The sequence below is a fragment of the Staurois parvus genome, unplaced genomic scaffold (genome assembly GCF_062004578.1).
Source record: "Staurois parvus isolate SC_StPar_1 unplaced genomic scaffold, SC_StPar_1.0 ptg000512l, whole genome shotgun sequence".
Classification (NCBI taxonomy): Eukaryota; Metazoa; Chordata; class Amphibia; order Anura; family Ranidae; genus Staurois; species Staurois parvus.
This window is the reverse complement of record NW_028318308.1, coordinates 1,018,672-1,079,619: the sequence shown is the minus strand read 5'-3', so window position 1 is coordinate 1,079,619 and position 60,948 is coordinate 1,018,672. Positions and strand designations below refer to the sequence as shown.

Genomic DNA, 60,948 nt, shown 5'->3' with positions numbered 1-60,948 from the left:
GCCTCTGAAACTGTGAGAGGTGGTGAGGAAAGGATATGAGGAAATATGCCCGTTGCGGGTGCAATGCTGCCCAGGCTCCTGCAACCAAAAATAATACATTCACTTTTTTTTCTGCAAAACTATCAGAACTTAATATTTTTTCTGCAAAGGTGAACTTATCCTTTAAATGTCAATTGTCTTTGTTTCTAATAGGTGTTTCAGTCATATTTCAGGTTGTCAGTAAAAAATGTGCCCTGACTGGAAATGTTTCCATGTTTTCTCTTTTGAAAAAGTTGCAACGGGTTGACAACTCTACGTGTATAATTGTAGAAGGGCGGAGTCACGATGCAGCCGAAAAAAGCATAACTTTTAGAGAATAAAGTTTCCTTTTTCTGGTTTTCATGAACATTCTTCCGTGGTCCATCCACGAGAAGGATCCTTTACCCTGAGCACTGCGGGGATTACAGCAACTGCTGCAGCACCAGTGATCTGCAACACAGACCGGCCGACTCCATTAACCCCGACGTGGCCTTCTAGGTAAGTCTGCTGACAGCTGATTGTTATCCCGCTCTATATCCAATGTGCTTCGAAATGACTATAACCATTTGAAGACCCGCCATTTTCTGGGACGTTTTGTTTACAAGTTTAAATCCATATTTTTTTGCTAGAAATTTACTTATAATCTCCAAACATTATTATATTATATATGTATATATATCAACATACAGTATCTCATGGAAGTGAGTCCACCCCTCCCCCAGACTGTATACAATATATATATATATATATATATATATATATATCCAGTATCTCATGGAAGTGAGTCCACCCCTCCCCCAGACTGTATACAATATATATATATATCCAGTATCTCTCAGAAGTGAGTCCCCCCTCACATTTTTGTAAATATTTGATTCTCTCTTTCCATGTGACAACACTGAAGAAATGACACTTTGCTACAATGTGACGTAGTCAATGTACAGCTGGTATAACATGACATGTAAATTTTTTGTCCCCTCAAAATAACTCAACACACCGCCATTAATGTCTAAACCAGCACATTTACATATACAAGCTGTATAGAGTCGATTCATCAGAAAATGTTTAGTGAGAACAGCTTTGGATACAAGTTTCATAGCTTCAGTATAAACTGGTCACTGCAACGACCAATATTCAGTTTTGAAAGTCTTAGGTTGTCAGTTCTGACATCTTAGTCTTCACACACGTTTTCCTTTCATGGCAGGTTCCCATATAACTGGGAATGTCTTATAACTAGAAAAGTGCTGGAGTTAAAGGGGAACTATCAAGATAGAAACAGGGGCAGACTGACCATTGGGGAACTCGGGCAGTGCCCGAGGGCCCGGGGTCAGTAGGGGGACCCATGAGATATCCCTGGTACCTTTCATATGCTTTTTTGGGTGTGGTTTGAGTGTGGGCGAGGACATGGGGGCCCCATGATCCCCTATTGCCCGGGGGCCCCATGAGTTGTCAGTCTGCCCCATGGATAGAAAGAAGGTAGACTCCTGGGGTCATCATCCTGATACTGGTTTCCCTACGTACTGAGCCACTGACCTTCTACAGGTATGAAGGACGGAATTCTGATATCTTGGTCCTTGCTGAGAATTGATAAAGGCTCCTTCCCCATTCTCTATTATAGACCACCAAGCCTAACTTTGGCCCAGTAGTTTTTATTTTTAAGAGCAATTCTGTGCAATAAGGAAATGCAATGAGTGAGCTAGTTGTGGTATTAAATAAACACTGCAACTGTAGCTTGCTATGGAGGCACCTGCTGCTCCGTGTGTCCATTCCGTGACTCAGCCCTGCCCCCCTCTCTTCTCATTGGCTCACTGGCTGTGGTTGATGGTGGTGGGAGACAATGGCTCCCACTTCTGTCTCAGCCGGCGAGAAGGGGGAGTCCTGGGATAGCCGAGACTCCAGTGAACATTGTTGGATAGAGGAGGCTTAGGTGAGTATTAGGGTGGATGCTGCACACAGAAGGTTTTTACCTTCATGCATAGAACGTATAGAACGTATGAAGGTATAAAACCTGGAGCCTTTAGAACCACTTTAATATGCATCTGTATAAAAGCCTGTAAGAATATTTCAGGGAGCACCTCACAGGGTTAGTTGTAGGGCAGCAGGATTGTAGATCCTTGGTCTGTGCTGTGTAATTTCCTCTATCACCAATCAGTGTGATGTGTGAATCTGATTGGTGGTTGAGACCATCAGGCTTTCTGTATGTGGGATTCAACATGGAGTCTGCAGAGGGAGTTCATGCGTTACAAGAAGGCGCATTCAAGGATCACCAGATTACTAAACAAAAAGGACTGTGGAAGATGAAGTCAAGAACAAAAAACAAACAAGCAATTCCCAGCATGCACCTTATCCATCAGCAAAGAATGCCGGACTAATCTACTTCTCTTTCATCACAGGGTCCTTCATTGTACAAATTTTCAAATGTATGTTTAGACTACAAAGGCATTCCAGTTACATGTGATTCTACTTCATGTAGGTCTCAGCAGTGGGACATACACTCACCGGCCACTTTATTAGATACAATGGCTTGGTAACACAAATTGCTAATCAGCCAATCACATGGCAGCAACTCAATGCATTTAGGCATCTAGATGTAGTGAAGACGACTTGCTGAAGTTCAAACCGAGCATCAGAATGGGGAAGAAATGGGATTTACGTGACTTTGAATGTGACATGGTTGTTAATTCCAGACAGGCCGGTCTGAGTATTTCAAAAACTGCTGATCTACTGGGATTTTCACACACAACCATCTCTAGGGTTTACAGAGAATGGTCCAAAAAAGAGAAAATATCCAGTGAGCAGCAGTTGTGTGGAGGAGAATGCCTTGTTGAGGTCAGAGGAGAATGCGCAGACTGGTTGCTGTGACATTCGGATGGTAGGGTCAGAATTTGGCATAAACAACATGGAAGCATGGATCCATCCTGCCTTGTATGATGGGTTCAGGCTGGTGGTGTCATGGTGTGGCAGGAATTTCCTTGGCACTAGCAAGGTGGACATAATAAAATGGCTGGTGAGTGTATACTGTATACATGAATTGATTTAAGGACAAACTTACCTGAGAGTCAATCACTTATCTTCCCATATGAAAGCAGTTTTACTGATTGGTCCTCCACTGTCATGGGGGCAGGGATGGGGAGAGACCTCAGCCCTCTGTAAGCTCTGACTAGATTGACTCAAAGCTTACACAAGGTTTCCTTTTCTTAGTTCTCAGCAACCATATACAGAGTGATAGAGGAGCAAAAGGTAAGGTACATATGTGATATTTGGGAGAGTGGACGTGAGGTTTACTTGTTGATCTGCCCCAAATGACACAGGACAGGTTCACTTTAAACTGATAAAGCAGCTGCCTAGTACAGCGATGACTGAGTCAGCACAGGATGGGGGACACAACTGTGATTGACTGACACCTGACTGTGGAAGAATGTCATGTTTATGTAACGTATGTCCTGTAAGAACAGCCAATCATGGATTCATCTTTTTCTGATTTCAGCAATGTCCAAAGGTCCATGAAAGAGAAAGTCTTTAATATTCTCGCAGATTATCTCTCCCTCTTCTGTGGTCAGCGATGGCGTCTGCTGCTCTGAGAACTGAGCTGGAATGTTTCCTCTGTAAGAACATTTTTGCAGATCCTGTAATGCTGAGATGTGGACACAACTTCTGCCGGGACTGTATTGACCGTGTGCTGGATACACAGGAGGGGATTGGAGGATATTCCTGTCCTGAATGCAAAACAAAGTTCAGGGGTCGTCCTGCACTGCAGAGGAACAAGAAACTGCGAAACATAGCGGAGAGTTTCCAGTATTCTCTGCCAGATCAGAAGAAGTCCAGAGTCTTCTACAAGGTGGAAAAACTGAACGTGGCTTCTGGGAAGAAGAAGAAGAAGAAGAATAAACTGAGGGATGTCCTGCATAAACTTCTGACACAGAGAGAGGAGATGGAGGAAAGAGTCCAGAGTCTGCAGGAACACCGGAGAAAAGTAGAAGAAGAAGAAGCTGGTGACACCAAGAGAGTCATTGCCCTGTTTAGAAATCTCCAGAGGTGGCTGGAAGACCTGGAGAAGAGAGTCCTGAGGGAAATCTCCGGGAGGGCAGAGCGGGTCTCCATCTCCATCCGGGATCTGGAGATAAAGAAGGAGGAGCTGTCCAGGAAGATGCGTGACATTGAGGAGATGTGTAACATGACGGATCCACTGACTGTCCTACAGGAATTAGACACAGGTGACTTGTGTGATACTGAGGATGGAGATAATGAGGACAGAGAGAGACATGAGGAACTCCTCCATGATGGAGGGGGGCTGGATATGGCTGAAATCTTAAAAGAGGTAAATATAGCCTTCTATATACTGAAACCTGCAGACATATTACTGGATGTGAACACAGCTGGTAATAAGCTACATATATCAGTTGACGGGAAAACTGCGTCCTGGTCAGATAGAAACCAGAATCGCCCAGAAACACCAGAGAGACTTACAGATCATCTTCAGGTATTGAGCAGGCAACGTTTCTCATCAGGTCAACACTACTGGGAAGTGAATGTGGAGGGATCAGATTGGTGGAGAGTTGGAATGTGTTACCCCAGTATGGACAGGAAAGTTTTGCAGGCAGGATTAGGAAGGAATGACAAGTCCTGGGGTTTGCTGAGGTCTAGAAATCAGTATTCTGTGAGACATGACGGTAAAGAGATCGCCTTATCTACAAACATCCCCAGTACCAGAGTCAGGATATATCTGGATTATGAGGCCGGGCGGATCTCCTTCTATGATCTGTGTGACCCGATCCGACACCTCCACACCTTCACCACCACCTTCACTGAGCCCCTCCATGCCGGGATAGGTGTAGTGAGAGGTTGTATAAAGATCTGTGGGGGAAAGTCCTGAGATGTGAGAACTCCGCCCAGAAACTGGTGACATCACAGGAACGGAGGATAGAATTGTTAATTGTAGAGCCAATACTTGAAGATAGTGGTAACTTTCACCACTTCCTGTCCAGCCCATGTACATAAACGGACGGAAGGGAGCAGTGCGAAGCGGTTGCCATTTATAAATGTCCCCACATTAACTGCCTGTGCGCGCTCCCTAGGAGGACACAGCGGAACACCAATCGCTGTACGGGACCTCTGTGTGAGGTCCCAATTCATGTGTTCACTGATTGGCCAATCAGTGATCACATCAATAGTAGCAAACACAATGTCACTTCTGACATCATTGCTTACTACGTGTGAAATCTGTGAATGATCACAGAGGTCACATGGTACAGGACTATTCACAACAGCCTTGTACCATGTGACAAGCTGTGACCAATCACAGCTCTCACAGTATTTCTCAATGGCTGCAGGAATGAAGCCAGAGAGAAGGAGAAATCATTGCAATCAGTGTAAAAAAAGAAAAAAAAAAATCTTCATCACCCCCCAGAAGTAGTACAGTGTCACTATGGTGCCACTACTGCTAGGGTGACGATATGTTAACAATAAATAAATAATATATTTTTTTTAAAAATTGAAAAATTATAATTTTTGGTTATAAACTAATTTGGGTTATTTTTTTTTAATTAAAAATATAACTGAATACATTGTGGCTAAGATTTATGAAGAAAAATTATTCATTTGCAAAATGTTATAAGAAAAACACTTTTTTAAAACATTTTTGGACATTTTCATTTATATAGCAAAAAAAATACAAATCCAAGCGGTGAACAAGTACCACCAAAATAAAGCTTTATCTGTCTCAAAAAAAGCTAAAACATTCATATGGGTACAGTGTTGCATGACCGCGCAATTGTCATTCAAAGTGTGATAGGGCTGAAAGCTGAAAATTGGCCTGGACAGGAAGGGGGGGGGGATTGTCCGGACTGGAAGGGGTTAAATATCACAATTCATTAAATAGACACGATCATAACTACAGAGTATGCCGGACTTTCCAAGAACAGTCACCAGATTTAGAGATTTGTCTCTGGAAATGACTATAATCAGATTCACAATTACGTTTATTTTTATTAATATATTTGCAAAATTATCAATTTTTATTATCTATTAGTACAATTTTAGTGCAATAATAAAAGGTGATGGATCTTTTGTTCTTCATTGTTCTGTATTTTTCGGTGTATGTATGTAATCGATGCTCGAACATTACAAGCGTACAGTGTAAGAGGACTTTCTGCACATCACCTTCCATCGGACGCCAGCAAGATCTCATGTGCCAGATGCCATTTTCATACAGCCATATTCATGAGCCACAAGATGGGATCGCTGATCAGTTTGGACAGATTTAGTCTGTTAAGGTGGGAATACACGACTATAAAATCGACCGATCGGTCATCCGACCACCGAGAGGCGTTCGTTGTTTGGTCAAAATCGTGGCCCACATTAACCAATCTAAAAAAATTGTTCATCGGGGAATACGTAGTGTTGATGCCTTCTGTACAAGTGGAAGTGATGTGGTGTGCATGTGACCTTGTAGCCACGCCCTTCCGGCCAGAGCGAGCGATATACACAACAATTACCAGCAATGAGTATAATATCATTTATCACATGATCTATATACATAATGAGTGATACATAATATATAATCTGCAGAATTCTGGCTTCATGATCTCATTAGGCCGATCTACTTTTAACATTTGGATTTTTTGTTTGTGTTTAAAAAGATTCCTCGGACATAAACATCCGGGTCATCTTCTGCTTTCGATCATGCATGATATTGCTCCCGCATTCACTAAATCCGCTCCCCCCGGGCCCCGCATTCACTGTATCTGCTCTCCCCGGACCCGGCATTCACTATATCCGCTCCCCCCGGACCCCGCATTCGCTATATCCTCTCTCCCCGGACCCCGCATTCACTAAATCCGCTCCCCCCGGACCCCGCATTCACTGTATCCGCTCTCCCCGGACCCCGCATTCACTATATCCGCTCTCCCCGGACCCCGCATTCACTAAATCCGCTCCCCCCGGACCCCGCATTCACTGTATCCGCTCTCCCCGGACCCCGCATTCACTGTATCCGCTCTCCCCGGACCCCGCATTCACTGTATCCGCTCTCCCCGGACCCCGCATTCACTGTATCCGCTCCCCCCGGACCCCGCATTCACTGTATCCGCTCTCCCCGGACCCCGCATTCACTAAATCCGCTCCCCCCGGACCCCGCATTCACTGTATCCGCTCTCCCCGGACCCCGCATTCACTGTATCCGCTCTCCCCGGACCCCGCATTCACTATATCCGCTCTCCCCGGACCCCGCAGTCGCTATATCCGCTCTCCCCGGACCCCGCACTCGCTATATCCGCTCTCCCAGGACCCCGCACTCGCTATATCCGCTCTCCCCGGACCCCGCATTCACTATATCCGCTCTCCCCGGACCCCGCATTCACTATATCCGCTCTCCCCGGACCCCGCATTCACTATATCCGCTCTCCCCGGACCCCGCATTCACTATATCCGCTCTCTCCGGACCCCTCATTCACTGTATCCGCTCTCCCCGGACCCCGCATTCACTGTATCCGCTCTCCCCGGACCCCGCATTCACTGTATCCGCTCTCCCCGGACCCCGCATTCACTACATCCGCTCTCCCCGGACCCCGCACTCACTGTATCCGCTCTCCCCGGACCCCGCACTCACTATATCCGCTCTCCCCGGACCCCGCATTCACTATATCCGCTCTCCCCGGACCCCGCATTCACTATATCCGCTCTCCCCGGACCCCGCATTCACTATATCCGCTCTCCCGGACACGGCATTCACTATATCCGCTCTCTCCGGACCCCTCATTCACTATATCCGCTCTCCCCGGACCCCGCATTCACTGTATCCGCTCTCCCCGGACCCCGCATTCACTGTATCCGCTCTCCCCGGACCCCGCATTCACTATATCCGCTCTCTCCGGACCCCTCATTCACTATATCCGCTCTCCCCGGACCCCGCATTCACTATATCCGCTCTCCCCGGACCCCTCATTCACTATATCCGCTCTCCCCGGACCCCGCAGTCGCTATATCCGCTCTCCCCGGACCCCGCAGTCGCTATATCCGCCCTCCCCGGACCCCGCACTCGCTATATCCGCTCTCCCCGGACCCCGCACTCGCTATATCCGCCCTCCCCGGACCCCGCACTCGCTATATCCGCCCTCCCCGGACCCCGCACTCGCTATATCCGCTCTCCCCGGACCCCGCATTCACTATATCCGCTCTCCCCGGACCCCGCATTCACTATATCCACTCTCCCCAGATCCCGCATTCACTATATCCGCTCTCCCCGGACCCCGCATTCACTATATCCGCTCTCCCCGGACCCCGCATTCACTATATCCGCTCTCCCCGGACCCCGCATTCACTATATCCGCTCTCCCCGGACCCCGCATTCACTATATCCGCTCTCCCCGGACCCCGCATTCACTATATCCGCTCTCCCCGGACCCCGCATTCACTATATCCGCTCTCCCCGGACCCCGCGTTCACTATATCCGCTCTCCCCGGACCCCGCATTTACTATATCCACTCTCCCCGGACCCCGCATTCATTATATCCGCTCTCCCCGGACCCCGCATTCACTATATCCGCTCTCCCACAGAACATGGAATTTTTTAAATAAATATAAACTGCTAAATACATTTCCTCATCAGCAGTATATAGCAGTCTTGTGACTTCTATCAGTATCCAGCTGAGTACTGGTTAAAGCTTGTAGGAGGAGTTTTCATTCTCCTCTCACTGCCCTATGAGATTGCAGGACCCCTGACCCTCTGTCTAGAGAGTGCTGATTGGTCCTGTGCTGATAACATGCACCCTCCCAGGAAAAAGAAAAAAACTCTCTATCAATACACCAAACTGAGCATGTGCAGAGTGCCCCCCAAGGCTGTGTTATATCAGGAGATGAAATGGGGACTGCAGAAGTAATGGAGGATCAGAGAAGACAGGATCAAACATCCTTATACCACAATGCAGAGGATTAACCCCTTAGGCTCCACAGTGAGTATAACCAGCATGCTGTACTGCATCTACAGACCGATTGTACGGTTGGGGGTTTAGGAACACTTTAAGTCCCGTCTATGATGGTATTGGGTCTGAGGAGTGATGTAAGCCTCCCATGACTTCTAATTAAGCCCCATTGCCATCTCATAAGCCTTCTAGCAGAGCCTCTGACAGGCTGTAAGGTATGCTCACTATAATTGGGGGTCATGAACCTCCAGAGCCAGAGACTTAAGGAAGCCCTGTTGTAAAATACCATGGAAACATCCCTTGGTCTGGTGTAGCTGATCATAAATCTTCCCTGTAGGTAAAAGGAGTATCTCCTAAACGTGCATATGTATGAGGAACAATGAGGAACGACCTGTAGTGTGCATGCAAGCAGCTCACCTTAAGCTGGCCTCGTGTCCCCCAAGGTGGTTGAGAGCGGGCCTCGTGTCCCCCAAGGCGGTGGAGAGCGGGCCTCGTGTCCCCCAAGGTGGTGGAGAGCGGGCCTCGTGTCCCCCAAGGCGGTGGAGAGCAGACCTCGTGTCCCCCAAGGCGGTGGAGAGCGGACCTCGTGTCCCCCAAGTCGGTGGAGAGCGGACCTCGTGTCCCCCAAGGTGGTGGAGAGCGGGCCTCGTGTCCCCCAAGGCAGTGGAGAGCGGGCCTCGTGTCCCCCAATGTGGTGGAGAGTGGGCCTTGTGTCACCCAAGGCGGTGGAGAGCAGACCTCGTGTCCCCCAAGGCGGTGGAGAGCGGACCTCGTGTCCCCCAAGTCGGTGGAGAGCGGACCTCGTGTCCCCCAAGGTGGTGGAGAGTGGGCCTCGTGTCCCCCAAGGCAGTGGAGAGCGGGCCTCGTGTCCCCCAATGTGGTGGAGAGTGGGCCTTGTGTCCCCCAAGGCGGTGGAGAGCGGGCCTCGTGTCCCCCAAGGCGGTGGAGAGCGGGCCACTGCTTGTGTCCCCCAAGGCGGTGGAGAGCGGGCCACTGCTTGTGTCCCCCAAGGCGGTCGAGTGCAGGCCACTCCTTGTGTCACCCAAGGCGGTGAAGAAGAAACCATAAGCTGGAAACCGGAAGTCAGAAACCAGAAGTCGGCTTCACAACAAGGCTTGCAGCACAAGTGTAACGGAAATCGATCCCCGGGGCCTAGAGATCGCATTGCAAGCCACCTCCTCCATCTGTGCTCGCCACAAAGGGATTTCCCCTCGCATTTGGCGAGCAGAAATTTCAAGCCCTGTATTAGTGATTATGTCATAAGGAATATATTTTCCTCTTGAAATTTCTTGTAACTGTGAAAAGCAACATAGAGGATATTTGTGGTTTCTGCTCAGACTGTCACCTGCTAAATTACAACAGACCCTTGTGACAGGAAATGTGGGGGGGGAGTCAGAGCTTAGCTCAACTCTGCAAACTAAAACCTTACATATTTAAGGGGAACTCTGCACTATCTGGGTGCTACCACATTGGTTCATATTAAAGGGGAACTCTGCCATTACTGTCTCAATATCAGTGCCCATCAGAGCTGCCTTTCAGTGCCAACCATCATTGCCAGTCAGTTCCACCTATCAGTGCCAGTCAGTGATGCCTGTCTGTGCCAGTCAGTACTGCCTAACAGTGCCCATCAGTGCTACCTATCAGTGCCCATCACTGCCACCTAATAGTTCCAAGTAATAGCACCAATCGGTGCCACCTATCAGTGCCACCTATCAGTGCCATATATGAGTGCTGTCTTTCAGTGCCATCAGTGATGCCTGTGAATGCCCATCAGTGCCACTTACCAGTACCTCATATCAGTGCCGCCTATCAGTGCCCATCAGTGCAGCCTATCAGTGCCCATCACTACAGCCTCATTAGCGTCCATCAGTGCAGCCTATCATTGCCCATCACTGCAGCCTCATTAGTGCACATCAGTGAAGGAGAAAAATTACTCATTTACAAAATTTATAACAGAAACTAAGAAAAAACTTTTTTTTAAAAAACATTTTCATTCTTTTTTAGTTTGTTTAGCAAAAAAAAAAAAAACAACAACCCCGGAGGTGATTAAATACCACCAAAAGAAAGCTCTATATGTCTAAAAAAAATGATGAAAATGTCATATGGGTACAGTGTTGCATGACCGCACCAGGGGCGGACTGACCATTTAGACACTCGGACATTGCCCGAGGGCCCGGGGTCAGTAGGGGGCCCCATGAGATGCCCCTGGTACCTTTCATAGGCCTTTTTGGGTGTGGTTTGAGTGTAGGCGAGGACATGGGAGCCCCATGATTTCCTATTGCCTGGGGGCCCCATGAGTTGTCAGTTCGCCCCTGGAACTCGCAATTGTCATTCAAACTGCGACAGTGCTGAAAGCTGTAAATTGTCCTGGGCAGGAGGGCGGTAAAAGTGCCCGGTAGAGAAGGGGTTAAGACACTTGGAGACGATCTCCACCTCTGGGCGGATTATTCATGATCCTGATTTGGCAGAATTCATTCGATTAAAATGACATTTTTACTCAGGCTTCTTTATTATATTAGGACAATTGTTGTCCCTGAGAATGGAACTACAACGCTCACCAACTGATGACCTCCGCTTTGTTTGGGGAAATGGCAGACCCCGTATGCACAAAACTAACATTTTATACCTCGAAACCACGAGGTGGGCTTGGCCTTCCTAATTTATGCGCCTATTTTCAAGCTGCGCAGATTGCTCAAGTCACCTTCATTACCGCTAAGGGGCCCGCACCCCTTTGGGTCTCCATTGAAGCCCTCTCCTGCAATCCTTTCCCTATTGGGTCACTATTATGGCTTCCTACCTGCTTACACCCTCCTATACTATGCCCATCTCCAGGGCCGGGGATAAGGGGGTACCACCAGTCCTCCTGTATGGGGCCCAGGCCAGCAGAAGAGCCCAGGCAGATGGGGAATCGGATGGGGGCAGGGAGAGTGATTGACACAGCAGGGGGGGAATTACTGGAACCAATCCCCTGTATAGCTCTCTCTGCAGAGCTGAAAGTTGGCTTCTTCTCCTCCCCCTCTGGCTGGCTTTCAGCTGCTGCAGAGAATCAGACAGGGAAATGGTTACAGTAATTGCCCCCACCCCGGTACACCCATCACCCTCCCTGTACACCATACATTTCACCCTACTGCCCCCTCCCCTGTAATGTTGCCGGCTTCCTTCCTCTCATTCCCACTGGCAGCTGCAAGCATACAATAGGATCCTTCAGGATGGAGAGTGGGGGAAGGGTCTGGTAAATAAGTCCCATTTACCAGCCCCTTCCTTTCCTGAAGGAACACAAAGAGTGATCGGTACCAATTAATAACTGTTCATTCATAATTGAAGCATATTAAACAGTGTTTTATTGTGGTAATAGAGGGGAGGGCTTGTCAGGTTGGCTGTATGAGGCACCGTGGCTTGGGGGCCCTTTTCTATTTGGCTGTATTGGGCCCTGTGGCTTGAGGGGCCCTGTCAGGTGGGCTGTATGGGGCCCCGTGGCTTGGGGGGCCCTGTCAGGTTGGCTGTATGGGGCCCCATGGCTTGGGGGGCCCTGTCAGGTTGGCTATATGGGGCCCAAAATGGTCATCAGATTTACTCCCCGCAATTCTTAAGGATAAACTACGGATGTCCTCGAATGAACTCTTTAGATATAACCATGCAGGGCTTGTTTACACCAGCAGTGTTGGACAGCATTGCCAAACCACCTACCATTGGAAGAAGATGGCAATTTGCCTTCTGCCTTATGGATCTACTTCACAATTAGTTCATCTAGTTTGACCAAGAAGGAACTGCTAGTTTCCCTGCAGGAACAAATTGGATCGTGCTTTGCTGGTTTCTTTGCCTTCCTCTGGATCAACTGTGGGTGTAGGATTGTACGGTGTTTTTTATGGTTGCACTGGATGGTATTTTGTCTTTTTTTCAGCCAGACTAACTATATAGCTGTATAAAACATTGTGTCTTTCATACGGTCCAAACTTAATTTGCTAACTAGTCCCCTCACTCTCACACCTTTTGAACTTTCTTGCCAATCCCGGAACTTTGCGAGGGGGCGGGTGTCTGCACTATATGCTTCCCTCACTGATCCGACTTCAAAGCTTCCTTACACGTCTCCATGGGAAAGGGACCTGAACCTTGCTTTCGAATTGTCAGAGGAGAAGCAATATCTTGCCACTCAATCTGAAGCACGGGTGTCAAACTCGAGGCCCTCCAGCTGTTGCCAAACTACAAGTCCCATGAGGCATTGCAAGATGGACAGTTACAAACGTGACTCCCAAAAGGGCAGAGGCATGATGGGACTTGTAGTTTCACAACAGCTGAAGGGCCGCCAGTTTGACATCCCTGATCTAAAGTGTTGATTAATACGGCTTTGATAGAGGCCAATTATAAAATGTTATTAAGGTGGCACTTGATCCCTTCCCAGGTTGCAAAATTGCACCCGTCCGCATCCCCCACCTATTTCCAGCATTGCGGCCAGGTAGGAACTATGTGCCATATATGGTGGCAGCACCCTATTGTATAAAGATGGTCCTCCTGCTACCTCCCTACCTGCAATGACCCCCAAAAAACAAAAGTGGCCGCAAACACCTAACCATATTCCAAAAATAGTGAAAACCAAAAAAGGGGTGAAAGGGTGCTGAGCTACTTAGTGAATGAACAGTAGAAACATAAATACATTATACTGAATACAGATATGGCCCTCATCCAAGTGTACACATAACATATCCAAAATACATGCGAATGGGTGCAAAAGAATGAGAAATGACAATAACCGCAGCACAAAAACTATAAAGTGCTGGTGACAAAAGTGAATAGAGCAATAATGATAATGTGTATGGTGTAATAAAAGTGACTCAGTCCCCCCAAAAAAAAATCAATAAGTGACTCAGTATCCCAAAAAAATCAATAAAATCAATAAGTGACACAGTCCCCCAAAAAATCAATAAGTGACTCAGTCCCCCCAAAAAAATCAATAAAATCAATAAGTACAGTCCCCAAAAAAAATATATTATGATTATTATTAAATTATATATATATATATACAGTTGTGGCCAAAATTATTCAACCCCCACTGAAATTGAGTGTTTTGGCCAGTTTGACATTGCTTTTGATCATTCAGTCATCTTGCTTACATTTACATTAAAGAGGCACTTGTAGGTCAGACAAATATAACATAACAGTTATAATGAAATAACCACAAATGTCTTTTCTGTGCTCACAGCATTATCAGTTTTATTCAACCCCCAAGTGACATTCAATCTTAGTACTTAGTACAGCATCCTTTTACAGTTATAACAGCTTTTAAACGTGAAGCATAGCTTGACACAAGTGTCTTGCAGCGATCTACGGGTATCTTCGCCCATTCTTCATGGGCAAAGGCCTCCAGTTCAGTCACATTCTTAGGCTTGCGCACTGCAACTGCTTTCTTTAAGTCCCACCAGAGGTTCTCAATCGGATTTAAGTCTGGTGACTGCGATGGCCACTCCAAAATGTTCCAGCCTTTCCTCTGCAACCATGCTCTAGTGGACTTGGAGGTATGCTTGGGATCATTGTCCTGTTGAAAGGTCCAACGTCTCCCAAGCCTCAGGTGTGTGACGGACTGCATCACGTTTCCATCCAATATCTCCTGGTACTGAAGAGAATTCATGGTACCTTGCACACGCTGAAGCTTCCCTGTACCTGCAGAAGCAAAACAGCCCCAAAGCATGATTGACCCTCCACCATGCTTCACAGTAGGCAAGGTGTTCTTTTCATCATAGGCCTTGTTCTTCCTCCTCCAAACATAGCGTTGATCCATGGGCCCAAACAGTTCTAATTTTGTTTCATCAGTCCACAGAACACTATCCCACAACTTTTGTGGTTTGTCCACATGGCTTTTGGCATACTGCAGTCGACTCTTCTTATTCTTTGGAGACAGCAAGGGGGTACGCCTGGGAGTTCTGGCACGGAGGCCTTCATTACGCAGTGTGCGTCTTATTGTCTGGGCTGAAACTTCTGTACCCACATCTGACAAATCTTTTCTCAGTTCCTCAGCAGTCACACGGGGACTTCTCTCCACTCTACGCTTCAGGTAGCGCACAGCAGTCGAAGTCAGCATCTTCTTTCTGCCACGACCAGGTAGCGTTTCAACAGTGCCCTTTGCCTTGAATTTGCGAATGATGCTTCCTAAGGTGTCTCTTGGTATGTTTAACATCTTTGCAATCTTCTTATAGCCATTGCCCTTCCTGTGAAGAGAAATCACCTCTTCTCTTGTCTTCCTGGACCATTCTCTTGCCTTCACCATGTTTGTAACCACACCAGTAAATGTCTAGAAGGAGCTGAGTATCACAGTCATTTTAAAGCTGCCTAATTGGTGCTTATTATGCTTGATTGCTGCTCGGTGACATCCACAGGTGTTTTCAATACCTGATGGAAAGCACCTGTATGAACCTCTGTTCTTCAGAGTGGTAGTCTTTAAGGGGTTGAATAATTGTGGCAATGAAGAAACCACATAAGAACCATTTACTACTGTATTACATAAACAATTGATGTCATTTTAGTTGCATTTGGGTAGTTACAACGTCCTTGTAGGATTTGATTCTGAATACAATTCCAAATGTACACTATAGTCCCTAAACCCCTTTACAGCATTGGGGGTTGAATAATTTTGGCCACAACTGTATATATATATATATATATAGCAGTCCCAAAAACTCAGGAAAAACCACAGTAAATCTTCGGTGCACGCCGTGAAATATCCAGTGCGGCAAACGTATACGAAAAAATCCTCCACCGGCCAGTGTGCACGCTCACCTTTAAAATTCAACCCACAAGGAGTCACAGAGCATAGAGAACCTGAAATGATGATTCCAAGAACTTGGTCCTCGATAGCAATCAGAGAGTGAAAGGTCCCCTCCAATGGGGCTGACAAACACTCACAGGCATGCTCCAGAAATGGCCGCAGGCCTCGGTCCTCTCCAGTGCCTGATAGTGGCAGGAGACTTTCATTGCTGTATGGACCCCTTGATGGAAGCCTCATCATGTGTGTGGAGAGAGGGAGGGAATATCGTTCTGTCCGGAGATATCTCTCCAACGTTCTGTTATCCCCACAAGACTTGTGTTCAGGACTGGTGAACCTCCTGCTGTTACTTCAGATACCACCGTAATAAAATGTTATTATGGTGGTATTGGGTCCCTTCCCTGGTTGCAAAAATGCACCCGTCCACATTATTATTATTATACAGGATTTATATAGCGCCAACGGATTGCTCAGCGCTTAACATTATAGTGAGAGACAATACAGTAACAATATAACTCAATACAAGAGGGATTCGAGGGCCCTGCTCCTTGGAGCTTACAATCTAGGAGGGAGGGGTTAATGGTACAAAAGGAAGTAACTGTGGGGGATAGACTGGTAGGAGGAGTAGAAGATTCCAGTATTAGCAGAGGGCAGGATAGACTTCCCCGAAGAGATCGGTTTTCAGAGATCGCCTAAAAGTAGGTAGAGTAGGTGATAGTCTGATAGATTGGGGTAAGGAGGTCCAGAGGATGGGTGACGCCCTGGAGAAGTCTTGGAGATGAGCATGGGAGGAGGAGATAAGGGAGCTAGAGAGAAGGAGGACTTGCGAGGAGTGGAGAGTATGGTTTGGGTGATATTTAGAGACAAGATCGGTGATGTAATTTGGGGCAGAGTTGTGGATGGCTTTATACGTCATTGTTATTGTTTTGAATTTTATCTGTTGGGCAACTGGGAGCCAGTGGAGGGATTGGCAGAGAGGGGTGGAGGACACTGAGTGGAGGTCAGTGGAGGGATTGGCAGAGAGGGGTGGACGACACTAAGTGGAGGTCAGTGGAGGGATTGGCAGAGAGGGGTGGAGTACACTGAGTGGAGGCCAGTAGAGGGGTTGGCAGAGAGGGGTGGAGGACACTGAGCGGAGGCCAGTGGAGGGGTTGGCAGAGATGGCTGGAGGACACTGAGTGGAGGCCAGTGGAGGGGTTGGCAGAGACGGCTGGAGGACACTGAGTGGAAGCCAGTGGAGGGATTGGCAGAGAGGGGTGGAGGACACTGAGTGGAGGCCAGTGGAGGGATTGGCAGAGAGGGGTGGAGGACACTGAGTGGAGGCCAGTGGAGGGATTGGCAGAGAGGGGTGGAGGACACTGAGCGGAGGCCAGTGGAGGGGTTGGCAGAGAGGGGTGGAGGACACTGAATGGAGGCCAGTGGAGAGATTGGCAGAGAGGGATGGCAGATACAGAAAGGTTAGTAAGGTGGATGAGTCTGGCAGCAGCATTCATAATAGACTGAAGAGGGGATAGCCTGCGAAGAGGTAGGCAAAAGAGGAGGGAGTTACAATAGTCAAGGCGAGATATAATAAGGGAGTGAATAAGTTGCTTATTGGTTTCCGGGGTTAGGAACGGTCATATCTTGGAGATGTTGCGGAGGTTGGAGGTGTTGCGGAGGTTGGAGATGTTGCAGAGGTGAAGTCTACAAGATTTTGTCAGCGATTGGATTTGGGGCTGGAAGGACAGATGGGAGTCTAGGATTACACCTAGTACCCTGGCATGAGGAGAGGGACTGATGGTAGTGTTGTTGATCTTGATGGAGAAGTCGGAGGAGGGGCACGGGCTGGGGGGAATACTAGGAGCTCCGTTTTGGAAAGATTGAGTTTGAGGAAGTGGAGTGACATCCATGCCGATATGTCACTTAGTAGGTTAGTAATGCAAGAGGAGACTGAAGGGGTGAGGTGAGGAGGAGACTAAAGGGGTGAGGTGAGGAGGAGACTGAAGGGGTGAGGTGAGGAGGAGACTGAAGGGGTGAGGTGAGGAGGAGATTGAAGGGGTGAGGTGAGGAGAAGACTGAAGGGGTGAGGTGAGGAGGAGACTGAAGGAGTGAGGTGTGGAGGAGACTGAAGGGGTGAGGTGTGGAGGAGACTGAAGGGGTGAGGTGAGGAGGAGACTGAAGGGGTGAGGTGAGGAGGAGATTGAAGGGGTGAGGTGAGGAGAAGACTGAAGGGGTGAGGTGTGGAGGAGACTGAAGGGGTGAGGTGTGGAGGAGACTGAAGGGGTGAGGCGTGGAGGAGACTGAAGGGGTGAGGCGAGGGGTAGAAAGAGAGATTTGTGTGTCATCAGCATAGAGATGGTACTTAAAGCCATGGGAGTTTATAAAGTGACCAAGGAGGGAGGTGTAGATGGAGAAGAGAAGGGGTCCAAGGACAGAACCTTGGGGGACCCCAACAGAGAGAGGGAGTGAAGAGGAGGCAGCGTTATAGGTAACACTGAAGGAGCGCTGCGATAGGTAGGAGGAGAACCAGGATAGATGGTGAGGTGTGGAGGAGACTGAAGGGGTGAGGTGAGGAGGAGACTGAAGGAGTGAGGTGAGGAGGAGACTGAAGGGGTGAGGTGAGGAGGAGATTGAAGGGGTGAGGTGAGGAGGAGACTGAAGGGGTGAGGTGTGGAGGAGACTGAAGGGGTGAGGTGTGGAGGAGACTGAAGGGGTGAGGCATGGAGGAGACTGAAGGGGTGAGGCGAGGGGTAGAAAGAGAGATTTGTGTGTCATCAGCATAGAGATGGTACTTAAAGCCATGGGAGTTTATAAAGTGACAAAGGAAGGAGGTGTAGATGGAGAAGAGAAGGGGTCCAAGGACAGAACCTTGGGGGACCCCAACAGAGAGAGGGAGTAAAGAGGAGGCAGCGTTATAGGTAACACTGAAGGAGCGCTGCGATAGGAAGGAGGAGAACCAGGATAGAGCGGAGTCTCTGAGGCCAAGAAAGTGGAGTTTTTTTAGGTGGATGGGATGGTCAACCGTATCAAAAGCCGCAGAGAGGTCAAGTAGTAAAAGTATAGAATAGTGGCCATTTTCCGTGTTTCCGGATCGCGGCCACGTGGGAACTATGTGCCATATATGGTGGCAGTGCCCTATTGTGGCCAGGTTCTGGATTCGAATATTTACCTTGATCTACTCAGCAGGGCCGGGGATAAGGGGGCCCCACAAGTGCTCCTGTATGGGGCCCAGGTAGCTGGTTGAATCAGATGTGGACAGAGAGGGTGGCTTCTTCTCCTCTCCCTCCCGTTGACTGTCAGCTACTGCAGAGAGAGCCATACAGGGGATCAACTCCAGTAATTGCCCCCCCCGATGCACCCACCACCCACTCTGTGCACCATATGTTTCCCTCTGCTGCCCAGGCCCCCCCGTGTGCCCCCACAGTGCTGCCGGATTCCCTCCTCTCCTTTTCATCAGCAGCTGCATGCACACAATAGGATCCTTCAGGATGGAGAGTGGGGGAAGGGTCCAGCAAATATGTCACATTTACCAGTCCCTTCCTTCTCGGATGAACAAAATGAGTGATTGGTAACAATCACTCACGGTGTTCATTCATAACTGTGTTTTTTTTGGTGCAGGGGTCCTGTCAGGTTTGCTGTATGGGCCCCCATGGTTTCTATCAGCAGCCCTGCTACTCAGTGACGGGAGTGAATATTCGCAGACGCCCCAAAACCACTTTATTCCATACATTCCCTGACAATGTTCCCAGAGGGTCTGTGCGCCGACTTACATATCTGCTCCTAGCGGCACGAATGACTACAGCCACATATTGGGAGCAGCCGATGGTTCCTCTTCAGTATGTTCAAACCAAACTTAACTGGATTGTGGTTAACGATGGACTCGCCTGCATTCTTCACCATACTACCCAGAAATTCCACAAAATCATGGCATCTGGTATATTTCAGTTCCCCAATAGATCCCAGTGTGACCCCTCTTCTGGTTCCTCACATTTTGTTCTTCCTTCTTTCCTTTTTCTCTTCTTTTTCTCCCCTCGTTAACTTAATTTGGTGATTTTAAAAGATTTGTAGGGCCCGTTGAAGCCCTGAAGCTGCCTCTATTCTCAGACCTGTGGTAAATAGGGGTTCAATGTGACCCCCCACATGGAAGGAAAATATATTTGAAATAATACAATATTGGCCATGTTAAATATATATATATATATATAAAAAAAAAATATATATATATATATACACACACACACACACACGTACATACACACACACATGTTGTGGCAGTGCGGTTTCCTGCCACGGTCGAAATCAAGCCTTTAATCCTGGATTCTCAACCAGGCAGGTTGAGGAGCTCCAGAGGGTTTATGTAACGCAGAGGAAACTGGCTTTTCAGTTTCCTCATTTATTCATAAAGTCTGTTTTGGGATCTGGAGCCGGGAGATTTCAAAGAGATCTGGGAGGGATGAAATCTCTAATCCGGGGTCCGTGTTTTGAGAGCAGCCAGCGTGCTGATTGCACAGGTGTGTGCAGGCCTTTTCATAGACGCCTAACCATAATTCTGGGCTCCACCCCACCAGACAGGAGGGCTCCACCCCGGCAGACAGGAGTCAGGAGGGCTTCACCAAGGAGAGGTGGAAGCCAGACTAGCTGTGTGCGAGAGGTCAGCTGTGTGCGAGAGGTCAGCTGTGTGCAGAGAGGTCAGCTGTGTGCAGAGAGGTCAGCTGTGTGCGAGAGGTCAGCTGTGTGCAGAGAGGTCAGCTGTGTGCAGAGAGGACAGCTGTGTGCGAGAGGTCAGCTGTGTGCAGAGAGGACAGCTGTGTGCAGAGAGGTCAGCTGTGTGCAGAGAGGTCAGCTGTGTGCAGAGAGGACAGCTGTGTGCGAGAGGTCAGCTGTGTGCGAGAGGTCAGCTGTGTGCGAGAGGTCAGCTGCGTGCGAGAGGTCAGCTGCGTGCGAGAGGTCAGCTGCGTGCGAGAGGTCAGCTGCGTGCTAGAGGTCAGCTGCGTGCTAGAGGTCAGCTGCGTGCTAGAGGTCAGCTGTGTGCTAGAGCCATATTTTGGAAAGAGTCTGTAGGAGACCGACATAAAACTGTGTACAAGCCAGGAGGCTGAATTTTCATTTGCATGTGTTTGATGGTGGATACCCCTGCGTGGGAAGCTTTATGGAACAAATTACTTTACATAAAAGTGGGCTAAAAAGGCCTTAAAAAAGAAAGCGAGTTGCTGTGTGCGTTTAACAAAGCTTTACCATTTGAAGCGAGTTCCCTCTCTCTCTCTGTACACATACATACATACATACATACATACACACACATATTCAAATATACTGTATGTCTTTAAAAATACATTTAATCTACATTTTTGGAATGCATTTACAAAAATATTTAAAAAAAAAAATTGTTAAAATGACTTTTTTTATATGTTAAAAAAAAATCTAAAGAATATATTTAAAAAATATATATTTTAAAAAATATTTGTCATGTATTTTGTAATATATAAAAAAAATGTGCTCTATATATATATGTGTATAGTTTATAAGTTTACGAAAACAAAGACTTTAGAAGAACGAGAAGTTATTTCTGCCATCCCACAAGAGTTCCTGCAAAGATCAGTTGATGCGATTCCCGATCGGCTTCAGAAGCTGCAGGCGAATGCTGGTGCACATATCAAATTTTAAATAAAGCTCCATGTTATGTGTTCTCATATTCTTTTTTTGTAAAAATGATTAAAAATAAATTATAAGATCTTTAATATAAGGAGTTACTTTTCAATCACTATACATATATATATTGTGGGAACTCGCTTCAAAATGGTAGAGCTTTTCTTGTTAAAGCACACAGCAACTCACTTCTTTAACCCCTTCCAGACCGGACACTTTCCCCCCCTTCCTGTCCAGGGCAATTTTCAGCTTTCAGCGCTATCACACTTTGAATGACAATTGCGCAGTCATGCAACACTGTACCCAAATTAATTTTTTACCATTTTTTTGAGACAGATAAAGCTTTATTTTGGTGGTATTTATTCACCGCTGGGATTTTTATTTTTTTTGCTATGTAAATGAAAAAGTCCAAAAATTTTGAACAAAAGTGTTTTTTTTATAAAATTTTGCAAATAAATAATATTTCATCATAAATCTTTGCCAAAATGTATTCCGTTATCTTTTTAGTAAAAAAAAAAAAAAATAGTTTATAACCAAAAATTATAATTTTTAAACTTTTTTTTTACATTTTTATTTTTTTTTTTATATTATTATTATTATTATTTTTACATACTGTCACCCTAGCAGTAGTGTCACCATGGTGACACTGTACTACTTGTGGGGGGTGATGAAGATTTTTTTTTTTTTTTTACACTGATTGCTTTTACACCCATATAGGATGTAAGAGGAATCATTTCTCTTTCTCTCTGTGTGCATTCCTGCAGTCATTGAGAAGTACTGAGTGAGCTGTGATTGGTTAGAGCTTGTCACATGGTACAAGGCTGTTGTGAATAGCCTTGTACCATGTGACCTCTGTGATCATTCACAGATTTCACACGTAGTAAGCAATGATGTCACAAGTGACATCTTGCTTACTACTTTGCATGTGATCACTGATTGGCCAATCAGTGATCACATGATCGGGACCTTGTACAGAGGTCCCGTCCGACGATCGGTGTTTCACTGTGTCCGGAGGACACAGCGGGCACCGGATCGCGGTGCTGCGCGCTCCCAGGGAGCGCGCACAAGTAGGGTGCGGGGAGGCCGTTCATAAATGGCCACCCGACCCTGTACTGCCACCGTCCGGCCGTTTATATGCAACGACCGGTCGGGAAGTGGTTAAGGGCCTTTTTGCCCAATTTTATTTAAAAGAAAAAAAGTTCTATAAACAAAAATGCTTCCCACACAGAGGTATCCACCATCAAGCAAATTAAACAGTATTCAGCCTCCTGGCTTGTATGCAGTTTTAATTCTGTCTCCTGCAGACTCTTCCCAAAATATGGCTCTCGCACACAGCTTCCACCTGACTCCAAGGCAGAGACCTCCTGTCTGCCAGGGTGGAGCCCTCCTGACTCCTGTCTGCCGGGGTGGAGCCCTCCCTGACTCCTGTCTGCCGGGGTGGAGCCCTCCCTGACTCCTGTCTGCCGGGGTGGAGCCCTCCCTGACTCCTGTCTGCCGGGGTGGAGCCCTCCCTGACTCCTGTCTGCCGGGGTGGAGCCCTCCCTGACTCCTGTCTGCCGAGGTGGAGCCCAGAACCATGGTTAGGCGTCTACAAAAAGCCCTGCACCCACCTGTACAATCAGTGTGCTGGGGATTCTCGGACCCCGGATTGGAGATTTCATCCCTCCCAGATCTCTTTGAAATCTCCAGGCTCCAGATCCCAAAACAGACTTAATGAATAAATAAGGAAACCAAAAAGCCAGTTTCCTCTGCGATACATCAACTCTCTGGAGCCCCTCAACCTGCCTGGTTGAGAATCCAGGGTTTTCAGCTTGATTTTGACCATGGCAGGACACCGCACTGCCACAATATATATATATATATTTTTTTTATATATATATATTTTGAAATATATTGAATAAGGCCAAAATTGTATTATTTCAAATATATGTCAATATATTTGGGAAGAAATTTTAAAAAATATATTTCAAATATATTTTTCTTCCATTTGGGCCACCCCACTCTCCACCCCTCCCCCCACACATTTGTTTTTTTTTTCTTCATGTGTGCGACATATGATCTAATCCTATTCATGGTAACGTTTGGTTACTTAGGTGGTTTTCACTACTTGGGGATTACAATCTGTTCGATCTCCTGGGTTTTGAACCTGTTTTATCAGTTTATTAAGATAAAAGAATTATATAGAATACAGAAAATTATGAATATTGTCTTAGAATACTCCGCATATGTTTGAGCTGCTCATTGGGAAATACTCTTCACCATCTGGTTGTTTTTGTATCGTGACCCCATATCTCGTTTGCTTTCCCTGAGATTAAATGTTTATTGGAGACGTGATCTATGTTTTGTTATATCATTATTTATTTTATTATTAAAAAAAAAAAATTAAAATATATTATGTCCATAGAGAAAAAAAATGCATACATAAAGTGCAAATTTAATAGTCTTCATCAAAGATTTAGGAACATCCCTGGGGGACAAGGGAACCTACTACCTCTGCCTATCATAGCCAGGTAGAGATTCCAAAAAAAGGCCCCACCCATAACTGATCATTTAGTCTTCAGTGGACTCCCCCAGTAGCTTCTGATCAGCTCCTATTGTGATGTCATGAGGTGGGCGGAGAGCACGGCTGAGCAGACCATACAGGTGAAGTTCCTGAGAGATAAAAGAAGCCAGCGAGTGAATCAACTCACCACCATTCACTTGTAATGTCAATTTTGTGTGGAGCACCCCTTAAATTCCTTGTGGGGAAACATGAGGTGCAGCTGCATCATGACAGTCCGGGGTCTCCGGCCCGCTCAGTATTCTTAGAAATCATCTGTCGTAGTTCTTCAGGGAGGAACCAGATCATGCGCCACCCTTCCTCGTCAGACACGTTGCGTCCCCCATGGGACTGGTAGAAGGAGATGGCTGACTGGTTCCAGTCCAGGACGGAGAGTTGGAGACGGGCACAACCCAGAGACAGGCACAGCTGTGGAGAGAGGAGAGACAGTGAGGACGGTCACAGCCACCATTATGTTATAACATCAGCGGCCAGAAAATATAAACCCCCTTCAAGGGATCGTCCTATTACTACAACACCACACTAAGTAGGGGGTCTCATATCCATCCAGTGTGCTGCTCATATCGTATTCTCAGCTATCGTGTTGGTGGAAAAGCCCCCCCATGCCCTAGGAGCCTGAAGAGTTACAGATTCCACTTCTTATAATGTGGGTGGACCTAACCCATAGAAAAAGCGGGTGTGTCCACGACTCCATCCTTTTCAGGTCAGTGTGGCCACTGTCTGGGGTGCAGTACACTTATGTGGCTCATTACGCACTACTTGTTCAGAAAAGATGCTGATTTCAGTGGCCAACACACCAGGTGTTGCACCCTCTGGTAGCTGCAAATCTCAACATGGCTCTGAAAAATGTATTGTGAGAATGAGAAAATCAGAAGAATTTTAGGAGATATTAATGTAGGATTGATATACAATTTCTGTACACGGAAACAACATCAACAACAACCACAACCACCACCACCACCAGAAGTGGCTGACTGGCAGAACACAATGCTACCGGTCTTGGTGTCCCATCACACGTGCTGTAAACACCAATCCCTCCTCCTCCTAGAATTAGGAGCGGAGACCTGCGTGTGCAGCTAGTTCTACAATACAATGTACACTCACCAGACACTTTATTAGGTTCACCTTGCTAGTGCCAAGAAAATCTCCCCCACACCATGATACCACCACCAGCCTGAACCATGGGTACAAGGCAGGAGGGATCCACCACACCATGAAACCACCACCACCAGCCTGAACCGTGGATACAAGGCAGGATGGATCCACCACACCATGAAACCACCACCACCAGCCTGAACCATTGATACAAGGCAGGATGGATCCACCACACCATGAAACCACCACCACCAGCCTGAACCATTGATACAAGGCAGGATGGATCCACCACACCATGACACCACCACCACCAGCCTGAACCATTGATACAAGGCAGGATGGATCCACCACACCATGACACCACCACCACCAGCCTGAACCATTGATACAAGGCAGGATGGATCCACCACACCATGAAACCACCACCACCAACCGGAACCATGGATACAAGGCACGATGGATCCATCACACCATGACACCACCAGCCTGAACCGTGGGTACAAGGCAGGATGAATACACCACACCTGAACTATGGATACAAGGCAGGATGGATCCACCACACCATGATACCACCACCAGCCTGAACCGTGGATACAAGGCAGGATGGATCCACCACACCATGAAACCACCACCACCAACCGGAACCATGGATACAAGGCAGGATGGATCCATCACACCATGACACCACCAGCCTGAACCGTGGGTACAAGGCAGGATGAATCCACCACACCTGAACTATGGATACAAGGCAGGATGGATCCCCCACACCATGACACCACCAGCCTGAACCATGGGTACAAGGCAGGATGGATCCACCACACCATGACACCACCACCACCACCAGCCTGAACCCTGGATACAAGGCAGGATGGATCCCCCACACCATGACACCACCAGCCTGAACCATGGGTACAAGGCAGGATGGATCCACCACAGCATGACACCACCACCACCAGCCTGAACCATGGGTACAAAGCAAGATGGATCCACCACACCATGACACTACCACCACCACCAGCCTGAACCCTGGATACAAGGCAGGATGGATCCACCATATCATGACAGCACCACCAGCAGCCTGAACCGTGGATACAAGACAGGATGGATCCATCACACCATGACACCACCACCAGCCTGAACCGTGGATACAAGGCAGGCTGGATCAATGCTTTCATGTTGGTTACACCAAATTCTGACCCTACCATCTAAATGTCGCAGCTGAAATTGAGACTCATCAGACCAAGCAGCGTTTTTCCAATCTTCTATAGTCCGTTTTGGAGATCCTGTGTGAATTGTAGCCTCTGTTTCCTGTTCTCAGCTGACAGGAGTGGCACCCGGTGTGGTCTTCTGCTGCTGTAGCACATCTGCTTCAAAGATGGACGTGTTGTGTGTTCAGAGATGGTATTCTGCATACCTTGGGTGTAACGAGGGGTTATTTGAGTAACTGTTGCCTTTCTATCATCTCCAACCAGTCTGCCCATTCTCCTCTGACCTCTGACACCAACAAGGCATTTTCTTCCACACAACTGACTCTCACTGGATATTTTCTCTTTTTCGGACCATTCTCTGTAAACCCTGGAGATGATTGTGTGTGAAAATCCCAGTAGATCAGCAGTTTTTGAAATCCTCAGACCAGCCCGTCTGACACCTACAACCATGCCACATTCAAAGTCACTTAAATCCCCTTTCTTCCCCATTCTTTTTTTTTTTTTTTTAATTTAAATATTTATTAATTTTTAAAATATTAGGAAAGTTAAGATCCACAGTATAAATTCTTTACATTCGTATAACAGCAAAAACAAAATTATACACTCATTTCCTATATTTTCCTTATTTCTCCCATCCCCCCCCTTAACAAAATCTAAAATTGCCCCCCCCCTCGCTCTTCTCTTCACCTTCCGCTCTTAGGCAAGAGAAAAAGAGACTTGAAAGGTATTTTTATTACAGAGGGGCTGGAACAAGAGAGACCTTTTTTCATCTATTCCCCTTCGATCTAAACTCTTCCCATTTTCTCCATTTCATGTATTATGTCACCAACCTATCTCCTGAATATAAAATAATTTCTCCAATCTAACAATACGGTCCACTCAATCTATCCAGTCCTCCTCTTTTGGAGCTTCTACTTGGCGCCAGAACTTGGGGATCAAACCCTTGGCGGCTGCATTTAAAAAGTACCATACACCTGATTCTTTACATTTATTTACTGATTATTATTATTATTACATCGAGTTTATATAGCGCCAAAGGGTTTGCTCAGCGCTGTACAATGGGGGGGGGGGGACAATACATGGCACAGTACAACAATAACAAACAGCGTACGAGGGGTAAAAGGGCCCTACTCTTTCGAGCTTACAATCTAGGAGGGAGGGGGTAATGGTACAGTAGGAAGTGGCTGAGGGGAGTGAGGTGGTGGGAGGAATGAGGGAGGATGGCCGTTAGGTGAGGGTGGGGTAGGCTTCCCTGAAGAGATGGGTTTTGAGGGAGCGCCTGAATGTGAGGAGGGAAGGCGACAGTCTGATGGATTGGGGCAGTGAGTTCCAGAGGATGGGGGAGGACCTGGAGAAGTCTTGCAGAGGAGGAGACCAGGGAGCAGGATAGAAGGAGGTCCTGTGAGGAGCGAAGGGTACGGGTAGGGCGGTACTTGGGGATCAGGTTGGTGAGGTAGTCAGGAGCAGTGTTGTGAACGGCTTTGTAGGTCAGGGTTAGAAGTTTAAATTTGATGCGTTGGGCAATCGGGAGCCAGTGGAGGGAGAGGCAGAGGGGGGTGGCAGAGGTGGAGCGGGTGGTGAGGTGGATGAGTCTAGCCGCTGAGTTCAGGATGGTCTGGAGCGGGGAGAGCCTGCACTGGGGTAGGCCAGTGAGAAGAGAGTTGCAGTAGTCAAGGCGTGAGATGATGAGGGAGTGTACTAGAAGTTTGGTGGTGTCTGGGGTGAGGAAGGAGCGTATCTTGGCAATGTTGCGGAGGTGGAGCCTGCATGTGTTTGTAAGTGATTTGACATGCGGTTGGAAGGAGAGGTTCGAGTCAAGAATGAAGCCAAGGACTTTGGCTTGCGGGGCGGGAATGATAGTGGAGTTACTGATAATTCTGTATTACGTAAAAGGCAGATTCCAGGGTCCAAACTAATATCAACTTCCGTAATCTTTCTAATTTGATGTACCACTCTTCTCCAGAATACTTGTATCTTTGGACATTTCCACCATATGTGATAAATCGTGCCAATCTCTCCACACCCCCGCCAACAAAGGTGACTTCTCCCCACTCTTCTTCTGCTCTATACTCGGTGTAATATATCCTCTTGTCAAACATTTGGAATTCATTTCCACCTCATGTGTACTTATATTCTCGTGAACCAATCTAAACATTTTTTTCTGTTTAACCTCATCTATCTCCACCCCCAAGTCTCTTTCCCATTTTTCTATATACAGTACATTCATTTTTTTTCACCTATGTCTAACTCAGTGAAAATTTTATATATTTTTGCCGTACCATGCTTTCCAGCACCCCGTGATTCCAACAGCCTCTCAAACAAATTCCAATCTTTTCTAGATCTCAAAGGCTTAGGCAATTTCCCCACAAAACATTTTAATTGATTATCGCTCCAACTATCTATCTTAATGAAAATCTTTCCCTCTTCCTTTTCCAAATCCTTAAGTGTTCTCAGTTCTACACCCCTCATTATATCTCTCAACTGGGCTCCCTCATTCCTGATCCATTTTCCTGAGATTTCCTCCCTACCTGTCAGGCACCGCCCGGCGGAATCTCTAGTGATCCACAGAACGGGAGCTCCCAGGACGCGGAGTCTAAGTCCCAGTCTGCCTTTTCACCAGAGCCCCTGATGGTGGGGATGGACTTGGTGTAAGACTGAAACCAAGTCATGACCCCTGAGTGCACCCAACTGTGGTAGAAGGGTCCCGCAGAGGGTACGTACCGGGGGTGAGCCTGCTGTGAAGAGGCTGACAAGTCCAGGTCCCGAGCGGGATAGATGGATGACAGTCAGGAATGAGCGTAGTCAGACTAGCCGGGCCAGTAACAGTGGAGGCAGGTAGGTACTAAACAGTAGACAGAGAGCAGCCGGGTCACAAGCCAAGGTTCAGCAACGGGAGGTCCAATAGTCATATAGCAACAGGCAGGAGAGTAGTCAAGGACCAGTCGGGGGTCAGAGCAGGAGAAGGTCAACACAAATCAGGACAAGCAGGATCGGCAACAGGAACACACTTCAGAACACGGGTACAGGAACTAGACCTTGCGGCAACCTAGTCACCGTCTGGCCAGTTTAAATAGTGAACCCTGCACCGTCATTGGTGCAATTGCCGCCGCCGCCCAGGTCCTAGTGCCTGCACATTAGTGTGCCTAGGCAATCTGCGTATGTGCAGACCTGTGCACCGCTGCGAGACCCGCAGTCCCTGACACTACCTGGCAGGAAAAACCTTGAGTTTCTCAATGGCATCAAGAATGAGTTAAAATCCCACTTTAACTGTTTGTGCATTTTATCCCGCACTCTTAAAACATTTAAAGTATACACACTCGTGCTCTCTTTTAAACCTCTATACTCTGGTGGCACCCATATACTCCTACTTAAATTATTACCACTAAGTGAATTTTCTATTGTGACCCAAATTATGTGTCCAATCAAATATTCTAGCCAAAATTACTGCTTTATAATATCTCTTAAAATCTGGCACTCCCAATCCTCCTTTCTCTTTATTTCTAGTTATCACTTCATAAGATACTCTCGGTTTTTTATTTCTCCAAATATATCTTATCATCATCTTTTTAATCATCTTAAAATATACCTCTGGAAGCTTAATAGGGACCTTTTGGAATCTATATAGGATTTTGGGAACAACTACCATTTTTATCAGATTTATGCGTCCTATCAAGGACTGATTTCCTCCTCCTAATCTCTTTAGTTCCCCTCTAATTTCATTTAGCATTACTATATAATTTGATTTATAAAGGTTTTTATATGCCGAAGTGAGTTTTACCCCCAAGTATTTTAATTCTCTCTCATTCCATACAAAGGGAAATTTCCCTTGTATCCCCCTTTTTTCTTTATTTGGAAGATTTATGTTTAATATCTCTGTTTTAGCCAGGTTAATTTTTAGGTTTGACATCTCTCCACATTCCTTCAATGCCCTCATTAAGTTAGGTAGCGTTATCCTAGGGTTTCCAACATAAAACAATAAATCATCCGCAAAAGCGGCAACCTTTTGTTCTATATTTCCTACCCATATTCCTTTTATGTCTGAATTTTTCCTTATTGTTGCCAACAGTGATTCCAAGGACAAAACATACAACAATGGGGACAGCGGACAGCCCTGTCTTGTTCCATTTGTCATCTCAAATGACTCCGACATCTCCCCATTTACCATAACCACTGTAGAGGGCCTCCTATACAACTTTCCTATCCATGCTCTCATTCTAGCTCCCACTCCCAGGACCTCCAATGTATCCATCATATATCCCCAGTTAACTCTATCAAATGCCTTCTCTGCATCTACTGAAAGAACCACCACTGGAGTCCTTTCCTTTCTACTTTTCTGAATAAGCAGCAATGATCTCAACCCATTGTCTCTGCCCTCTCTCCCTTGAACAAAACCCACCTGATCTTCATGTATCCATTTGGGCATTAAATCTTTTAGTCTATTTGCTAAGATCTTTGCATATATGTTCGTGTCTGTATTCAATAATGATATTGGTCTATAGCTTGAACACTGGGTGGGATCTTTTCCTTCTTTATGAATGAGGACCACCTGATCCTGCAGGGATTCTCGTCTCAAATCCATCTCTCCCCCCAAGGCGTTGAAATAGGACTTCAATTTAGGTATTAACAATTCACTGTATTTTTTATAATATCTAACAGTATACCCATCTGGCCCTGGGCTTTTACCTGTCATAGAGCTTTTTAATGTTATCTTTATTTCTTCATTCGTAATTTCAGATTCTAGAGAGTTCAGAAGATCTTCATTTAATTTCGGTAGGCCTGCATTTTTTAAATAAATTCTTCTTTTTTCCGCCTTTGCTATGCATGTTAAATCTTGGGGGGCAATGTTATAAAGTTTACTGTAATAATCCCTAAACACCTTCGCAATATCTCTAGTTGAGTGAACCAGTTCTCCCTTGGGGTTCTTTATTTTATCTACCATATTTGCCGGCGTATAAGATGACTTTTCAACCCGTTAAAATCTTCGGAAAAGTAGGGGGTCGTCTTATACGCCTGTATACGGCGAGCAGGTGTCAGGGCGGCACTTTTTCGAGGGGCGGTGTCCTCCAACGGACACTAAGTACAGGGGTGGGCAGAGGGGCTGCTGTACCTTACCTGGCTCCGGTCCCGGTCCCACGACGATCCGGTCCAGTAAGCGCAGCTGCTCCTTCTTTCAGTTCGGCCACTCGATGGTCGCGCGGCCGCTCGGCTCCGCCTCCTCGCCGGTGATTGGGCGCCAGCGCACACAGGCGACCAATCACCGGCGAGGAGGCGGAGCCGAGCGGCCCCGTGAAAATCAAGTGGCCGAACTGAAAGAAGGAGCAGCCGCTCCTCTCCCCCACTGACACTAACGATGGGGCACTATTCCTCCTCCACTGACACCAATGATGGGGCACTATTCCTCCCACTGACACCAATGATGGGGCACTATTCCTCCCCCACTGACACCAACAATGGGGCACTATTCCTCCCCCACTGACACCAACGATGGGGCACTATTCTCCCCACTGTCACCAATGATGGGGCACTATTCCTCCCCCACTGACACCAATGATGGGGCACTTTTCTCCCCACTGATACCAATGATGGGGCACTATTCTCCCCACTGACAACAATGATGGGGCACTATTCCTCCCCACTGACAACAATGATGGGGCACTATTCCTCCCCCACTGACACCAATGATGGGGCACTATTCTCCCCACTGACACCAATGATGGGGCACTATTCTCCCCACGGACACCAATGATGGGGCACTATTCCTCCCCACTGACACCAATGATGGGGCACTATTCCTCCCCCACTGACACCAATGATGGGGCACTATTCCTCCCCCACTGACACCAATGATGGGGCACTTTTCTCCCCACTGATACCAATGATGGGGCACTATTCTCCCCACTGACACCAATGATGGGACACTATTCCTCCCACTGACACCAATGATGGGGCACGATTCTTCCCACTGACACCAATGATGGGGCACTATTCCTCCCACTGACACTAATGATGGGACACTATTCCTCACACACTGACACTACTGATGGGGCACCATCATTGGTGTCAGTGGGAGGAATAGTGTCCCATCATTGGTGTCAGTGGGAGGAATAGTGCCCCATCATTGGTATCAGTGGAAGGAATAGTGCCCCATCATTGGTGTCAGTGGATGAAATAGTGCCCCATGATTAGTGGCAGTGGGAGGAGTAGTACCTCATCATTGGTATCAGTGGGAGGAATCATGTCCCATCATTGGTGTCAGTGGGAGGAATAGCACCCCATCATTGGAATACCATACTGAAATAGTATACCATATTGAAATCAAATCTGATGTTTTTTCATTTTTATTTGGTGTGTGTTGGAAGAGGGGTAGTCTTATACGGCGAGTATAGCTCAAACCCTATATTTTAACAGGAAAAATAGGGGGTCGTCTTATACGCCCAGTCGTCTTATAGGCCGGCAAATACGGTATATAATTCCCATTTTTCTTTTTCCTCAAAGCTCTCATTAGAAACTTTCCTGTTCTATCCCCCCCATCTATATCTTTCACATAACACTTTGTTAAAGACTCTCTTCTTCTCTTCTTCCATCATAATCTCTAATTCTTCTTTCTTTTTCTTTACTTTCTGCATTTTCTCTTCTGTTATATTCTTTTTATGCAACTGTTCAAGCTCCGCTAATTCCTTTAGGAGCCCACTGATTTTCTCTCTCCTTTCTCTTTTCTTTCTTTTCTCTTTTCAATTGCGATAAGGATTCTCCTTATATATACCTTATGGGCCTCCCACACTGTAGCTACCGACACATCTCCCGTTTAATTTTCCTCAAAATATCTCCTAATCTGCTCTCCAATCTTCGGTCTCTTGATCCATTAGAAGTGCCTCATTCAACCTCCAAACCGACCCTCCTGGAGGCCTCCTTCCCTATCCTACTTTCATTACAACCGGGGCGTGGTCTGAGAGTGACATTACCTCTATTGTTACTTTAACCAAAGACTCTATTAATCGGTGATCTATCAGTACATAGTCCAACCTAGAATACATCTCATGTACCTTTGAGAAGAAGGAATAGTCTCTGTCTTTCATGTGCATGATTCTCCAACTATCCACCAACTGATACTCCCTTATCACTTTCCTCAGTACTCTTAGGGACTTACTCCCCTCTCTTTGTGTAGAAGAAGTCGTATCCATTTGTGGGTCCATACATAAACTAAAATCCCCACCTACTATCAAATACCCCTTTCTAAAATCCATTAATCTTTTTAAAACTCTTTTCAGGAATGGCTCCGGCTTCTTATTTGGGCAATAGATATTAGCAACTGTACATTCAATACCTTGTATTTTACCTCTCAGAAATAAAAACCTCCCCTCCGGGTCTGTCTCCCTATCTTCCAACTCAAACCTTATATTCTTTGCAAATCCTATAGCTACATCGTTTGCTTTCTTAACTGGGGAATCTGCATAATACCATAATGGATAATATCTAGTATTTAACTTTACATTTGACTTGTTTCCTGCAGGAAAGCCACTGAGGCAGATCTATGTTGTAGTTCCTTATATAATTTAAACCTTTTCCCTGGGCAACTCAACCCGTTTACATTATAAGTTATAAACCGTAAATCTTCCATTTTCTTTATTTCTCTTCCCTTCTCTCTACCCTCTCCTCTCCCCCTCTCTCTCCGCCCCCATTACTCCTTTCTTCATCCAAGCTATCCACCCTAAAAACCTCCCCCCTACCCTCCCTCACCCCTCCTCCCTCCAATCTACCCTCCCTCCCTCTCCCTCCCACCAATCCCTTCTTTTAGGCTTACATTTTGCCTATACATCTTTTGAAGGACCAAACCCACCATAGATTTACCACCTTGGGGTTGAACTCCAACCATGGACAGTTCCCCCCACCCCAAATGTATCTTAGTCAATTCGATATATTCCCAATAATTCTTAAGGCCCAGAGAGAGGGAGAGAAGAAAGAGGGAGAGAAAAAAAAAAAAAAAAACACCCATCACCCTACCCCCCTCCCTCTATTCCCTATCTCCCTCTTCTAACAAACTGCCAATCTTTTTTCCCTCTAACTCCTAAACCCCCTTCTTCTTCAACCTCCCAACCAGGGACCTCTATCATTTGTAAATCAAGTCTATCACAAAAGTCTCTTCAGTCCTCGGGGAATCTCAAATAAGCTGTAACTCCATTCTTCCATCCAATTAAACACTCCGGAATACCCCATCTATAGAGCACATTCTGCTTTACCATCTGCACTAACAGGGGTTTCAAAGATCTTCTCCTCCATAATGACTCTGATGTTAAGTCCGCAAAAATCAGTATATTCATTGCACCATATTTAATAATTGATCTTCCCTTAATCTTTCTCCATATCTCTTCTCTGTCTCCCCACTTCTGGAATTGGACAATTATATCTCTTGGTTTCTCTTTTCCACTTCCTTGTTGAATTTTTCCTATCCTGAACACACCTTCCAGATTAACCAATTCTGTTTCCGATCTGTCCACTATGGAGTTCAAAATTTTACAAACAAGGCCTCGTGTTTCTTCTCTCTTTACGGATTCTGGAACTCCTCTTACCCTGAGATTGTTTCTCCTATCCCTATTTTCTTGAACTTCCATTTTAGAAAGCAATTTTTTTAGGTCTTTCCTAATTTCTATTGTCCTTTTCTCTAGGTCAGAGATATATTGGGCATGGTTTTTAACTCTTTCCTCCTCCTCCTCCACCCTTGACAACATCTGCCCCAGATCACTCCTTATAATTTCCATTTCTTGCTTTATTGTTTTTTCTAGATTCTTAAACATATCTGCCATCCCTTTCTTATTCGGTACTTGTAGTTCCTTTTCAGGTTCTTTCATCTCCAAATTTTCTGTAACTTGTTGACTACTACATTTCTTTCCCAGGGAGAGTCTAGGGCTACTTTCCATACTACTTTCCAGTTCACTTTTTTCACCAACACCTTGAGACCTTTCTGGAGTCACATTTCCTTGAGACGTATATTTTTTTATCGTCCCAGTTTGAGACCCCTTTGGCCCACTGCTTTTAACATTTTTATTCTTCATCTCTTCTATGCGTATTATTTCTCCTCAACACACGCACCACAGAAGTAATAACCAATAGGCGCCAGGAACCCAAATTTTTCCAAACTTATTATTGTCCACTTTTTCACTTAGTTCTCTTCTAGGCTGCTTTAATTCCTCCTTATCTTGTTCAGTCCCCCCAGGGAATCCCCCTTCCATATATCCTCTTTACCCTTTAAGCATCAAACAGTCACTATTATACAAAGTAGGCCAGCCTAAGCTGCTCACACTCACCCTCTACTTGCTTTTCTTCTGGCGAGACAGCTACAGGCTACCAGCAGATTCTTCTGTTGTCCCCTTCTGTTGCTCTCTTCAAGGGGGGATTCCTCTGGGTCTCTACTGCCATCTTAATTCTCTCCCCTGTGGGTAGCTCATTTCCATACTAGGGGAGGCAGGCTGCCCATGGGAGAGTTTATCCAGATCCAAAACTGTGTTCTGGGGGGTGAACCGGCGTCTTCTCTCTCACCTCGGAACACCAGCTGGATTTCCCCTACCCAGAGCTTCTCTGCGGCTGACCATGTGATCATGACACGCCTCCTCGTCTCCCCGGCAACCTTGCACGACAACCCGAACTTCCTCCAACGAGCCTCCAGCAAGTCCCTATGCCGCGGTCCACCCACTCCTCGCCGCTCACGGGGCCACCATCTTAACTCCGGGACCCACCATGCTCAGATAGGTCCCCCAGCTCCTGCACCACCAGTTCTCCGGGTATCCGAGGCGGTGGAGAACCCACAGAGAGCACCCACACCGTGCTCTCCTACACCGTCATAGATAGGCTCCGCCCCCTGTCCTAAACAAGCGATTCTCTTCCCCATTCTGATGCTCGGTTTGGACTTCAGAAAGTTGTCTTCACCACGTCTAGATGCCTAAATGCATTGAGTTGCTGCCATGTGATTGGCTGATTAGTCATTTGTGTTACCCAGGTTCACACCTAATCGTTTTCTGCAGCGTTTTGCAGAAACTGCAAGTGCAAAAACACAATGCAGAAACGGCTCAAATGCAACCTGCATAGGTGTGAACCTAAACTTATGCAGGCCGTACATGGTTCAAATTCTGAACGATTTTTCGTTCTAAAATCAAAAACATTGTTCGCTCTGTAGTCCGATGGTGCCATCAATTAATTAGAAAATCGGTTGTGTTTCACAGATTTTCCAACATGCCTGATAAACGAAAAGGGGAGGAACCACAAAAAGCACCTGGTGCCATTGCCTCACTAACAGAGCAAAAATCGAGCAAATTTTCTTAGGTCTGATTTTTGAACGAAAAATCGCTCGAAAATCAACCCACGTATAGCTGGCTTTACCAACCATTTGAACAGATGGACCTAATAAAGTGGCCGGTGAGTGAATACCAATGCTCTCTTCCTATGGGGCACAGCGCCTGAGAATGATCATTTATTGATGAATCTTCTAGGTTAGAGTAGGCCCGGGGCCATAAATATCATGCAAGTCTATTGGCTGTCAGTAACAGAGCGGTTAGGACTAGGAACGCACACCTGTGCACACAGCTAGTTCTAGAATAATACACTAAACATTACCCCGGGTGTGTATGAATCCCCAGTGTCCTCACCTCTGCTGTAGCCATCAGGAGCTTGGAGCCGATGCCTTTACCTGCCAGAGACAAGAGGGGTCAGTATAGGGAGGAGACGCGCCATGCAGAGACAAGAGGGGTCAGTATAGGGAGGAGATGCGCCATGCAGAGACAAGAGGGGTCAGTATAGGGAGGAGAAACGCCATGCAGAGAGAAGAGGGGTCAGTACAGGGAGGAGATGCGCCATGCAGAGACAAGAGGGGTCAGTATAGGGAGGAGACGCGCCATGCAGAGACAAGAGGGGTCAGTATAGGGAGGAGACGCGCCATGCAGAGAGAAGAGGGGTCAGTATAGGGAGGAGATGCACCATGCGGAGGCAAGAGGGGTCAGTATAGGGAGGAGACGTGCCATGCAGAGACAAGAGGGGTCAGTATAGGGAGGAGACGCGCCATGCGTAGACAAGATACCCCCAAATGTCAGGACGGTACAAATCCCCCCAAACGTCAGGACAATACACATCCCACTGGGGACACTGACAGATGTGGATGCTCTACTAAGGACACTGACAGATGTTGACAGGCTTCTAGGGGCACCAACAGATGTTAACGGTCCACTAGGGACACCGACAGATGTTGACAGTCCACTAGGGACACCGACGGATGTTGATGGTCCACTAGGGACACTGACAGATGTTGATGTTGCAATGGGACACTACTGCAGATGTTGATGGGACACTGTTACAATGTGACAGAAGTTGATGGGATGCTGGCACACTGACAGATGGTTTTGGTGCACTAGTACACTGTGACAGATGTTGATGGTCCAATAGGGACACTATTGCAGATGTTGATGGGACACTGGTACAATGTCACAGAAGTTGATGGGATGCTGGCACACTGACAGATTATTTTGGTGCACTAGTACACTGTGACAGATGTTGATGGTCCACTAGCCACACTAACAGATGCTGATGTTGCAATGGGACATTATTGCAGATGTTAATGGGACACTGGTACACTGGGACAGATGCTTTTGTGCACTGGTATACTGTGACAGATGTGTTTGTGCAGTGGTACACTGGTGCACATGTTGATGGGACACTGGTACAGATGTTGATGTGCACTTGGATAAGGGACATATCGTGCTTGGTGAACTGGTGCGGAATGGCTGCACTCTGTATAGCTGAAAAGTAAAATCGTAAAAATTACATTGTGTGATGGCTGTGATTGGAAACATCCATCACATGATCAGGAGGGCAAATCAGAGAGCTCATGTCCCGATCTGTGATGCGCTGTGTCTGAGGGACACAGCCATCGTGGAATTGCCCCACTGTGTGGCCCTGAGGCCACCTAGCAGGCCAGAATCTGACAGGACATACATGTATGTTCTGTCAGGATGGAGCTTGCCCCACCCAGTCATATATATATTCATTCAAACCTCCAAAGTAGACAAATGTTCTGGTGTAGTAAAATACAGAACTTATGGAACACAAAGAAGACCTGTCTGTCCACCATTTTTACATGACACTGTGACATCATAGACTGTGGTGACTGTAAGAGGTAAATCAGGGAGGGTGATCACGTAATCTGGTTGGCACTCCTCCCCCCCATCATAGATCCAATATACTCCACCTCTGTACTGCAGCATGACGAAGAGGTCCTCCAGGTATAGTGCTCGCCCCTTAAACGTGTTGTAGATGTAGTGAGACACGGCGTAACCCACCAACCGCGGCCCTGAAGACATAAGAATGGACCCAGTTTATATTTCATAGCCTGTGAATGAGTATTTTTCATGGAAAAGAACTTGTAAAAAATAAATTCAAAAATTACTATTATTCCAATTACCTTTTTTATATTTGATAGAAGAGACTTTGTAAGCACATATATATAACCCGACCAGAGCCAGTGAACGGAGAGCCAAGTCTGCCGCAATCTACAAGCATGTTGTGTCTGTTTCATGACACCAACACCCAAAGCCCACTAGACACTCCATAGCTCCATTCTTCACTTTATAGGCCACCATTAATTTCAACGGACATTTTTAATTTAATTACAATATTATTTACTGGAAAAAAAATACATTTAATCCAATTTTGTACATTTTTTAAGCTGTTCTGGACAATTCATTGACACACTTTTTACCATCTGATAAAAAAATCCAGACAGATATTTTGTAGATGGATCACGCCAAAAATCTGGACTTTTTGGTCTGAGAATTCTGAAGATAATTGTCAGTCCCTGAACTGGACATGATAAATCGCTGTCAATGGGGAGATGTTGAAAGTCGCTTGTCTTTCTGAAGTCGCTCATCTATTTGAAGTCCAAGTAAATCAGGCACCTGCAAGAGTTTGATCTTAGGGGTTGGCTGATTAAGCTGTCGGTGAAATAATCACCTATACTTGTAGTCTTTGTATGAAAATGAATTTACTTGATAACATGTGGAGAAGAACCCCCAGGGATTCCATTTTTTGGGGTCATATGTCTGTAAAGGGGACCTGTCAACGCTTTACAAATAAAAGTATTAAAATAAGCATTTGGAAATGTACAAAACAAAAATCTGGTTTTAAACAAGGTTTGTAGAAAGGGAATTTGGGAGCTACAAGATGGAGGAAGGAGGAGAGGGGAGGAGCTATGGGATGGAGAACAAAGGTGAGGGGAGGAGCTATGGGGTAGAGAACAGGGGTGAGGTGCTATGGGATGGAGAACAGAGGTGAGGTGGGGAGCGATGGTAAGGAGAACAGAGGTAAGGTGGGGAGCTATGGGATAGAGAACAGAGGTGAGGTGGGGAGCTATGGAATGGAGAACAGAAGTGAGGTGGGAGCTATGGGATGGAAAACACAGGTGAAGTGAGGAGCTATGGGATGGAGAACAGAGGTGAAGTGAGGAGCTATGGGATGGAGAACAGAGGTGAGGAGAGGAGTTATGGGATGGAGAACACAGGTGAAGTGAGGATCTATGGGATGGAGAACCGAGGTGAGGTGGGGAGCGATGGTAAGGAGAACAGAGGTAAGGTGGGGAGCTATGGGATAGAGAACAGAGGTGAGGTGGGGAGCTATGGAATGGAGAACAGAAGTGAGGTGGGAGCTATGGGATGGAAAACACAGGTGAAGTGAGGAGCTATGGGATGGAGAACAGAGGTGAAGTGAGGAGCTATGGGATGGAGAACAGAGGTGAGGAGAGGAGTTATGGGATGGAGAACACAGGTGAAGTGAGGATCTATGGGATGGAGAACCGAGGTAATGTGAGGAGCTATGGGATGGAGAACAGAGGTAATGTGAGGAGATATGGGATGGAGAACAAAGGTGAAGTGAGGAGCTATGGTATAAAGAACAGAGGTGAGGTGAGGAGCTACGCAATGAAGAACAGAGGCAAGGGGAGGTGCTATGGGCTGGAGAACAGAGGTGAGGGGAGTATCTATGGGAAGGAGAAAAGTGGTGAGGGGAGGATCTATGTCATGGAGAACAGAGGTGAGGTGGGGAGCTATGGCATGGAAAACAGAGGTGTGGTGGGGAGCTATGGCTTGGAGAGCAGAGGTGAGGGGAGGAGATATTGGATGGAGAATAAAAGCGAGAGGAGGAGATATGCGGTGGAGAACAGAGGTGAGGTGAGGTGAGGTGCTATGGGATGGAGAACAGAGGTGAGGTGGGGAGCTATGGATGGAGAACAGAGGTGAGGTGGGAAGCTAAGGGATGGAGAACCGAGGTAATGTGAGAAGCTATGGGATGGAGAACACAGGTGAAGTGAGGAGCTATGTGATGGAGAACACAGGTGAAGTGAGGAGCTATGGGATGGAGAACACAGGTGAAGTGAGGAGCTATGGGATGGAGAACACAGGTGAAGTGAGGAGCTATAGTATAAAGAACAGAGGTGGGGTGCTATGGAATTGAGAACAGTTGAGGAGAGGAGCTATATGATGGAGAACAAAGGTAATGGGAGAAGCTATGGGGTGGAGAACGGAAGTGAGTTGAGGTGAGGAGCTAGAGTATGGAGAACAGAGGTGAGGTGGGGAGCTGTGGGATGGAGAACAGAGGTGAGGTGGGGAGCTATGGATGGAGAACAGAGGTGAGGTGGGGAGCTATGGATGGAGAACAGAGGTGAGGTGAGCAGCTATGGGATGGAGAATAGAGGTGAGGAGTTGTGGGATGGAGAACAGAGGTGAGGTGAGGTGAGGAGCTATGCGATGGAGAACAGAGGTGAGGGGACGAGCTATCTTATGGAAAATAGAGGTGAAGGAAGGAGCTATCTGATGGAAACCAAAGGTGACATGAAGAGCTATGGGATGGAGAACAGAGGTGAGGTGGGGAGCTATGGAATGAAGAACAGAGGTGAGGTGAGGTGGGGAGCTATGGAATGAAGAACAGAGGTGAGCTGAGGTGGGGAGCTATGGAATGGAGAACAGAGGTGAGGTGAGGTGGGGAGCTATGGAATGGAGAACAGAGGTGAGGTGAGGTGGGGAGCTATGGAATGGAGAACAGAGGTGAGGTGAGGTGGGGAGCTATGGAATGGAGAACAGAGGTGAGGTGAGGTGGGGAGCTATGGAATGGAGAACAGAGGTGAGGTGAGGTGGGGAGCTATGGAATGGAGAACAGAGGTGAGGTGAGGTGGGGAGCTATGGAATGGAGAACAGAGGTGAGGTGAGGTGGGGAGCTATGGAATGGAGAACAGAGGTGAGGTGAGGTGGGGAGCTATGGAATGGAGAACAGAGGTGAGGGAGGAGCTATGGAATGGAGAACAGAGGTGAGGTGAGGTGAGAAGCTATGGGATGGAGAACACAGGTGAGGTGGGGAGCTATGGGATGGAGAACACAGGTGAGGTGGGGAGCTATGTGTAACAGAACCGGAACCCGACTGCACTTGGTTACTTCTGTTAGGATACCGCTTCCCAGTCCGAACGCCATCCACGGACACCACCACTGACCATACAAGACTAATAAGACAAGTCTTAAAATAAATCAGGAAATAGACCCCTTTATTTTAACACAGATACAAGATATATACATGCAAGAGAACAATTCCCCCCTCCCTGCATAATGACACAGGGCGGGGCAAACCAAATCTAGCAACAAAAGACACATCAGCAGTCATCCCCCATCAAGCCAATACACAAACACATATATCCCATAATAGTTTGCTCCCAAGCAAGAAACAATAGAACAATGGGATACAACCACATGTCATCAAACAATGAACAACCCCCACACCACCTATACATGTCTACACAATATCAGGACATATCACCCTGTACCCCTAACAGGCACAGGGTGACTTACACATAATAGGGATATGGAGAGCTGAGACAGGGGTCTCCCCACCTCTCTAAAGTGAGCTGTGTTCCATGGGCCCCCACCCAAAGTGACTCCCATCACATATCTCCACTTTTGGCAGGAGAGTAACGCAGGAGGACACCCCAGACGGGTGGACTCTGAAGTTAGTCTGTACTTCCAGTCCCCCAATGCCGGCACCCACACAGTTCCCCAAACAAATTGTCCCACACAAAGCACTACTCACCCACCCAACCTCTGCCTCTCTCGTAGAACATACCCGCTGCTGGGGAGAAGTACGGACTGGTCCTTCTCCCTGAAGTCCTCTCAGCCGCTGGAGAAAAGACAGGGTGGCTGGGCTGACTCCATCATGCTGCTGGGGATCCAGGTGGGTACTGTAGTCTCATCCACTTTGACTTGATGGACATCCCCCAGTGTTTGCAAAGTAAGGCTGACATCCTCCTGTCCCAATGCCAGACCCTTTTCTGGGGTTGTGTCAGTGGAGACCGAAGTCCCATCCATAGACATCAGCTCAAGCTGCCGTTGTGAGGTGCCGATTGCATCCTCTTCCTGTAGCTCCTGCAGTGCTGATTGTTGTGGGCAGAGGTCAACCATGCCATGCCCTGATGCCAGCTCGTCTGCTGGAGGCGCGACGGCTGGTTCCTCCTCAGCAAAGAAGTCAATCAAATCCCCAGTCTCTGGAACTGGTGTCTGGGGATAGGGGTTCGCCATCTCCTGTCTGTGGAACTCAGAAGATGTTACCAGTGCTGGGCAGAGTTCAGCAATGTTTGGCCCTGTTACCAGCTCTTCTGCTGGAGGCTCACCAGGTTATTTTTCCTCAGCAGAGAAGTCTACAAAATCCCCAGTCTCTGGAATTTCCACTGCCGATTCCACTGTTCAACAGGTAAAAAGTTTTGGGCATAAAATTAGCTAATCTTACATAATTATGGGGTGCTGAAAACGAAAATGACCCTAAAAAATGTTGATTGGCTCTAGTTTCCATGATATATTCACCCATCTAATGACGTAAGCCATTCAAAATTATGATACAACTTCAGCTGCATATTGCGCAATTGATACTGGTGACCAATAGAAAACTGCATGTATACTGAGATGATGCAATATTAGCCTTTAATTGCATCACTTCACTGCATAAAAGCTGCAGTATCTGTAGCTGATTGTAGTTCGTCTTTACATTTCGTTTTATGCTTATATAGGCTACTCAGTAATGCCTCCAACTTGTGTGAATAAAGCAGATAATTTCTGCTATATCTGCGGTGAAATAACTTTTATCTCACAAAAAAGGAGGATAACAGGAATGATTAAGAAAGCCTACAACTTGTATTTTGGCTGCAAGATAGGAGACCAGGACAAGAGCTGGGCACCACATATATGCTGCAATTCTTGTGGGACGGCACTGGAGCAATGGTTGAATGGAAAAAAGGCATCTATGCCTTTCGCTGTGCCAATGATTTGGAGAGAGCCAACAGATCATGTTAGTAATTGTTACTTTTGTATGGTGCCTCCAATTGTAAAAGGGCTAAATAAGAAGAAAAAGTTATCTGTGCACTATCCAAATATTCCATCGGCAATACGTCCAGTTCCTCATGGAGAGGGGCTACCAATTCCTAAAGCACCAGAATCCTTCGTGGTTGAGTCAAGTGAGGAAGAACCTGAAGCGTGTCGTCACGTGCAGTTGTTAGAGATAGCCCTTTCCTCGAATACAAGAGAAAAGCCAAGAGAAGCAAAACCGACACAAACTGAAGACAAAACTAGTGAGAATCCTAAGTATTAAAATGATTCAACTTAGCTTATGGCTATCATTTTTCTTGGTAATCCTATGCAATATATTATGCCATTTAGGCTTTGTTATGTAGTCAATATCACTTGCTTTATATTTGTGGAAAGACATCTATCTATATAATTATTGTGCATTATGTAGTCATTACGCCTATAGTAGAAAACTTTCCGTTTACAGAAAAACTAGAGCCAATTGACAAATTTCATTGTTATATTTGAACTCAGAATGTGAAATTCATTAAGAAATGGATCCTTTTGTTTCCAAAACTGGCAAAAAATAAAAATTTGTTGAACAGTGTTCTTGGGCATGCTGCTGAACATGTTTTATCAGTTGCTTGTATGCCCTTTCCAGATGCAGTTCTTTCATCAGCAGGTATTCCAGATCTGGTTCAAGCTCTGAGACCCCTGTGAGATCGAACATAGCCTCTCTGTCTTCTTGCAAGTCCTCAAGGGTAGGTTCTCCTTCATCGCCAAATGCAAAAAGATCTGTAAGGCTCTCCCACAGCAATCCAGGGCCACCAAAGTCATATCCCTCCAGAGAGCATTCTGTTGTCACCCCTAAATATTCCTGCTCTGCATACCATTGCAGAGCCCAATATCTGTTGTCCAGCTCTATCTCCTGCTGGACCAGTCTGTCCAACTCAGTCACCCATTGCTCCCGGGTCGCTCTCCCAGATATAGCATCCGTAACTTCCGATGGTCCCTGGCCCGTTCCCCTGGGGTTGGATAGCACTTGCCCTCGTACATACCAGCAACCTGGAGGGCTCCTCTCCAAAGTACCTCCCAAATCCGCTGCCTGAGCTCCAGGTACTCATCCGCAGACACAGTCCTGGGGTATGCTGCAAGAACAATCCGCAGCAGCCCTGGGAGCTCTGATGCCAGGTCCATATCTCCACTGGGGTGACCGACTTCTCCTTTCCTGATCTTGAATCCCGGTGGTGGTTTAGATGTGTTCAGAGCCAGGAAGCACAATCCCACTATTGCCACCAATGTAACGGAACCGGACACCGACTGCACTTGACCGAGCGTTTAAAGGCTCTAACATACAATACTATCTAATCTCTCTGGAGATATGAGCCTGAGCTTAAATACACAGAAGTTACTTATTAATTTTAAGATTTAATATCCTGAAAGTGGGCAGTGCATAAAGTATGTACAAAGTATAAAAAGTTACAGAAAATATAAAAAATACAAGAAGACACACAATTGACTATTCACTATAGAATAAAAGGGAATAAAAAACAGAGATAAAACTTTTACCAAGATTTATCCTGCGACTGGAGCAAGTCAGAGAGTCCGTAATCCGTTAGTTGATCGAACCAGCTCCATATGAATCACAAATGTCCAAATGTCAGGGTCCTCAATTTATGGGGATATGGACGTAGGCGGGACATTAGTTCTTGGCCAATTGACTCTGGGGGGTGTTCCTGTATGAGCCCACAGGCTGTTCTGGGTGCTGAAATGCCCAAAGTCAATTGGACCAAGACCGATTTGAATCACGAAGTCGGGGATTGAATTTCCGACACCAGCGCATCAGTCCGATCGCGACAGTACCAATCACTGTTCCGCTATCGCACTCCAGCACCACCTAACCATTTCCTGCATTTTCCTGGCATTCTACATAGGCCACAAATATAGTTTTTATATGCCGATGTAGCTGATAGAGTGCCCAATCAGAAGGAAGTATTTTCATCTCTGCAAATAGCTTGTATGAGGGATGAAACATACTCCTTTGAAGTATGTATATACATTTAGAGCTCCCTAGACAGATCGGAGCCCCCCTGGTGTCATGAAGCCAAAACGTCTGCGTTCCTCTTTTAAGCTTCAGGAAGATGGCAGAGTCTGATTACATACAGGTGACAAAATATTATTAGCACCCAGGCGTCACTTCCAGCCTGAGGAAGCTCTGTCTCTTTTCAGATGCTAATGGATGACCATCTGTCTCTGAGTACCTATGACTGAATATTTTTTTAATAACAAGGACTGAAACTACATTTATGATTACATATTGCTACAGGTCACATTTCAGCTACTCACATCTGTACATTTATGTCACACCACCGCTGACCATACAAGACTAAATGAGGCCAGTCTTGAAATAAATCAGGAAATAGACCCCTTTATTTTAACACAGATACAAGATATATACATTCAAGAGAACAATTCCCCCTCCCTGCATAATAACACAGGTCGTAGCAAACCACATCTAGCAACAAGAGACACACAGCAGACACCCCCCCCGCCAAGCCAATACACAAACACATACATCCCATAATAGTTTGCTCCCAAGCAAGACACACAATAGAACAATCGGATACAACCACATGGCATCAAACAATGAACAACCCCCCCACCCCACCTATACATGTCTACACAATATCAGGACATATCACCCTGCACCCCTAACAGGCACAGGGTGACTTACACATAATAGGGAAATGGGGAGCTGAGACAGGGGTCTCCCCACCTCTCTAAAGTAAGCTGTGTTCCATGGGCCCCCCACCCAAAGTAACTCCCGTCACATAAATGTAACGGAACCGTCCCAGTCTGCGGCTGGGTATTTCCATTAGACTCCCGCTTCCCTGTCCGAACACCGTCCACGGACACCACCGCTGACCATACAGGACTAGGCGAGACCAGTCTTGAAATAAATCAGGAAATATACTACTTTATTTTAACACAGATACAAGATATATACACAGGGCGGGGCAATACACACCCAGTAACAAGAGACACATCAGCAGACACCCCATCAGGGGGAAGGGCTGCCAGAAACACCCCCCACCAAGCCAATACACACAAACACATACATCCCATAATAGTTTGCTCCCAAGCAAGACACACAAAAAAACACTGGGGCACAACCACATGGCATTAAACAATGAACAACCCCCACCCCACCTATACATGTCTACACAATATCATGACATATCACCCTGCACCCCTAACAGGCACAGGGTGACTTACACATAAGAGGGATATGGGGAGCTGAGACAGGGGTCTCCCCACCTCTCCAAAGTGAGCTGTGTTCCATGGGCCCCCCACCCAAAGTGACTCCCATCACACTATGGAATGGAAAACAGAGGTGAGGTGAAGAGCTATGGGATGGAGAACAGAGGTGAGGGAGGAGCTATGGAATGGAGAACAGAGGTGAGGGAGGAGCTATTGGATGGAGAACAGAGGTGAGGTGAGGAGCTATGGAATGGAGAACAGAGGTGAGGGAGGAGCTATGGAATGGAGAACAAAGGTGAGGGGAGGAGCTATGTGATTGAGAACAGAGGTGAGGAAAGAAAGGACGGGAAATTGCCCCCTACTGGGCAGATGTATTACTGTACAGAGCACAGTACTGTATACAATTCTATATAATATCATTATTACTACAGTAACAAGCTCCTCCTACATTGGTGAGCTTTCCTTGCAGTAGTCTCTGCCCCTCCCACAATATGGAGATTTCCCCCCAGTAGTTTGTGTTTATACTGCTCTTGATACCTTCTGCTCTTTTCTGTTCATCTTCTTCCTCAGCTACTAGGCAGCGGAATAGAGGGGAGGGCTCCTCGAAGCCATCATGGCGCAGCCCTGTGGAAGAAAATAAATGGTAATTATGGATGCCAACAACTAAATTGTTTCTATGCTAAGTCCACGGAAGTGGTGTATAAAATCGACCATTAGGACTAATGCATCTTCAGCCCCACCTACCTTCTGCTGTATTCATCATCTCATCCGACATCTTCTCGTAATCTGCCAATTCCTGCAAAATACAGACACAATAAACTCAGTATAGCACCCCCTACTGGCCACACTGATCACTGCTACTGAGAATGACACCAGGACAGGAGAGGTGGGACTGTGCAGAGTCCATACATACAGAACAAGTACACATTCTGTAGTTTTAGAGCCAAAACATAGAGGGGGCGGGAAGGGGGCATGAGAGGGGCGTTGCCATCCCCGTGCTACAGGGGGCCTCTGGGGTTTCCCTTTCACACCAGGGTAGAAGGGGCAGCAGGGACAGCATTTACTAGAGCCTATTGGCTGTATTTTCCTCCTGCCGCAGCTGAAAGCCAGCGGCAGGAGGAAAATACAGTTGATCGGTTCTAGTAAAAGTTACCCCCCGGTCCATGTTTCACTTCTTTCTGGTGTTTTCCCCCCAGCAACACTGTCATCTTCCCTCCTCTCCATGCCAGCTGCGTCAGGGGATCTCTTAGGGATGGAAAGTGGGGGGAAGGGTCCATTTAGAGGCATCTTCCTATTCTAAATGAACACAGTGAGTGATCGGAACCAATCACTCCAGCGTTCATTCATAACTGAAGAATAGAAAACTGTTTTTGTGAATGAACATGAAGCCAATCAGCACAGAGCATGTCCCATTCATTCACTGTCCAGTGCAGCTGAGGCTGCAGAGACAGGGACTGGGGAATCTCTGTCCTCGGTCCCTTTTGCGGTCTCAAAAATGACACATCAAGTGTCTGTTTTGGCCCCTGATATTTCCCCAAAGTCCCCCAAAGGGGCTCCTAAAAAATAAATGTTGTAAAAAAAATAATAAAAATAAAAACTCTGACAAAGTTCACTGTCCTACGGACGCCATCCACTGCTCCACTGACTGACACCAGTCTCTACTCTACTGATATTGTCCATGCACCAATCTCTGCCCTACTGACACCGTCCACTGCTCCACTGACTGACACCAGTCTCTACTGATATTGTCCACACACCAATCTCTGCCCTACTGACACCATCTACTACTCCACTGACTGACACCAGTCTCTACTGATATTGTCCACGCACCAATCTCTGTCCTACTGACACCGTCCACTGCTCCACTGACTGACACCAGTCTCTACTGATATTGTCCACGCACCAATCTCTGTCCTACTGACACCGTCCACTGCTCCACTGACTGACACCAGTCTCTACTGATATTGTCCACGCACCAATCTCTGTCCTACTGACACCGTCCACTGCTCCACTGACTGACACCAGTCTCTACTGATATTGTCCACGCACCAATCTCTGTCCTACTGACACCGTCCACTGCTCCACTGACTGACACCAGTCTCTACTGATATTGTCCACGCACCAATCTCTGTCCTACTGACACTGTCCACTTATAGAGTAGGTGAAGTTCATATTTTTATAGTGACATTTATCTTATTAATCGAAGCTATTTTTTGGGTACAAGAATGCCTTTGTTTTATTTAAACATTCCCTTTTAAGCCCCTCCCACTGTTTCCACAACTTGGTCATATCCTTGTTGATTTCTACTCCCTGGCCTTACTGACCACTCCCTCCTCCTCAAAAACTACTTACTTGGTACCCATCACTGTGCTTTTTGTTGGTTCTCATCCTACCTATCCCACCGCATCTTCAGTGTCATTTACAATTCTACTTCCTCCTCTTCCAAACTGAGGCCCCCTGATTGCCTTTATCAAACCCTTGGGGCATTTTTCCCTCCACTAACAAAACACATTATTCCTCCCACTGAAACCAACAGCGGGGCAATGTTCCTGCTACTGACATCAACAATGGGACATGATTCCTCCCACTGACACCAACAATGGGACGTACAGAAATTCCTGCTACTGTCATCAACAATGGGGCACTATTTCTCCCGTTGACGCCAATATTGGGACACTACTCCTCCCACTGATACCAGTGATGGGGAACTATTCTTCCCGCTGACACCAATGATGGGGCGCTATTCCTCCCACTGACACCAATGATGGGGCGCTATTCCCCCCACTGACACCAATGATGGGGCGCTATTCCCCCCACTGACACCAATGATGGAGCACTATTCCTCCCACTGATACCAATGATGGGACACTATTCCTCCCACTGACACCAACGACGGGGCACTATTCCTCCCACTGACACCAATGACGGGGCACTATTCCTCCCACTGACACCAATGATGGGGCACTATTCCTCCCACTGACACCAATGATGGGGCACTATTCCTCCAACTGACACCAATGATGGGGCACTATTCCTCCCACTGATACCAATGATGGGGCACTATTCCTCCCACTGACACCAATGATGAGACACTATTCCTCCCACTGACACCAATGATGGGGCACGATTCCTCCCACTGATACCAATGATGGGGCACTATTCCTTCCACTGACACCAATGATGGGACACTATTCCTCCCACTGACACCAATGACGGGGCACTATTCCTCCCACGGATACCAATGATGGGGCACTATTCCTCCCACTGACACCAATGATGGGGCACTATTCCCCTCACTGATACCAATGATAGGACACTATTCCTCCCACTGATACCAATGATGGGACACTATTCCTCCCACTGATACCAGTGATGGGGAACTATTCTTCCCGCTGACACCAATGATGGGGCACTATTCCTCCCACTGACACCAATGATGGGGCACTATTCTTCCCGCTGACACCAATGATGGGTCATTTTTGAAAACCAAAAATTACGTTAACAGAGGCGTTGGTAAACCGAGGTCCAAGTCCTGCAGTCTGAGGGAAGCAGGTAGGGACGACACACGCTTGTAGGGGGAAGCTGAGGTGTAAGCTGGTGCTTACAATATGGTGCCAAATTCAAAATGCTTTTTTCCCCACATTTTAAAAGACTTTGTACAAAGCTAATATGTGTTGCTGACTCATGATTACTAGTCTAGTAGGCTGCCAGGGGGTCTGTAAGGGGCTAACTCAGGCTCTGCAGTTTCCCAGACTTTCTGTGCGCTGCCCTCTACCCTGTGTTCTTTATTAAAAGGGGGAGGGCTCAGCTCCAGAGTTCCACAGCATAGGAGAAGGAGAGCAAGCTGGGATATGGACTGATGGAGTGGTCACCTCTGAGAAGAGCCACTCCTTTGTGCGTACCCAAGCGGAGTCCCCTCAAAGATCTCCCAGCAGCGAGTCCTCCCTCCCCCGGACTGTATACAATGTGTGTGTGTGTGATATATATATATATATATATATATATATACACACACACACACACACACAGTATCTCCCAGAAGTGAGTCCCCCCTCCCCCGGACTGTATACAATGTATATATATATTACATACATACATATATATAAAGATAGTGTCTCCCAGAAGTCCCAACATGGCACCTCATGGCAAAGAACTCTGAGGATCTGAAAAAAAAAAGAATTGTTGCTCTACATAAAGATGGCCGAGGCTATAAGAAGATTGGCAAGACCCTGAAACTGAGCTGCAGCACGGTGGCCAAGACCATACGGCGGTGTAACAGGACAGGTTCCCCTCAGAACAGGCCTCGCCATGGTCCACCAAAGAAGTTGAGTGCACGTGCTCAGCGTCATATCCAGAGGTTGTCTTTGGGAAATAGACATATGAGTGCTGCCAGCATTGCTGCAGAGGGTGAAGGGGTGGGGGGGTCAGCCTGTCAGTGCTCAGACCATACGCTGCACACTGCATCACATTGGTCTCCATGGCTGCCATCCCAGAAGGAAGCCTCTTCTAAAGATGGTGCCAAGAAAGCCGCAAACAGTTTGCTGAAGACAAGCAGACTAAGGACATGGATTACTGGAACCATCTCCTGTGGTCTGATGACACCAACATCAACTGATTGGGTTCAGATGGTGTCAGGCGTGTGTGGGGGCAACCAGGTGAGGAGTACAAAGACAAGTGTGCCTTGCCTACAGTCAAGCATGGTGGTAGGAGCAGGGGCGGACTGACCATTGGGGAACTCGGGCACTGCCTGAGGGCCTGAGGTCAGTAGGGGGCCCCATAAGATGTCCCTGGTACCTTTCATAGGCTTTTTTGGGTGTGATTTGAGTGTGGGTGAGCACACAGGGGCCCCATGATCCCCTATTGCCCCGTGGGCCCCATGAGTTGTCAGTCCGCCCCTGGGTGGGAGTGTCATGGTCTGGGGCTGCATGAATGCTGCCGGCACTGGGGAGATACAGTTCATTGAGGGAGCCATGAATGCCAACATGTACTGTGACATACTGAAGCAGAGCATGATCCCCTCCCTTCGGTGGCTGGGCCGCAGGGCAGTATTCCAACATAACGACCCCAAACACACCTCCAAGACCACCACTGCCTTGCTAAAGAAGCTGAGGGTGAAGGTAATGGACTGGCCAAGCATGTCTCCAGACCTAAACCCTATTGAGCATTTTGGAAAAAAAAAAAAAAAAAACCCTATTGAGCATCTGTGGGGCCTCCTCAAATGGAAGGTGGAGGAGTGCAAGGTCTCTAACATCTACCAGCTCCGTGATGTCGTTATGGAGGAGTGGAAGACAGAAGGTGGAAGAGCGCAAGGTCTCTAACATCCACCATCTCTGTGATGTCATCATGGAGGAGTGGAAGAGGACTCCAGTGGCAACCTGTGAAGCTCTGGTGACATCCATGCCCAAGAGGGTGAAGGCAGTGCTGGATAATAATGGCAGCCACACAAAATATTGACACTTTGGGCCCAATTTGGACCTTGTCACTTAGGGGTGGACTAACTTCTGTTTCCAGCGGTTTAGACATTAATGGTGATGTGTTGAGTTATTTTGAGGGGACAGCAAATTTACATGTTATACAAGCTGTACACTGACTACGTCACATTGTAGCAAAGTGTCATTTCTTCAGTGTTGTCACATGAAAAGATACAATCCAATATATACAAAAATGTGAGGGGGGGGGGGGGGGACTCACTTCTGGGAGATACTGTATACTGCTTTTGCCACAGATAACCAGCACAGCGATGCAGAATGCTAGAACAACCAGCCAACGGGAGGTTGGTACCTGGCATGGGAGATGGTAAACCCGGTAGTGAGGCTGTTGGTGAGCTTGACGATTGGTAATCCACATATGGGACCAACATCATGGCACAGGAGACCCAGGGACCTATCCAGAGGGTACAGTGCAAGAGACAGCAGGGAAGTGGATCCAAGTCAAGTGTAAAGCTTGTTAGTAATAGAGTTCTGCATGGGAACGCACATTGTCACTGGGAGTAAGGTGACCAACCATGGCTGTGCTGGTGACTGAGACACAGGCTCCACAGTGTCTCCCCAGGAATGCTGCATTCATGAGATGGGAAAAGTGCTTAACCATTAAGTGTCTGAATTTAACAAGTGGAACTGCGTAAAGGCGATAGGCTCACTTCAGGATTGAAATGCCCGTAGCGAATAAGGAAGAATGGAAATAGCGCAGGGCATACATGACTAGGCCCAGAGTGGTGTAGGGAACGGAAAGAGTTAAAGTTAGCTCCAGGGGGTGGGGAATTGATTGGGGAATTATCGGATTGGCAGATATGGAGTGTAGGAGGGGTCTGTGGCACCTTAGGGTGGGGGGTTCTGTGGAAGGGGCGTCAGTGGAGCTGGACGTGAGCAAGGACCAGAGCTTCCCTCCCGCCCTCCCTGTTTGGTTGGGTATCGGGTCTCGGCCGGGGGCAGGTAAGAAATAAAAAAAAAAAAAAAAAAAAAGGTAGAACAGTTTTCTGTTGGTTCGTGGGCGGTTGTTGGTCTTTGGAGGCGGTTCTCATCTTGGAAGGTAAAACAATGGTGTGGGACCCCATCCGTGGTATGGGGGGCCCGGAGGATATTCCCAGTTAACCAAGGTTTAACTGGAAGGTGGTGGTGCTGCACTGCGGACGGTATGGTTGTCTCCGAGCTGGTTGGTTGCGGCTGGAGGCCTAGTGTATAGGGTTGTCCGCAGGTGCATTTTGGATCGTTTGTGGGTGCCTTTGAAGACCAACAACAATTCTTTGGTTTCCGTTAAGGAACGGTTGATGTATGTAAAATGTGAAGTTGTTAATAAAAGGCCATGTTGGCCATTTACAGTTGCAAGAAAAAGTATGTGAACACTTTGGGATTACGTGGAGTTTTGCATGAATTGGGCATAAAATGTGCTCTGAACGTCATCTAAGTCACAACAATAGAAGAACACAGTCTGCTGAACATAATACTACACAAACATTAGATGTTGCCATGATTTAATTGCACATAACATGTAAATATTCACAGTGCAGGGAGGAAAAAGTATGTGAGGCCCTAGCTTAATGACTTCTCCCAGAGCTAATTGGAGCCAGGAGTGAGCCAACCTTGACTCCAATCAGTGTGATGATATTGGATGTGTTGCTGACAGCTGTCCTACCCTTAAAAAACACACACCTGTTTTGGGTTTACTGGTTTCAAGAAGCACTGTCTGATGTGAACCATGCCTCACAGAAAAGTGCTCTCAGAAGACCTACGATCAAGAATTGTTGACTTGCATGAAGCTGGAAAGGGTTACAAAAGTATCTCCAAAAGCCCTGATGTTCATGTGTCCACGGTAAGACAGACTGTCTACAAATGGAGAAAGTTTAGCACTGTTGCTACTCTCCCTAGGCGCGGTCATCCTGTAAAAATGACTGCAAGAGCACAGCGCAGAATGCTGCATGAGGTAAAGAAGAATCCCAGAGTGTCAGCTAAAGACCTACAGAAATCTCTGGCACATGCTAACATTTTTGCTGACACATCTACAATAAGGAAAACATTAAACAAGAATGGAGTACATGGGAGGACACCACGGAGGAAGCCATTGCTGTTGAAAAAGAATATTGCAGCACGTTTGAAGTTTGCAAAAGAGCACCTGGATGTTCCACAGCACTACTGGCAAAATATACTGTGGACAGATGAAACCAAGATTGAGTTGTTTGGGAAGAACACACAACACTATGTGTGGAGAAAAAAAGGCACAGCACACCAACATCAAAACCTCATCCCCACTGTGAAACATGGCGGAGGGAGCATCATGGTTTGGGGCTGCTTTGCTGCCTCAGGGCCTGGACGGATTGTTGTCATTGATGGGAAAATGAATTCCAGAGTTTATCAAATAATTTTGCAGGAAAACGTACGACCATCTGTCCGCCAACTGAAGCTCCGCAGAGGATGGGTGATGCAACAGGACAATGACCCAAAGCATACAAGTAATTCAACAAAACAATGGCTGCAACAGCACAGAATACGCCTTCTGGAGTGGCCCAGTCAGAGTCCTGACCTCAACCCCATTGAAATGCTGTGGCATGACCTTAAGAGAGCGATTCACACCAGACATCCCAAGAATATTGCTACACTGAAACAGTTTTGTGAAGAGGAGTGGTCCAAAATGACTCCCGATCATTGTGCAGGTCTGATCTGCAACTACAGGAAACGTTTGGTTGAGGTTATTCCTGCCAAAGGAGGGTCAACCAGTTATTAAGTCCAAAGGTTCACATACTTTTTCCTCCCTGCACTGTGAATGTTTACATGTTATGTGCAATGAAACCATGGCAACATCTAATGTTTGTGTAGTATTATGTTCAGCAGACTGTGTTCTTCTATTGTTGTGACTTAGATGACGTTCAGAGCACATTTTATGCCCAATTCATGCAAAACTCCACGTAATCCCAAGGGGTTCACATACTTTTTCTTGCAACTGTACTCCAAATGGTGTCATGTGTTTTGTAAAGTTTATTTGGTTAAGGGGTGGGGAGTGGTATGAATAGGTAATGGTGGAAGTAGGAGTGGACAAGCCTATCTATGGTGCATTAGTCATGGGGTGCTGCTTTAATGCGGACTTTACATGACCACGGCCCTCATGCCCGTGTGCTCAGGCCATTAGCAAAAGCAATCATGAGCATTCTTGTATCGGGCGCTAAGCCACATCCACGTAGGCACAGGTTTTCCGGAGAATAGCCAGTCTAGGGACATCCCAGACTCCTGTATGTTCTCGGTTTTGGAGACAAGGAACTTCCCGCACATGTAATCACCCGTCTAGTGTTAGTCTGTACACTGATGGGACTGTGCAGCATCCCTTTCCGAAGGTCAGGGACTGTGCAGTATCCCTTTCCGAAGGTCACAGTGATCAGCCACAAGCAAGACTGCTCAAGGAGGCAAAACTCCAGCTGCACTACTGAACCTCCCTAATATCTGACGGGGAGAAGTGCTGCTAAGGTTCTAGAAGAATCTTCAACTTTGTGTTGATTACTCGGCACAGTGAAAAAGGTTTTAAAGAAAACTTATGTCACCTGATCCCTCTGCACTATAGCCACAATGTAAGCCCCGCCCACATTTGGCATAGTAGGCAGGATAACCATCATCCCAAGTGGAGGGTGTGGTGAGAGTATGGCATTGGTGCCTTAAGGAGCCACACCGGCTTTAATCCCAAAGGTTTAATGGCACAAAAATTCCCCTCATAGAACGGCTGGAGAGCTCTGCATACCTTCCTGATTTAACTATAAGTTCCCTGTGTAGCACTCACTCAGATCCTCTCCTGCACCACCTGTGGACTAGTGGCCACCATCAGACCCATCAGCTAGGCTGCCCCCTCCCTGCCACACAGGTGGTCCTCTCCCAGGGGGCCGGCTAGCTTCAAGCTCTCCTTCCCTCTAGCACCAGGCCTCATCGCTCTGGTACTCCTTGCAGCCTTCTGCGTTCAGCCTACATCCTCTCTATCTTCCACCCGAAGTCTCCCTCCAACTTTCCTGCTACTGAACAGGCTCCAACACTTTTAAGGGTGTCCAGCCCCTTGCCAACCTTGGCTAGGACCCCTCAAGAGTGCAGCCAGCCACTCCTCAGGTCCTCCCACTGCCTTCAAAAGCCCTAGAGCAGGGGGAAATTTCAGAGGGGCTGGCCTGCAGAGTCCCTCAGCTACTGACCCAAATTTGACCGCTCTCTGGCTAATACACCTGGGTTGCTGCTCAGCCCCTGTCTAACCATTAGAATCTAGCTCCCCCTAGCTAACCTAGGGGGGTGCTACACCTGGATGGTGGAGCCTGCCAGGCAGAGTTAGTCTTGCCAAAAAAGGGGAGAGACAAGAGCAGTCATAACGGCCCACTTGGAAATCTTGTATGGTAAACCTTCCTCCATGGAGGAACTTGAGGGGACTATTTCTCAAGATGCAGTGGTCAAAAGTTTTGAAAACACTTGGAATTCAAAGATGGACCTGGATGGGCATCCATAATTAAAATCTAGATCTTGTGTTTGGTGTACAAATTTTTTCCATGGTCCGGTTTGGGCAGCTGAATTAGGGTCTTAAAGGACCAAAAATGTGGTGAAAATTTTCCTCCATTCTCTAGGAGGCTATGAACAAGATGGAGAGGATGAACAAGCATGAGCAGGGCCGGGAAAGGGGTGGGGCAGAGAGGGACAAAGCCCTGGGTGGTGCAATTCACTGGAGGAAGTTGGGGTGAAGAACAGGCACTGGCAATGTGCTGCTAAAACCTTGTTGATCGAGTACACTGAATGTACACAGCTTACCAACCACGCTACAGTACTTGTAGACAGAGCCAGAGCTTGCAACGCTGTGCAGAGTGTGCTCCTGTTTCAGGGTTTCAGGCACATGCGCACCAGATGGGGTGCAGTTTGCCATCTTCGCCCTGGGCACCGGATGACCTTGTCCTGGCACTGAGCATCAGTAAGAGCTTTTCAAAAGACTGTGAGATCTGTGACTAGGAGACACCTCCCTCTCCCTTGTTGGTGTTGGAGTTGGAGGAGGCCATCAAAGACCTGAAAGAGTCCATGACTACCAATTGGCAGAGAATATCAGCTATTAAATGGGAAGTCACCCAGTCATCACATGAAATAGTTCTGTAGGTGAAGCCACGGCATGGCTCAGAGGTGTTGGCACTGTGGCTGCCCAGACCATTTTGGAGGAATTGAAGGCCATAGCTGAAAAACATTCCTCTCCAAAACAAAAGAAATGTGACATAGCGGGACAAGCTGCAGGAGGTCCTTCTTCTCATTTCAAACTTAGAACGAAGGTGGCCGCTTCTTGCATGAATGATAGGCCAGTGTGGTGTGTGATAGATACTGGAGCTGAGGTCCCTACAATGGACCATGCCTTCAACATCAGTCTCAGAATTTAGACTCCAATAGCAGAAGGTGCCAAGAAGTCACCCATCCCTGTGGTTGGGGTCACCTGGATCAGAATTCAAGTGTTCAGGCAAACCCATGGTCCTCACTTTCCAGAGGCCACTGAATCACATTTAAGAGAAAGTACTTCTACTTTGTTCTGTCCTCTAAGAGAGACATAAGGCATGTCACCAGTCAGGGCCGGCGCCAGCATGAGGCAGCCACCTTAGGGCGTCAGGATGGGGGTGGTAAAATCCAAAATCAGATTCTTAACCACTTAAGTCCTCTTCTGTTATTTAAGACACTCCTGCCCGCTATATCAGCCAGGAGTGTGTGTACTTTAGTAAAGCTGACTGTCGGCTTTCAATGTGGAAATGATACAAGCGGCTATAAAGCCACCAATCACTTCCATAACCACCTCCATAACCACCCCCCCGCCTTGTTTACTGGGCTCCGCTATCCCACCTGCTGGCTTGGTGCGGTCATGGCAGGTGTCAATGGGAAGAGTGGTGGAAGCTCAATAAACATCTGTCCGCTCAGCCTCTCCCCCCCCATACATGACATGTATGGTGTCATGTACAGGGGCGGACTGACCATTCGAGCACTCGGGCACTGCCCGAGGGCCCGGGTCAGTAGGGGGCCCATGAAATGCCCCTGGTACCTTTTATAAGCTTTTTTTGAGTGTGGGCAAGGACACAGGGGCCCATGATCCCCTATTGTGCGGGGACCCCATGAGTTGTCAGCCCTCCCCTGGTCATGTATGTACAGGCGCTGTCATTTATCCAGAATCATTGGCCGATCTGTGTTCCATCAGCTGCAGTGGAGTACAGAGGAGACATTTATGGTCTAGTAGACCCCCGGATGCCTCATAAAGAGTACCTGTCACCAATATGCCATCACACAGGGGGCTATTGGTCCCTTATGTGGTAGCAATAAAGTTATATTAAAAAAAAAATAATTAAAATGTTTTAAACATTTAAAGAGACACATAAACATGATACAAAAAAAAATTGGAGTCCACCTCGTCCCACATACAAAGCCATACACATTGGGGCGCCTATGTACGAAAACAGTGATTGCCCTACATGTGTTACATAGTGAGAGCAATTGTAGTGCCAGAACCCTGCATCACACTAAACTGGTGACCTGCAGACATTTTTAAAGTGTTGCTTATAAAAAAATATATATAGGTTATATAGGGTACTGACGGTTTCCATGGTTTCATCAGCGCAGACAATTTTAAGGCTTGACATGTTGGGTATCTATTCACTCGGCACAGCCTCATCTTCCATAGTTTTGTCCAAACATGGGTCATTTATTGTATTTAACCCCTTGATGCCGACGTCACACAGATATGTGGCCTCGCAGAACTGGGCTTTTTGCCGTGGGGCCGCGTATTTGTGTACCCGTGTTTGTGCTGGGAGCGCACCGCACTGCCAGCCCAAAGACCGCGGTGTCACTGAAAGCCCGATTCCGGGTCTCCCGATTCAGGGTCACATGATTGCTGTGATAGCCTCTGATTGGCTATCACAGTGATCAGTCACTGTGCAGCCCAGCCCTCTTGTTTTTTCCTCAATGAACGAAGGAGAGAGATACATTGTATTATTATATACATTCTATTATACATTGTATTATTATATACATTCTATTATACATTGTATTATATACCTCCTATTATACATTGTATTATATACCTCCTATTATACATTGTATTATTATATACATTCTATTATACATTGTATTATTATATACCTCCTATTATACATTGTATTATTATATACATTCTATTATACATTGTATTATATACCTCCTATTATACATTGTATTATTATATACATTCTATTATACATTGTATTATATACCTCCTATTATACATTGTATTATATACCTCCTATTATACATTGTATTATTATATACATTCTATTATACATTGTATCTTTCGATCTTCTGACAAAGAGAGAAAAAAAAAATGTTTGTAAAAAAAAAAAAAAATAGAAGATAAATAAATATTAAAAAATAAAAGAAAAAAATTAAGAAAAAATACCTAGATCAAGGTTTGATCCAGTTCAGTGCCAGGGTTATTGTTTGGGTCAAGGTCAGGGTCAAAGGTCAGGATTAAAAAAATTTGGTGTCAGTGTGTTTTAGGTAAAAGAAAAAAAAAAAGACAAAAACAAAATGCGCACTATTGTTTCTGTACTCCGGGTACAAACGCCAAATAACATCCACATCTATGGTATCGCTGCGATCGTCAAGAGCTGGAGAATGTATTTTGGGTTGTTCTTTGGTGGTCGGTTATGGTAGTAACAAGAAACACAGCTACATTAAAAACAAAGTTTTTTTCTTTTACGATTTTGGGCCAGTTTTCCTTTTGATAATAAAAGAAAATCAGGAGATATCCATTACCATGTACCACCAAATGAAAGGCCAATTTGTCCTGAAAACATCTCGGTATAATCCACCCGGATGTACGAAGTAGTCGTGATGATACGGACGGTTTTACTAACACAGGTCAACGTTGCAGAATTGTGCTTAGGCATTTAGATTTTTTACCCTCAGGTGTGAAGGGGTTAAATGCCTGAAAATGTATTTCTCCAGAAATGTAGAACTAATATCAAGTAACATAAAATTGGGGCTCCCGGCATTTTATTCTCCAGGGTGTCTGCCTTCAGAAAATATATGTTTTGGGAGTTTTAAGTCATGTTCACGCCTAGAATGATTTTTAAAACATGTAAAAAAACTTAAAAAATGGCTCTGGGCCTAAAGTGGTTAAAATACTCGTATTCCGTTCCCTAACGCTGCACTCCTCTCCTACGGGAAGTCTTAGTTTTCCTCAACCGCCAGCTACCCATAGCTAGTGAGGGGAAACAGGGAATGCAAAACCCCACCCCCTCATTACACAGCGCCATTGTGGAGGGGAGGTAGGTGGTGGGAGGATGTGGCGGGAGGTAGGTGGTGGGAGGTAGGTTGTGGGAGGATGTGGTGGGATGTAGGTGGTGGGAGGACGTGGTGGAAGGATGTGGTGGGAGGACATGGCAGGAGGTAGGTTGCGGGAGGACATGATGGGAGGTAGGTGGTGGGAGGACGTGGCGGGAGGTAGGTGGTGGGAGGACGTGGCGGGAGGTAGGTGGTGGGAGGACGTGGTGGGAGGATGTGACAGGAGGTAGGTGGTGGGAGGATGTGGTGTGAGGATGTGGTGGGAGGACGTGGCGGGAGGTAGGTGGTGGGACAATGTGGAGGGAGGACGGGGAGGGAGGTAGGTGGCGGGAGGTAGGTGGTGGGAGGACATGGCAGGAGGACGTGGCAAGTGGTA

At 46.8% G+C, this 60,948-nt stretch overlaps 2 protein-coding genes across 2 annotated transcripts; one reads left to right on the top strand and one right to left on the bottom strand.

The window, feature by feature from the left end:
- The first annotated feature begins 329 nt into the window (after window positions 1–329).
- Window positions 330–6,084, top strand: LOC149451884 (nuclear factor 7, ovary-like). Its single transcript, XM_089690041.1, has 2 exons — window positions 330–516; window positions 3,506–6,084. The coding sequence occupies exon 2, from the start codon at window positions 3,581–3,583 to the stop codon at window positions 4,889–4,891; it is 1,311 nt and encodes a 436-aa protein (XP_089546167.1). The 5' UTR covers window positions 330–516; window positions 3,506–3,580; the 3' UTR covers window positions 4,892–6,084.
- Window positions 6,085–23,652: 17,568 nt separating this feature from the next.
- On the bottom strand, window positions 23,653–47,551 carry LOC149451883 (thialysine N-epsilon-acetyltransferase-like). The gene is made up of 5 exons (XM_089690036.1): window positions 47,533–47,551; window positions 47,326–47,412; window positions 38,409–38,510; window positions 36,817–36,857; window positions 23,653–24,284 (listed from the first exon to the last, which is right to left on the bottom strand). Exons 1-5 carry the CDS (start codon window positions 47,549–47,551, stop codon window positions 24,084–24,086), a joined length of 450 nt encoding a protein of 149 aa, XP_089546162.1. The 3' UTR covers window positions 23,653–24,083.
- Window positions 47,552–60,948: the final 13,397 nt, after the last annotated feature.

Excerpts from the sequence above, each read along its gene's own strand:
- LOC149451884 (XM_089690041.1), top strand. The coding sequence starts at position 3,581 with ATGGCGTCTGCTGCTCTGAGAACTGAGCTGGAATGTTTCCTCTGTAAG.
- LOC149451883 (XM_089690036.1), bottom strand. Across the intron at positions 36,858-38,408 it reads CGTCATGCTGCAGTACAGAG|GTAAAGGCATCGGCTCCAAG; the intron begins GTGGAGTATATT and ends TGTCTCTGGCAG. Across the intron at positions 24,285-36,816 it reads TCCTGATGGCTACAGCAGAG|CTGTGCCTGTCTCTGGGTTG; the intron begins GTGAGGACACTG and ends CTCTCTCCACAG.